Here is a 59,780-nt window from a genome sequence, read left to right as displayed (position 1 = left end):
AACTTAGTTGTCTTCACAATAAATAACAAACCAAATTCTTGTAAGAAGAAGAAGAAATTGAAAGTTTACCTTTCTTTCTTAATCCTTGCCAAATACATGACATTTCTTAAGCATTCTCTTCACAGAAGCCATTTTCTTGCCAGATAATTCTGCAAGATATGCCAGAAGAGAAACATCTGCTTTCCACATTTGGGACCACTTCTGCTGTTTTTGCAACAAAAACCTCAGTCTAAGGTCAAACCATTGCAATAATGGAGTCTCCGGCACAGGGGATGTGGTGGTAACATGGAGTGAATTGGAAGAAAACAAAACAACCAATTCGGAAATGTGGCCTCAAATAAAATGTCAATTTTCTACAAGCAAAATCCTATTAAAAAGAAACCTGGAACAATTTCAGTAGCAGAAAATAATCCACAAACATTCTGCTTTGCTCTTCTCCAACTGACAAGGTCTACAGAGAGAAGAAAGATTTCTGCCCTGCATGACAACAAAGAAAGCCACTTCCGATTCAGTCTGTAAGAAAAAAGAAAACAAACAACTTCAGTAACTATTTATCAAGTACTGTATTAGTTTGCTAGGGCTGCCATAACAAAATATCACAGACTGGGTGTGGCTTAGAAAACAGAAATTTATTTTCTCACAGTTCTAGAGGCTAGAAGTCTGAGATCAAGGTGTTGGCAGGGTTGGTTTCTCCCGAGGTCCCTCTCTGGCTGGCAGATGGCAGTCTTCCCTGTCTCTCTGCACGGTCTTCCTTCTGTGTGTGCCTGTCTTAATCTCTAATTATAAGGACACCAGTCATATTGGATTAGTGTCTGCTCTAGTGGCCTCACTTTAACTTAATTACCTCTTTAAAGACCCTGTCTCCAAATATAGTCATGTTTTTAAGTACTGGGGGTCAAGGACCTCAATATATGAATTCGGGAAGGGGGATACAGTTCAGCCCTGACACGTGCCTGCTTGGTGCCACACACTGTGTACAAACAAATGAGCGTTAAAAATCAAAGAAAGTTCAGGCTTAACTGGTTCATTTTTCCACAGAAACACAAATCTGTAAAGAAATAAGGAATTATCTTTGCCTTAGGAGGTAAAGAAGTGGTAAACCCGGCTCTGGAACTGATGCACATTTGCCAGAGGGAGCGGCACTGCCTGCTGTCAATGAGGTCTTCTAAGGGAAGCTTATCCAAAAACGCTGGTGGCCGTACGCATGCGTGTACTGGTGGGGGCCTCCACGTTGGCTAGTGTGGGCTACTTCTTGGCCAGTCCATTCTTCAACGATGTGGCCACGTTTCTGTTGGTTCTTCTTTCAGACACATCCTTGGGGGCTCATTCTGCCAGCAAGCTCAGGTCACCGGTTGGCAGCCTCCAAGAGTCCAGCCCCATGGCAAGGCCCTCCTGGGAAATCTGGTTAATATTTGACAATAAGAAAACTACATCCTCGAAAACAACCTTTCAAACTTTATCTCAAGCCTGAGGTTTTCACTCTCTTTGCAAGGAAATGAAAGTGCCAAGAATGCCGCTCTCACTTAGGGGAGACAATATACCTTTGTAGTGAAAAACGAGTTCTCTTCTAATTTGCTATTCAGAAGGGACTTAATTGGTTTTGCCCCCTCATAGCTTCTCTTTCTACACTCCCTGGAATCCGAAGAAGCTAAATGTTCTTGGCTCTCCACTGTTGTTTTTCTATCTCTAGGCGCCATTCATTACCCATAGCTTTTTCATCAAACTCTCATTTTACATTCTCTTGGTCTATTACTGTATCTTTCAATTCTATACAGAGGATATCATTCACTTCTCAACTATCCATTATCCTAACAGTCATTTTTACTTGAATAAAGTATGTAATCTGTTCCTTTGATCAACTATATCAGAATATCACGGTGTCTTTAAGTGCTAAGAAATCAAGGACAGCGCCACTCAGGAAAGACTGGGTTGTCTGCAGAGCCAGCCTTGCAGAATTAACTTGCCCTCAGCTAATGGTGGCTGTAGACTAAAGTCTCCATGCACAGGGAAGGCCGAGCTCTACTTCTGAGGTCTGAGACCTGAACTTTCCAAGGCTATAAGGTGCCGTAAAACAGAAACAAGCCACTGACCTTCCCATAGCACATTCCTCACGAATGAGAACTGAAACAGAATTTGGGTGCCATGATACCAATATTGGGGAATAGACAAGTGGGGACAAATGTTAACCCACCCAAGCACAGAGTACAGGGAATACCACTCCTTGGAGTACAGAAATCATTGCACTAAGAAGTGGGTGTCAGTACATGCAAACAGGATGTTTAAGCAACTAATGCCAGGATAGCCAAGTCCAGGAAAGCTATGGCTGGTGTACAAGACTTTGGGCAGACAGAAGGTTGGATAGGATTAGTTTGATCAGTCAGGGAAAAATCTGGAGATCCAGGGAGAGATGGCTGGCAAAGAAAACTTAAAAGTTTAAAAGAGAAGAGAAGAAAGCTAGACTAGAGGAAGGTAAGACCCTAAAAGGCGAGAAGGAGATTTAGAAGTGATCAGGAGTCTGTTGATCAGGGTAAGGGCAGCCAGCTCAGGATTTCCCCAGGTGCCTGGAGCAATTTCTGCCACGATTAAGGTTGTGCTTGGAGAACATATCTTCAGTGTCCTGAAGACTATTTACATATCCTCTAAGTATCACTTCCATTCTTCCCTCTTTATATTTGCAGCTAAATTCTCTCCACAACGTTTCCATCCTCAGGTTTTTCCTACCAATTCAACTTGCTGTCAGACTTCCTAAGTCTCTTATTTCTTCTACGTAATCTGTTATCTTTTGATCCAGGTAAATTCTTTTATTATGTAGGTGCCAGTCACAAAGGCCATTGCAAGCCTTAGTAATATCACAACACTCTATTTATGCCACCCTATTTGATTTCAAACTTTCTGTATTTCTAGTCTCTGTGTGTTGACTTAAATACAGATACCTTTCATTACAAGTGCTCTTTCCAAATTATTTTTTCATTTATTCTTTTTGGCTATGAATTATCAGTTATCTCCTATGCCTCATTTCTTCTCCCTGTCACCTCTATTGACTTTCACAGTGACAAGCTTTCTACTTTTATCTGAGCCTTTTTTTTATTCCTCTCTCAAGCTTGTCTGCTTTTAGTCTTCTAATTCAAGCTGATGAATGGTCTGCCACCCAAGGCCCTCTGACACCTGATCCCTGAGTGGAAGCCTGTTGTTCTGGTATGCTACACTGTGATTCACTGCAGACATATCTCTCCGAGACTGGGATTCGATGACGCTGTACACAGAGAATGAGCTCTTCTAACTGCAGCCATGTTTCTTCTCACACATAGAAACCGCTCGCCATCTACCACAGGGCGAGGCACAGAAATAGATGGCCTGCCTTGGAGACTGCACATACTCAGTACTTCTTATTTAGAATTACATTTTATATAAATAAAAAAAATACAGCAAAACGTCTATGTCTCTAAAAATATATGCAGAGACCTCTATAAATACCATACACACTTTTGCAGCACAATTTATTATCTGGTCATAGTATCTGGATACATTAATAGGTATTGATTTAACACCATGTAATCTCTCTTGACACACAGCACACCCCCCTCCCCCTCCAAAAAAAAACTTCAAAATGTGCAACAGCAATAAATATCAAACTTTCTGATCTAAAATGTATAAATATAAAATATCAGTCATTTCTGGAAACATCTTAAGAAAATCCGGCAACCACATGTCCATGAGCAGGTGTCTGGTGTTGATGGTGCTTGTATTTGGAACATATCACCTCAGATCCAACACAATTATTTTTATGTCTTTTACCAACACATGTTTGCATATCTAGGAAAGAAAAAAATCGGATTTTACATCATAATGTTCAACATATGATTTTCTTTAGAGAGGGAGTATAGGTTTCCTAATTTAAAATTGTTTCTAATTTTTAAAATATTTCCAATTAGAACAAATGTAATCACATTCATTCATTTTCAATAATAAGAAACTATTTACACCAGCTGCCAAGTAATTTTCCTTTTAAAGAAATTCTAACTTCAAAGTAATGTTTCTCTGACGTTATAGCCACAGAACCTCCAAGCAAAATTGGAAAAAAAAAAAGATACAGTTAAATAACATTTCTTTTGAACTGTACAAAGCAGATCAAGAAGTATAATTATAACCTTCATTGAATTGTTCTGAAGAAACTAATTTGGCCATATCAACATTTAATATCATTTCACGCAACATTTAATATCGTTTTCTCTAATAATTGTTTGCTTATTTGGACTTCGAAGAAAACTTTTTTTAAGTATCATACAAATACATAAATGCAAAGGTAACTTTGTGCATCATCAACTCTGCTACAGAAATACTGAAATTTCCTTGTAAATAAAATAATATTGGTAAGAAGTCATAAATTTCTTAATTTCTTAAAACACAAAGATTGATTGATTTTTGAGATGAAACTCCAAACTAAGCAGTACAGTGTTTTATCCCACATTAGAGACTATTTCTCTCCTTAAAAACAGGGCAAGGGGCGGCAAAAAATAAATAGCTGCAAAAGTCACCAACAACACGTACTCACACTGAATGGCCTGGGCTCCTTGGTGTGTGGGTGAAAGCCCTTCTTTTTACACGCAGAAACTTCCAGCATGCCAGCATTGGTGAGCCGGAAGATGCCAGTGCTAAATGTTAGGGTGAAAAAAAGGTATAAAAAGTAAGAATCAGGTGGGCTTTCCAGATGCTTTATTTGAATGGAACAAGTGTACATATTCCTCAAATGGGATGCGGAAACCACAAAACTAGGAATTCCATGGGATTTTTTTTTTCACCAATCCTAAAATGACTGGCATAGAGGAGAGAAATCGTAAAAGGGACAAGGCAGGTGAGCTGTTGTGTGGGACCCCAGAGGAAAGGCCAGGGTCCCACAGGAGGAAATTGCAAGGGGAAGATATTTCTAACTCTTCTAATAATGTCAAAACTATTTATAGCAACAGCAAATATTTATTAAGCGCTTGCTGCGGCACCAGATACTATGCTAAGCACTTTACATTGCTACTATCTTATTTCATCTTTGTATCAGTCTACAACAGGCGAGTAGTAGGGATGAAGCAGCTGAGGCTGGCGGTGGTCAGGTATCCTGCCAGACATGCCACTTGAGGGTGGAGCCAGGATTCCTATGCTTGTAACTACTCTAATACAAGCATTCTCTCCCAAACTGGAAAGGTTTTATAGGTAATTAAGGCTGGGAAATTTCTTACAATAGTACATAATACAGTAGAACCAGGATCTCAAAAGGCAGACTAGGATAACATCCCTCTTAAATGTTATCCACTTCAAGGTCACGCTAACCGAAGAAAGAAAACCAGTAACTGTGCCATGGAAAGGACCTTAAAAAGCATAAGACTGCAGAGCTAGAGGCCTGTGGCAGCTGACGCCCCCCATGTCTTTTTCCCGAGGCCATCGTGTGTGCGCTTGCCTATCCACGAGCCACAGCCTGCTGTCGGGACACACAGGAACCCAGCAGCCCCAGACAAAGCTTTCCAAAAGTTACACTTACTCTTTATGCTTTGGAGAACAAACAATGGCAATGGCCTCTGGCAACATGAGCTGATAGGAGCAGTGAGTATGAAGATCAACGCTGGATAAGAATGCAGTTTGGGTGGGATGTGTCTGTAAAAAGAAAACAGGACAATCTTACTAGGGCCGCCTAGCCTTAGCCAAGGCCACAGTCCATTCTAAGAGGAAATTCTATTTATTCACTGTTTTCTTTTTTACCATTATTAACCAAACAAGGATTTTTAAAAACGTTTTGCTAGCATAGTCCTTCCCTTTATACATGCCTATTATTTACTTTTTTTTTTTTTTGGAATAACTGCAACTTTGAGATGAGGCTCCTAGGAGTGTTAGGGTACATTCTTCTTATTAGGGAAGAAAGAACTGGAAATTAATTTGCCAGAGGCTTTAGATAGATTCTTACATAATTATCACAACTCATCTATGAGACCCTTATTTTATTATTTCAATTTTATATACAAGGATCCCAAAACTAAGGGAGGTTAAGTAACCTGCCTGTGGTCACATAGCTGGTGGGGAGCAGAGCTGTGACTGGAAACCCTGGACCAGAGCTACTTATGTACAACATCATGAACATGAAAAGAAAGTTTTCACTGCATATACCACATGTTGCTGTGTATCCTTTTGTGGACTGCCATTTTCTATAAATGGGAGATCGGGAGTCTCCAAGTTGTTGAAGGTATTTGGGGTTCACCTTGCACAGCAACTAAATATTCACATGATAAGAAAGAAGGGGAGATTATAAATTAAAAGCAATCTTCCAAGTATCTGGTTACATAAAAACTCATGTCTATGCAAGGCAAATCAGAGGTTCATACGTGCATATGAAAAATACAAGCATATACAGTGATTTAAAAATTTATATTAAACCCTAATTACCCTTGAAAAAGGAATGTGACCATTTTAATCATGAAACAAAGGACCTTGGCACACACTCTCTGGGTCCTGGCTTCCTTACTCACTCACTAGCTATGTGGCACAGCGAAGATTACTCTTGTTTATTTCATCATGCATAAAATAGGGATAATAATAATTTTCTTCATGGGAGTGTTATGAAGATTAAATGTGACAGTCCATGTCAAATTCTTAGAACAGTGCTTAGGTCACAGAAAGGAATCAAAGTTGTTAACTGTTATTATTGCTGTTGTTATTTTAATGTTGTCATTATTAACTGAAGGGCATAGGCCCACAGTAGTAGCTAAATATCTTTATATAAAACTATGGGGTATTGAAGAAATGCAAAATTTTAAACTTTTCTCTACTTTATTTAATAGAATAAAGGTAAAATCAGATGATTATTTATAGAAAGATACATGTTCCGCAAGGAAAAAATAACTCTTGTTCTATAAAGACTTAGATCAACAGAGGAATGGAAATTATTCTTTTAAAATGCAAATCTTTAACTCAGGGTATGAGTGAGAGGATCTGACAGCCTGTTATCTGACAGGGAACACCTTCTCCTAGTAAAATAGAGCCTTCCATGTCGCGGTGAGAAAGTAAGAAATGTTCAAATGACTATAGTGCTGTGGAGACAGCAAGTAGGCTATCAAATAGACAAATCACTTTGCCCGTCAATTTATTTCCAGACTGAATGTGCACCAGATGACCTTCTGAGTCCTTCATTTCTGCCAAGAGGAATCACTTCGATTACAATGAAGACAGTTCTCCCATGGGAGAATAATGTTCACATTCCCTCACTCTATGGAAATGAAAATGATGATGATGATGATGATGATGACAATGACAGCAACAGTACCAGATGCCATTTATTGCAACTGAATACTGTGCCAGGCACTGAACTCATCGCTTTCCATGAATTATATCACTGAATCCTCACGACAACAAGATAAGTGCTATTATTATCCCTATTTTACAGATAAGGAAACTGAGGTAAGCAGGAGAGCAGGTGACTTGCTGAATCCCATACAGCTAGTCACGCCAAGAAGTCTAAATTCAAATCCAGGCATGTCTGATTCTGATTCAGACCTTTCCTATGACTAATTTATATCTGATAAAAAGTCAGCTCTGGAATTTGTTGCTATTATTATGCTCAATAAAAACCATCGCAAGAAGTCATTATAATAATTGAGGTTCAGAAATGTAACATTTTTGTATTCTCATCAAGCCACAACAATTTGATGTGGTGAAATAAGTTACACAAAAAGTAAAGTCCTAGAATTCTAGAAGTATGCCAAATTTATTCTTTAAACAACTTAACTTCATTTTTACAGACATTACATACACAGAAGGTCATAAGGGAGAACCTTTTGTTTCTAATTTGGGAAATGTTTGTAAGACAAGCTAACATTGACTTGTCACCATAAGTGTATAATTTAATGGACTGTCATTCTTAATGTTACAATTTCTTTGTGACAGTTTGTTTTGCTTTAAAATGCATTCTTATAACAGAAATCACGTTAAGTTAAATGATGTCTTAAAAATGTAGCAATTTCCAAGCAAACAGTAAGGCATATTACTTACTGTTAAGTAAAGAAAATAGACAAAGGGAAACTTTTGCTAACTTTTCATTATAAATCATTTCTTGCATTTGAAAGGCAGTTTATACTTTTCAAAGGGCTTTTATACCTAGTATCATGTCTACTGCTCACACAAATTCAGTGAGGAGAGAAAGCAATCATTAGCTAAGAAACCTTGAAACAAAGAGGCTAGGAGTCCTGATTAAGGGCACATAGTAATTTACTAGTACCTTACAGGTGGAGCTGGGACTAAAGTCTCCTCTACCCTCCTAAATTGCTTAACATGAAATGCTTGGCAACTGTGTGTGTATGTGTGTGTGTGTGCACTGCTCCCAGCTATCCCTTCTGTATAAAGCAAGTAAAACACAAAATGATCACTTATGATTCTTCAGGGGCATTCACAGGTCCCCAGAATGTGTTCTGGAAATTTTCTTGGCCAGCATTTCATATCAGTGGGATGACTTGTCCCTACTTGCTATTATTTCAATCATGGTGTCCCCACCAATATGCATGTTGAAACTTAATCCCTAATGTAAGAGTATTAAGAGGTGTGGCCTTGGAGGTGATTAAATCACGAGGGCTCCACCCTCATGAATGGTATTGGCAGCCTTGTGAAAGGGCTCAAGGTTGAAGGAGGTGCTCTCTCACCCTTCTGCCTTCCGGCATGTGAGGACAAAGCGACAAGGTGCCACCCTGGAAGCAGAGAGCTGCCCTTACTAGACATCAATGCCAGTGCCTTGATCTGGATTCTCAGCCTTCAGAACTGTAAGAAAGAAATTTCTATTCTGTATAAATTACCCAGTCTCAGGTATTTTTTTGTAGCAGCAAAAACAGACTAAGACATTACCCTAAGTCTAGCTGTGGGTGACTGAATGGAAAAAATGTCCCCCAGATGGATTGAACTATGGATAGAAAGAGTATCATCATCGATCTGTCAGCTAAAATAAAATTTTAAGGCTTACCCCCCACACCGGCTGACTAAATGGACTCCCTCATAGCCAAAGGAATATCCTAAAACTAAATTGCCTGCCAGGAGGAAGGAGGTCAGACATGCCTCATCATGTCCCGCTCTCTTCTTGGTGACATCCCTTGTAACCCATTAACAGGCCTAAGGGTATGCAAGGCAAACCTGCAGGTTCTCAATTTACACAACAAATCTATGTCCAGTGGCTTATCTCTGATAAACATCTCCTTATGTGGAAACATTCCAAGCCTTTAGACAAAGCTTCATGTCTTTAACCAATTACAGGCCAAAGAATCTTTTAACCCACCTATAACCTGTAAGTCCCCACTTCGAGATGGACCACCTTTTTGGGCCAAAACAATGTATGCCCCCCACGTATTGATTTATGACTTTACCTGTAACCCCTGCCTCCCTGAAATGTATAAAACCAAACTGTAATCCAACCTCTGCGAGTCCACTTGCTCAAGGCCTCTTGGGCGTGCTCCGGGTCATGGTCCTCAAATTTGGCTCAGAGTAAATCTCTTAAAATTACTTTACAGAGTCTGGTCTTTTTTTCCATTGACAGATCACAATAGCTACAATTTTCTGAGTTCTTGAAAAATGTGCTAAGAAATTCACTGACATTATCTCATTTAATACTCAACACCATATGAAGTCACTTATTGTAATCCCCATTTTATAGATGATAAAACTGATGCTCAGATGCTTAAATAACTTGGCAATGTTCCTACAGTGAATTCTTAGCAGAGCTGAGATTTAATCTCATGTCTATTTGACTTGTAAGCCCTTTCCTGCTCCTATGATGGTGTGGTAGATGTTAGAACCCAATGTTTTTGGCCCTATTCCCTTGTCCTGCTCTGTGGCTATTTACATAGTAATACATACATAACCCTATTTAAAATTTTTTTTCAGAAATTTTCTTAAAATAATCTAATTTAGCCACACAGCAAAAGGAAAGAGAACATTAATAATTGTCTAGTCAAATCAGTTCACAATGTGGCTAAGCCTGCACTAGAGTATGTAAAATCATCCAAAAAAGTTACCTAATCTCCAAATGTTACTCTTTTTCTCTCTTTCTCTTTCAACTTTAGATGGCACAAAAAAAGCATAAGATACCCCTCTTCAGATTCCACAGATTTAGACACAGTCTAACATTGGAGAAAATGCTTTAATATGATGACCTTTATTATACTTGAAAAAATAAAAATATAAGAAGCTATTTAAATTAAGCTAACTTTTTCAAGGAGGAAAATGGCGCACCATATACAAAGAAACTTAAACCCAAAAGGTCAAACATACATGGATCCATCCCAGAGTGAGGAGATCGTGTTGATCCTGAACACTGAATAATTCTTCTACATTCTCCATGTCACAATAGTCTGGTCCCGCAGACTGCTTTGGCACGATTACGTGGGTAATAGTAAATTCATTATGTGTCTAAAAAACAATTAACAAAAAGAATAACATGTACCAGACAGAAAGAAAGAAAAGAAACAAACCCTGAGCAGGAAGAGCAATGTTTTGCTCCAAGACTACAGAGTACCTCCACCACTTGCATGTATCGCTCCCAGCCTCAGACACACACCCCATCACACAAACAAAGTCCCAAAGGTAAAAATTGATCTTTGCCAAAAGTTTGAGAGTCAGTTGTTTGGGGCTTGAAGCCCATTTTCACAACAAGATATGTTGTCACAAGATATGATATGTCATAAATAGGAATTAGCATTCTAGGCTGGGCCATGGAAGTTTAGTTAATAAATAATGTCTCGATATATATCATCTACACAATGGAAAAGTCAAAAAGAAACAAGAGCAGGTTTATTTGGAGGGGGAGAAACTAGTTAATTTTGTGGTGTTACTGAAGGGCATTTCTTATGGTTGTAGAGGTTGATGGTTTTGTTTTTATTTTACTAGTTATATTTAATTTTACTTCAAGACAAGACCTTCCTCTAATATTGGGAGGACTCCCTAGAATCTTCCATAATTAAGATAATGTTTTGGATTTACAATTAGATAAGGAGAAAGGAAAAACAAATTATCCCCCTCAGGTAAAAGATAAGAGTTGAAAGGAAGAAGAGGGTTGTGAAGAGTGCTTGGATCCTCAGGTAAGAGATGTTTGTGCCCCAGAACACTGTCTTTACCCAGGCAGGCTGGCCTTCACAGCATCCTGTGAGCTTCACGTGGCAGGGACCGTGGCTGTTGTAGGGTACTGAATGCCAACACCTAGCACAGCACCTAGCCTGGCACATACAGGTATCAGTAAATGTTTGTCTGATGAAGGAGTGAATGGATAATGAATGAATCAATCGTGGAACTAAATACAGCATAGGAGGAGCAAGCAGCCATTGCACACTGACCCCTGAAGGGCCACAGAGGTGGCTGTGGATGGTCATTCTGCTTGTCACCGATGGCCTCCTTTCTCTTGGAGGAAAAGTGATGACAAAACACTGGAATACAGCAGGAGAATGTGTATTGACTAAAACATATTATTATTCAATTAAACCGCTGTTCCGAAGCTAACTGTTGAGAGCTTAAAATGTGCCTGGACTCAGAGATATAAACTGATACCCAAAACAGACTACACATGGACACTTCTAAAGAAACATTATTCATCTTTGTTGCAGGTAGGAAACTGAATGCATCTTCTCTCTTTCCTCTCCTTCTGTTTTGACATCATCTTTCACCACATACTTCTGATAGTATCTTCCACAATTAAATATGCCCTGTGCCTATAGAATTTAGTTTGTTTAAACTACTGCCTTAAACTAAAGAACACAACAAAATCCTACTTTTTGTTCCAAGTGTTTCTGAAAGGACAGCAAGATGATACCTGCCACCGGTAATAACAGGTAGAAAGTTAATTATATAAACGTATGTAAAACTAACAATTGCAATGGAAATTTGTTTTAGCAAACTAGATGGATTGGGAAATCTGAAGACTCATAGTCTATATCATTTTTCTAATTGAAGATTTAATTTTGGTTTGATTGATTCTTTAAGACAAGGTTTCATAATGTTCCTGAAATTTTACAATCCATTTTCTAGAAAAATAATTCCATTAATAATAACAGTAGTTTTATGAAATTAATCTATGTAAAGTTAATTTCACAATATTTACAACTCATAGCACGCTTTTATTCTGTTCTGCTTATCACAAGAAAGCTAGTACTATTAAAAGTATCCTATGCAGGGAGATATAAAACTAGACCATACCAGTTTTCCACAGAGGATTCCACAGGTTTCTATTCCTCTCACTGTATTAGAGTCTGCCAGCTGCAGAAATTTGTGGCAAAGATCTTTTGGTAAAACTACACATCGCAGTCCTTCAACCACTAAATCTAAGAAACAAAAAAAAAAAAGAGAGAAAAAAAGCTAAAAAATAAATCTTACGTCTCCATCCTTCAGAATTGTTTTTGGCATGCAATTGCAGTTAAATATAAATTTCAAAAATACAATTATCAGGTGATCCACTTTCTATATTTTATTTAAAAACTCTTAAAAGTAAACATTGACTAGAAGGAAAGTAAAATTACATTTTGTATATAAAGTACTTATAAAGAAAGTGGGAATGTGCAAGCACTTTTACATGTCTGTGCCTTGGATCAATTATTTACATGTATGTTTTCTTTTGGCATGAAGATAATATACTGTTAAATGCATACGCTATGGAGAATGCCTCTCATATCCTATAAGACATAGGATAAACATTCTTTATTGTGTTTAGCACATGTTACTTACATCTTTATGAAAGTTGGTGATCAGTAAGTAAAGCACAACGTTTTTGGAAATAATTAGCAGTAAACTAACTTATGAAATGGTTGCCTATCATAACTCATTTAAAATAAATGGGAACACAAAAATTCCACCTGACATGTCAGGAAGAATTCTGTTTGATTTTGGAAACGTGCCAGCACTGATCTAGCAATATTGAATAGGACTAATTTTTGTATAAACACATAATCTATCTGGAGGTTAACTCTCTGTGTGTATGAGAGTCTCTTGGTTCAGTCATAATGCTAAATATACTAGGTATAAACATTTTATTGCTGAGCAAAGGTCTAGACACACAATTTTCTCAACATCTTTCCTCTCTAGTATAAGTGTTTACCTTTAAGATTTATGTGTTTCTTAGTTAAAATATATGGAATAAAAAAATGATTGGAATTCTCATTTAAAATCTCTGTTCAATGACAAAATACAGTCCCATTTATTATAGAGTTTCTGATCTACAGGGAGCAAATCATGTTTCCTGAATTTTAAGGTTATATATAGTAAAAGCCAGAGAGTGTGGAAAGGTTAGTTCTATCGCTCACATCATATAATGTAGGGGTTCTACTACAATTAATAATGAAACAAGGAGAACTCAGATGTTGTGGAAATATGGTTCCATCAGAGGAGCCTCAATGTTTTGCACGGCTGACTTTCATCACTTACTCTGAACAGCACTTAGGGTCGCAGCTGGCGTTAAGGCCCTGTTCACAGGAGGAGAGTGGCTGGCGTAATTGGTGGCATCACTTTTATTAGGTTGATCTGCAAATACATTCAGCAAGGAATTGCTCTGGTGCGGGGAAAAGCAGGACAAAGCGTTGCCATCAATCTGCTCCGACAGCGCGGCTGTGGTCTCCTGGCTTCGCATCTGACTCCGGGCTAATTCTTGCTTCTTCAGTTGATCTTCGAAAAACAGAAACTGCTCCGATTCCAGCTGCTGTTGGCGCATCTGAGCAATCCGCTTCCTTTCTGCCTCTATCAATCTCTGATGTTCCAGTTTTTTGAGAATTTCAGCTTTATATTTGTTCTAATAAATGTGGTGGCCAGAAGAAAAGGTTAGTTTCCAAGGCAAAAATATTGAACTGGGATTAGACACTTTCAATCTTCTTGCAGGCAGAGAAAAAGCAAAGTACTGGACATACACAACACCACAGCAAAAGGCCCTTGATCTGAGTAAGACTGCAGTTCTCAGTTCACTCATATTTTACCAGAGACAGGGAATGACAGGCCATGGCAATCCTGCCATTCCTTTGCATGTCTAAATACTAGAAAGTCAAGGTCAGGGTTGTCTGCTTAGCCTGACCGACAGGCCATGTGGAGCAAAAAAACTCACCTCTAGACTGCATTTCCAATATAGTAGCACTTCCAGTATAGCCACTAGCCACATGTGGTTACTTAAACTCAAATTAATCAAAATTAAATGAAATTAGAAATTCAGTTCCTCAGTCTCACTAGTCACACTTAAGTACCCAATAGCCACATAGGGCTAGTGGCTGCCATATTGGAGAATGTCACACAGAACATTTCCACCATCACAGGAAGTTCTATCGGACACTGCTACCCTAGAACCTTCTACATTTGGCTCTCTAACTCATACTCTGCTGGAACTTTATGGAGAAGGGGGAATCACTAAAAAGTGGTTCTCAAAATGTATTCCAACCACCTCTACCAGAACTAACTTGGAGTTTTGTTAAAAATGAGTCATCCAAGCTCCCTAGTCTGAACAAAATATCCAGGCATTACTATGTCAGAGAATATGAAATTTTAATAAGGTTTCCAAATGACTTTGAAAGAAACTAGATTTTAAGAGCTCCTGTAAGGTGGGGGTAAGGGGAAGGACACAGCTTACAACAGCATTTCCACATACATGGGAATCGCCCTGGGTCTTGTTACAGTTGCAAATTCTGACTCAGCAGGTCTGGAATTGGGCCTGAGATTCTGCAAGTCTAACAAGCTTCCAGGTGATGTGGGTGCTGAGGTAGCGAGGGCTCACAGGCATCTCTGTTTATCTCTCCTAGGCACAGATGCTGCCACGCTACCCCGCAGAGACTCTATGTGGAACACTATTGTGGATGTGAGGTGATGGGCATCACCAAAGGCAGAACGTGGAACAGATGATGAGGTCCTGAAGGGGAAGACAGTACGCATTGCTGAGAGTGGAAGGGAGGCTTTTCCCTCCCTTGCTACTGCTTTGTCTTAACCTTCAAGATCATTTTTATCTTTTAAGTTTCGAATCAAATTATTAATATACACCCTTGAGGGAAACTTCCAATTTCAATATTCCCTTTACCACTTAGTGCAAACACCTCAGTCAAACCAGCCTTCCAGTTATGCCCACAGAAAGTCAAGACGCTCTGACCATTTTCAGAGCTGATAAAATTGAACTGACGTGAGTCAGTGAAGGTGGCAACCTCTGAAGCAAATAAAACACAAATAAATGAAAAAAGCAAAGCAACACTTATAATAATGCTGTAAAAATTAAGAATTCACAAGTTGAACTTGGGTATCCCATAGTCTAACTAGTCATTCTCCTTTCAATGCCTTTCTGTCCCTTAAACATCATTGTCACGTTCACTCTTTATTTAATAACAATCTAGAAGCCACCACCTTTTGGTGATAAGATTACATTTCATCCATATGGTTAGATGTTATTCCATCTCAATCTAATATTGACTGTAATATTTAAGAATCAAATTCACATTTCCAAGGCTTACGTAATTAGACACATCAGAAACCATACACTGCTCTCCCTATCTCCTACTGCTTCTGTTCGTCTGGCAAAGAACAGCCATCTGGCTCAAGGTCACATGCGCAAGAATTGGTCAAAAAGCTCTATTTAAATCACTGTAAGAAACTTATTTTCTAATGCATTGCTTTAGATGCATTGCAACTAGATGTTGTAGGGATAGAGAAATATCACATCTTTGGTCCAAGTGCTTAAACTGGATGTCAACATAAATCTTTTTATTGGTTTGACATCATTGCATCTTTCCTTTTTAATTTAAATGCATGTGACATTTCAGAAACTCATCACATAAAAATGATATTCAGAAAATATTTGCACAGAAAACAGTCATGAAATAAATGTACCAATTGAACTTACTTTGCTTTGCAAATATTCTTGATATTCTACGTTATATTTCTTTAAAAGGTCCTTTTTCAATTCATCTGTCCTTGGGAATGCAATCTCCTTCAGTTTCTTTTAAAAATATAAACACATATTGATTAGTGGGATTTTCAATATACTCTTTCAGATCATCAGCTGAGAAAGAAAAACAGCTGGTATGTGTATTAGATATCAAGTTAAGTCAAGTAACCAAAGATGATGGCAGAAAAATAAATCTCTCTTTTCTAGGAGTCTAAAATACAACTTTTCTGTAGGGAAGAAAAAATACTATGGCTTTTGGAAGACCTTTATTGACTCTACTGTTCAGATAAGCATTTCATTTAGGCAGGTACTCATTTTTAGGTACTGGGTTGGTAATCAATCGCACATTGTATGTATTTTCAGCTAAAGATAGTTGGAACTATAGATGTAGCAAATATTGATGATAAATAAATGCATTGCAACAATCTTTCTTTTCTTTGAGAATATTTTAGGCCACCCCCGCCCTACCAACAACACTTTATTATCCATAAGCCCTACAGTACCATAAGAGGTAAATAGCTAGAACTCTGTGGCTGCCTTAATAATCAATACTGATTTTGAAATAGTTATTGGGATCGGGGCTGTACAGAATAATCAACACCAGCCAAAATCATTGTCTCAAACAAGTTCATTATCTCAATCTCTCCGAGGAATTGTAAAATAATTCCTTTTTCACACCATAAGGTGACATTTTCTTTCTTTCTTTTTTCCCAGCATCAATTAGACACTCATGCTTGCTGGGTAATGATCATTAAATGTCTAAGAAGAAATCGAAACATCATAGCTAATGGAATGAATTTCTTGTGCTCAAACTCTCAAGAGGAAGAGAAAGAGGAGGAAAGGAGGGGAGGGGGGAATCAATAATGGACACTTATGGAGCATTTGATCCCACAGTGGAAAGAAATCAACCCCACAATACCTTCATAATATCCTGCTTTTCGGGTACTGCACATTGCTGGTAATCTCGATGGCTAGGAAGCTTTTCTACAAACAAGCTGGAGAAATAGAAAGCACGTCCTTAGCATTAAATGACAGCAAAAGCTAAATAATGGTTTCTATTAATAATATGAGGATAAGCATCCTTTTAAAAACTGACATGTTTAATAACATATTTAACCTATAGTCTTTCCATCTGCCTTTTCAGTAAAGGTTGGCATGAGTATTATTTTAGTATCACAGTGTAGTTAAGCTCAACAAACTAGGCATTGATGCTAACGGGGTTAAGGCCAGGGTACTCCCTTAAATGGATCAAATCACTTTGGCCTTTCTCAGGTCCTGGATGCTTAACCCCACGAGAGCATCATCTTACTTATGTGCACTGCTGGCAACAGAGAGGATCATGTAAAAATGTAAGAGTTTGGAAAGACTGATATAAATTCCCTTCTCACCCTTAAAAAATACTCAAACAACCACTGATGAATCAGTTAGTGCCGTTGTGTATGTATCAAAAACTCTTAACTGAAAATTCATAATGAAGGAAAATGACAACCAAACTTCCTAGTAGAGTAGGAGGTGCTAATTAGGAGTTCATTATTTCTCATCACCTTTTTGAGGAACAACAGACAGCAGACTTGAAGGAAAATCCCTACAGCAAACCAGGTGCATCACTTGCAGGTAAAGTGAATATACCGCTCCACAAGGGCAGGGATTCTCTCTTTTATTCACTGATGTATCCCTAGTCTGAAGAATAGCATCCAGCTCATAATCAGTGCTCACTAAATATTTGTAAAATGAATGAATAACCCTTCCTTGATAGATCATAATGGGCTATATATACTATTTCTGATCAACTACTATGTTACACCTTATACTTAATGATTCTATTGTTTACAAATCTGTCTCTCACACACACAAATATATTCATATAAATGTTTTTATCACTTCATTTCACCTAATGATAAGGCTATAGAGTAGACAGAACCGGTAGCATAATTCCTACTTCTCAAATGAGAAAATCAAGACTTAAAAAGTCTACATAAAAGTTGATAGCTGCCTAAAGCTTTATACATAAATAAAATTTATATATAAATAAAACCACAGATATGTAGTCTTTAATTTGTAGATGAGGAATGGAAGCCCAGGGAGAATAAATGAATTATAAATTATCCACCACTAATGCCATAAGAGAATTCAAATATTCTGATTATTCAGTAATTCAGAAGGTACAGTGAATCTTCCCCTTCACCACACTCACAATTCCATAGGAGCAGATGCAAAACCAAAGTAGAAGGTGACAAGGAAATATTATCAATTGGTGACTTATAGTTCAGAAATAAAAAGTTTTGGAAGATTTTATCTATCAATAGTGGAGGATAACCTCCAATTTCATATTTAATGCTTAACTTTCTAAACACAAGTGATTTCCCCAAATAGGGTAAAAGTTGCCAACCATTCTCTCAATTTTCAAGTTAAGTGACTTGAATAAAATGCCAATCTGGTAGCTCACCCCATAATCCCAGCACTTTGGAAGGCTAAGGCAGCAGGATCACCTGAGGGCCAAGAGTTCCAGACCAGCCTGGTCAATAGTAGGACCCCATCTGTACAAAAAGTAAGTTGGGCATGGTGGTGCATGGCTATAGTCCCAGCTACTCAGGAGGCAGAGGAGGATAACTTGAGCAGGAATTTGAGGCTGCAGTGAGCTAAAATGATGCCACTGCACTCTAGCCCAGTCAAAAGAGTGAGACCCTGTCTCAAAAAATAAAATGCAGAGCCCAATTTGTATGCCATGTAAATTGATTTTAACTTTGCCCTTGGTAGAATCATAAAATGCAGTTTTAAAAATATTTTATCTTTTCAACTTCCTAAATGTTGTCGGGGTAAGTCTCCAACTAAGCTAGTGAATTTATAAGTGAAATAAGCCAGGCAAAGAAAGACAAATAATGATTTCACTTATATGTGGAAGGAATCTTAAAAAGTCGAATTCATAGGAGCAGAGAATAAAATGATGGTTACTAAGGGCTGGGGGTGTGGGGCTGGGGGGTGGGGAGATGTTGGTCAAAGGATATAAAATTTCAGTTAGACAAGAGGAATAAGTTCAGGAGATGCAGTGTACAACACAGTGATTATAGTTAATAACAAAGTATCCTATACTTGAAAATTGTGAAGAGAACAGATTTTAAATGTTCTGACTACAAAAAAAAGGTACGTGAAGTAATGGGTATGTTAATTAGCTTGATTTAACATTTCACAATGTATGCAAACATATATCAAAACGTCATGTTGCACACTATATATATAATTTTTGTCAATTAAAAATAAAATCAAAAAATAAAAATTAATAAAGTTAATCAATGTGTCCTTCAATTAAAACAAAAAATATGTTCAGCATAGATTTTTCAGGGATGTTTTGATATAGCCATTTTCATTCAACATTTTGAAAGTTCTTTTGTACATGGTATTCTTACATAGCCAAATAAACTGTTTTAAAAAAACAACAACACTAAGTAATATATGAAACTGATTACTGTATCTTATCCCTGAACCTGAATCAGCTCTTTCCTTTGTTTCCCAACTTGTCAACCAGTCTGAAACCACCAAATCAAATTTTTAAAATATTGATGGCATGTTCTAGGTACTATCGATGGAGCTGCAATATAGCTCCTGCTTTCATACAGCTTATATTCCTGTGGGGGAGAAGCACATGAAATCAGAAATTGTATTTGTGAACGGTGAGACATGCAGGTTCCTGTGTTGACCTGTTGAGAGGGAATCTGGTATCCCTCAGCCTCATCCCCTGCTGGACCTTCTTCCTACCCCCAAGCCTCAGAGATGATCTGAGAACGCCTTTGAATACATTACTAGGTAATTTAAAAACTTAGACATTTAATGCTTTTGGAGATTGTAATATTGGCCTGAACATGAAAATATTCCCAGTATCAAAACTGCCCCATCAAAATATCATTTATTTTTCCAATTTTCTCATTTCAAAGGTCTCCAAAAGACTTACGTAATAAATTTATTATAAAGAACAAAGGCATTTTCCAAGTTTCCTTCTTCCAAATACACAGATGCCATCCTCTCCATTTCTACTCCAGATCTAAAGTAGCGTCGTGGAGTGATGTCTTCACTGATGGTGATATTACAACCAAGCTTGCTTAGAGCACGGACTCGCTCTTCTGGGCTCAGGGAAACATCCGTATGGTCAGGCATAGCAGCTAACTTTTTCTGCAAAGCAAAATTTAAATCTCTGATTATAATAAGAAAATATGACTGGTATTACGGATGTATTTTCTCTACTAAAAACCTGACACCAATACCTAAGAAAATTATGTGGAAGTTTCTGGGTATGCAAATGTTTTAGGTCATTTTAGGTAAAATATCTAAAATATTTCATATGAGGATGTTGGTCCTCAAATCCCTGTGAATGTCTCCATTCTGAGTCATGTGAAGCAGGCCACGAGATGGATTCCTGCCATGGTAGAGCTCATGGCATTCTACTCTGAAGGGTCTCCAGGAGATAGCTTGGATTAAAAGTTACTATTTATATAACAGTTCAATTCTATTCCAGAATATATCGAGTTTAATAAGTTTTCGGGGCTTCATTGCATCTTCATTGAGTGAAAAAAGAACATACCAATAAGTCTTAGAGAAGCCTTTTCAAGCATAAGAACACCATCCCCATTTTTTTAAAACATAAAAAAACTCCACACAACACTAATTATATTGTTAATTAGTTCTAGACTGAGAAAATAATAAGTTACTAAGAAAAGTGAGTGCTATTATTTAGGTTATTAGGTATGAAATGTCTGATTTCCTTAAGTACTAAGTTTGACAGTTGATATCTCTGATATTTCACTTTGACACTTCTTGTTATACTTTTATTGTGAAGGTACAGCCTCGTTCTTTCAAATGCATGGTTTAGCTTGTATTATCTTTCAAAATTTTTTTAGAGTAATTTTTGTGAAACCATGGATAAGTCAAAAATTCGTGTTATTTTCGAATATGAGTTCTCTTGTGAAACCAGGTGCAGTGCAGACAGCTCAAAATATCAACCACGTGTTTGGGAAGGATGTGGCTAATGAATGCACAGTACGTGGATGGTTTGAGAAGTTCCATTTTGGTGATTTTAATCTTGAAAATGAGCCACGTGGGCGGCCTGAGACCAAGGTAGATAATGATGAGCTGAAAGCTGTAGTGGAAACGAATCCACTTTTCAACCTACGTGTGAATTAGCAGCACGGTTTGATATTACTATTCCAACAATACTGGGCCATTTGAAACAAATAAGCAAGGTAAAGCAGCTGGATAGATGGGTTCCGCGTTAATTAAACGAGTGTCAGAAAAGAATTAAAGAAGCATCAGAAAAGAAATCATCTCAAAGCTTGCTTTTCTTTGCTGTCACAACATAAAGGCGAACCATTTCCACACTGTATGGTTACATTTGATGAAAAATGGATTCTTTTTGACAATTGCAAGCGTTTTGCACAATGGTTGGATAAAAATGAAGTGCCGAAATACAGTACAAAACCAAATAGTCATCAAAAAAAGCTAATGGTGTCTGTCTGAGTGTACAGCACTGCTATTATCCACTATAGTTTCATGAAACCTGGTTAATGGATTATAGCAGATGTCTCTTGCAACCAATTGGACTAAATGATGAGGATGCTTGTGATTATGCAGCTGAGATTGGTCAATAGAGACAGGCAATCCTCTTGCAAGACAACGCTCGACCACATGTCGCACAAACAACACTACTCAAACTACAGAGATGGGACTTGAAACCCTCTGTCACCAACCGTATTCACCAGACCATGTACCAACTGACTACCACTTCTTCCCAGCTTTGGAGCACTTCTTGCAAGGAAAAATATTCAATTCTCAACACGCTGTGAAAAATGCCTTTCGCAATTTCATTGCCACTAGCTCTCAAGGCTTCTTCGCTGCTGGCATAAGCAAGCTGCCGTTAAGATGGCAAAACTGTGTTGATAGTTTAGGTGCTTACTTTGATTAATTGTATTGCTTCTTGTTTGAGATATAATAAACTAAACTTTTGATTCGAAATAGTACATTTCATATTTAATGACCTAATAATTAATACATTTGAGTTTTATTAATAAAAACCATAGCTATACATTTGGTAAAGCATAGAACACCCACAATCGGAATAATTATTCAATAAAAAGTCAGTGCTTGAGAAAGGCAAAAAGTCAGGAAATTTTTTCTATTAAGGGCTGGATAGGAAATATCTTAGACTTTGCCAGTCACATGGTCTCTGAGGCACCTTGAATCAGTTCTCTCAGCATGAAAGGCGGCATAAACAAAAAATGCAAACGAATGAGCCTGGCTGTGTTCCAAAAATTATTATTTATAAAGCCAAGCAGGGGATTTGGCCTTTAGAGTATAGTTTGCTGATCCTTACTTTAGACCAATATGTCTTAAAGTATGATGTTCTAGCATCATAAGCATCAACTAGGAGTTTCTTAAAAATGCAAACTCCTAATAGGCTCTAGCTCAATCTACAGACACAGTATCTCTGAAGGGAGACTGGAGAATCGACGCGAACTGGTGTTCCCAGAGGTAGTTATGCATGCTGTAGTTTGAGAAGCACGGCTCTAGACCACCCACTCTCCCATCACTGCATTCTCCAAGAATGGAGTTAGCCCAGAGCAAATTTAGCTTTCCCTGGCCTCCTCAATCAGTTTAAGGGTAGGTTGCAAGTCTGACTGCAGTGTGGGTGAAGCACTTGATTCCAGTCTGTGGAAAGCTGTGAAAGAAATCAAGTAGGCATACTTTTAGTCTGGCCATGGATTACTGAACCAGCCATTAGGGGCAGGCTGCAGTAAATTAGATATTTGGAGTTTTTCCAATGCCATCTGGTCTACTTTGGTGGTAATTTTATAGCCGATAGAACCACAGAGATCTGAAATGATTCTTGGTCCTAAAGGTTTAATACATAACGAGAGAACCATAAACTTGTTTCTCAAGGCTCCATTAAGTCAAAACCACATTGTGTCTCCTGCACCTTCTATTATGTGGCTTCCCCACATCAGAGACAGGAATTGGAGCTTGTGAGCTCCGAGCCTCAGGCTTGAGTATTCGCAGTCTTTTTCAACTGAGACATCTCAAATACTACAGCGATCCACTCACATTTACATAATCACACTCACCTGTAGAACTCAACAGCCCTAAATGAAAATACTGTTATTCGACCACAGGTAATTACTTCAATGACATCAGAAAATGACTGGAAAAAATCTATGCAAATTAGAGCATTTTCTAGGATTTACTATTATACAGTACACTGAATTATAATTATTTCTGTACAAGTGTTTCTAACCCCTTATGAACTTCTTGGAGTTTTGAAAGTCATAATTTTCCATTTATCTCTGTTCCCTGGGATGTAGTATATTCCCTGCAATATAGGTGATAATAAGTGTGTCAAGTAAAAGAGAGAAAAAAGTGAGGAAGAAAGAAAAAGGAGCAAAAAAAGACTCCAATTAGATTACCTTTTTTCCCTGACGATAGAAGTAAAAGTGATTTTTCCTTTACTGAATGATCCTATCCTTCTCAAATTTAAAATTGATTTCAGAGATAAGCTGGAAAACAACCTCAAGTCTTCATCAATCTATAATATTTCATTTGCATGTGAGTCTCGGATAAAAACACAAATTTTTCAGATGAAAAGCCTTAGTGTTTATTTTTACAGTGACATATATAACAAATTTTAATTACTCCTATATGTTGCTCTAGAAAAACACAGAAGACATGTCATACAGACGAGTCCTTCCTCTGTACAGGGGGAAATGGGGCAATCTGTATTAACCCACACTGGAATGACAACATGGGGTCAGAAAGTGAAAAAGCTTCTGCAATTGTCTACTTCTAAACATATTCTAAAAACAACTAAGCTCCTGTGAAGGACTTTTTTGAACAAGAGAAAACATTAGGTCACAACCTATTTCAGTACAAGAACCAGGCCCTCTCTTCCTTCATGTCCTGGTGCTAGGCTTTGTGTGTACAGGGTATCTAGTATCCTGCTAGGCTACCGCTACAGGGCTGCAGTGGGTGGGTTAGAGAAGATCGTCAGGTAGAGGGGAATGGTAATGACAGCTGTCAATTATAGAGCCACAGCGACAGTCTGGGAGTATCAAACATATTGTTTCCAATCGTCATAAGGCACAAAGTACAAAATCAGGGCCATGGAGATTACATAACATGCCTATATTCACACTCAGAGACTGATCTGGGACACAGAGTAAGCCCATGTGATCCTAAAGCCCGTTATTTTCTCTCCAGCAAAAGCATCTTTTAAGATGGAGCTAGAGAAAGTGCACATGGTGCTGGGCAGTGAGGGGAAAAGTGAGAACAAGAGTTTCAAGTGTGCAGATATTTACACAAGAATCCAAAGCTACATCCAGGTGTTAAATATATGTTTCCCTTAGTTATTATCCCACAAGGTGAGCCTCCAATTTTTATCTGCAAAGAAGCTGAGGCACCAATGAGGTTTAAGTACCTGCTAAGATGTTAATTCTGAAATTCTTCTTTCCGGTGTTTGCTGAAAGATTATACGCCTGGAATCTTGCCAGATAAATTAAAATTTCAGACTTTTCCGGGAAAAAAAAAGATCTATTTTTAAATCTTGTTCAGATGGCTTTATTAGTCACTTCCTCAAAAGAGACGACCACACTGATGAAAAACTATTAACACAAGGGCTAAACTTCTTAAAGTAATTGTGACTCATTTCACATTTGGTATGTTTCTGTTCTTCTTTCTGGGTTTTCCAACCATATGTGAAATATTGGTGTGACCTACCAGAGAATTCACAGTAAGTGGCTGATCCATGTTGTTCTGTCTACAAAGATGAAGATGTTCACTGTTTCTTCTCAATCACTTCATCTGTTTCAAAGACAAAAAGCAGAGCTACAGTTATTTTGTGAGAACCAAAGTCTCGAATCCCAAACCCCAGAGTTATTCCTGCCTCAGAAGAACATGAACAAATTGACATAACTTATATAATCTGAATGTTAATACAAAATGGCAAAACGGCATTTTGAAAATGCTGAAAATACAAAACGGCAGGTGGTTATGGTTTCTTGAAGCTGACCATCAAAAGTGGAAGTATGAAGGGAACTGATGTTTGACCAGCTCCCCGTAGGAATCTGCTGGGGGTTACCTTACTTAGAACTCTATGCAAGGTTATGAAGTATTATAGGGTCACCTTCTTCAAAGGAAAAAAGAAGATCATAGTGGTTAAAAGCATGAACTCTGGGGCCATAGACTCTTCAATCTGAAGCCAGTCTGGGTTTAAACTCAGCCTTAGAGCTGTGGTACACAGATTTTTAGGATGGCTCTGTGACTCCTACTCCCTTCTTATCCATAGATTTGCATAATCCTCTCCCCTTGAGTGTCGATGAGACCTGTAACTGGCTTCTAATCAATAGAAGATAGCAAAGGTGACAGAATATGACTCCCACGGTTATGTGACATCATGTGGCAAAGATGAAGAGATACTGTAAGGCCCCTAATTAGTTGATGTTAAGTTAATCAAAAGGGAGCTCATCCTGGGTGGGCCTGACCTAATCAGGTAAGACCTTGAAAAGGAATACTCTCTTGCTGGCCTTAAAGACTCAGCTGCCATGTGTTCCACAGATACAGGAAATTTACTCTGCCAATAACTACCTAAGCTTGGAGGAGGACTCTGAGCCTCTGACGAGACCCTAGCCCAGGTCAACACCTCAAATGCTGTCTTGTGAAACCGACAGCAGAGGACCTAGTTAAGCCGTGCCCAGATTCCTAAAGAAATAAACCAGAAAAAAAGACTTTAAAAGAGTTAAAGAGACAGAACAAAGGCTTATGGGGAACATGAGTGGGGAGAGAGGGGAACCACAGAGTACTAGTCAGTCACTGATTAGGGACTTGTAAAAGAGGAGAACTATTTCTTTTAAGGGTTACTCAGATCCATAAACAGAGAGCAGACAATTTTAAAAGTTGGAAACACTAGGACAGTGGTTCTTAAATTTTAGTGTACCCAAAATAATATAAATCATTTAAAATGCAGATTCTTAGGACTCACCCACAACGAGTCTGAATCTATCAGTTTTAGGCCCACCAACACGCATTGTCAGGATATGATTTCAACACATGAAGTTTCCAAACAACACTTTGAGGGTCACTGCATTTGAGAATGCATTAAGCAGGATTCTTAGTTGCAGGCAAATGTGCTGACTCTTGAATTCATAGAAAGATCATGGAAAAACCACAAATTTCTAGCAGGGCCAGAGAAATCAGGCTTGGAAGCTACACATTCAAGAACATCACCCCAAATCACAGAGCAGCATGGGTCTGGTAAAAACACCACTGCTGTCTCTGTCACTGATGACAGGGGAGCCTGCAACTTCTACCACCAACACCAGCAACTCCAGCAACTCCCTGCTGCCCTGGAAAGGATGTGCAGCTGCCATACACTTCTGCGTGTCCCTAGTTTCTATTTCAAAGCATGAGCCGGAGGTGTCTAACTGGCAGAGTCTAGGCCACGCGCCTGCAGTCTGGCTACAAAGATGGCTGAAAATGCAAATATCCAGGCTTTCTATTCCTGTAGGAGGCAGTGGGATGTGCCAAAGAGAAAAGATGGATTCAGGGTTGGGTGACCAAAAAAACAATGTTAAATGTGCACCAGAACAAACAAACTTCTATGTAGTGAGCTTCTGTATGTACGAAATGTTTAATTAAACATATCTTAAACACCAAAAGTTATTAAATTCCTACAGATAAAAACAATCACTATTAGTTCACACATATAAATTTATCAAGAATTCAGAAACAGAAACCAACTTCCCTCAAATCTAAGATGAAAGAAGTTCACAGATTGGTTGGTCAACTTATTTTCTGAACCATTAATTACTTGATGGCAGTGGTCCTGTCTTAATTTCTTTATTTTTAATCTCTAGTCTTGGTACTTACAGTTGCAATATAAATGATTACCAAAGTTAACTTAAACATGTATCTTCTCTAGATCAGTAGCTCTCAAAGTATGGTCCAGGTTCCCTAAGATCTTTTTAGGGGGTCTGTGAGGTCAGTATTATTTTCATAATATTACTAAAACATTACCTGCTTTTTTAACATCAATTTCTCCTGATTGCATAGTGGAGATTTCCAGAGGGTATAATGGTTAATGGAATGTTTACTTGCATACTCTTCTAAATGTCTGTTTTAATTTTTAATATAGTATATATAAATAGATATAACCCACATAAACAAAGCTTTTTAGTGTCCATAGTAATTTGTACAAGTGCAAAGACATTCCAAGACCAAAAAGTTTGGAAACCATTGCTCTAGATCAACTATGCAAACAAACAAAACAAAAACTCACTATGCTATTTAAATCTAATTAGAAATAAAGTGGGTCGTAAGAATCTAAAGTAGGAAAAATTAATGGCAAATATCACCTTCCATTTGTGCTACTAGGGTCTTACTAAAATAATCAGAAAATTTAAACTGAAAGTGCCATGACAGGTACTTTACCTCACAGAACCTGAGACCCACAAGTACAAATGCAGCAGACTGCTAAATGCCTAGTTATACCCATTATCTCTTTCTGGTGTCAACATAATTTTTAGCTGACACACGGCCATGCAGCTAAAACCCACATTTTCCAGCCTTTCTTGGAGTAAGGTGTGGCCATGTCACCAAGTTTTGGCCAAAGGGGTGTGGACAGAAGTGATCAATCAGAGTCTGGGTCTTGTACTTTGGAGGAAGGGTCATGGCCTTCTCCATCCATCCCTTCCCCTTCATCCAGCTGACAGGAAGGTGAGTCACCTTGGGTCACGACAATGAACCATGACAAAGCAGAAAAAGGAGCACCCTAGTTTGCTTAGAGACTATTATGAGAGAGACAAATGTCTATCTTGTTTAATATTTTGAGTCTTTGTTTAGGCAGTTGGACCTGTATCCTGAAAAAGGCAGCAAGTTTAACCTAGAAATCTGGGATGATTCAGTATAACCCAAGGGAGACTACTGCTGGTGCTGATAAGGAAAGGCATATCCTCTTTCCTCACCTCAGCACCTTGTATGTTCTGCAACCACACACTTACCCCAGGGACAGGAAGTAGCAGACACATACACCTTTCTCCTTTCCTCCCCTCAGTTCACCTAAATCCTGCCCAGTCTGTGAGATTCCACTTACCTAGCTAGATGTTTACGACTTGTTCAGAATCATACCACACAATCCCTCAAACTAGTAGATATTATAAGGTACAGCTCCAAGGCCAGCATTTAGTTGTCATAAATGTTTAATTTGGTTGTTGTAATAACCTTTAACTTTTGAATTAGTCATCAACATTTAAAAATTGGGAGATTTCACATAAAAATTAAGATTTCTGGATTCTATTTTTTTTTTTTTTAAGCTGGGCATGGCAGTATGCACCTGTAGTCCCAGCTACTCGGGAGGCTGAGGCAGGAAGATTGCTTGATCCCAGGAATTCAAGGCCAGCCCGGGCAACATAGTGAGACAAACCCCTGTCTCTGAACATAAAAATTAAAAGAAAAAAAAAAAGAAAGAAAAAATCAGAGGATCTAGCACTAGCACCACTGGGCCTCAGTTGCAGTATCTGGAGCATTTATTTATTCCAGCAGCGGATCAAGCAAATAGAATGTTTAGTCTCTGATGAGGAAATTGAAGCCATTTTCATTTATATAATATTTTCCACTCCAACAGGAGGAAAGGCAAGGCAAACAGCTTAAGTGCCATAATTATAAGCAAATGGTACTTCAGGGAAGGAAGTAATCCGTGTAACATCAATTACACAAGAGAGCTGGCATGACACTGGCAGGGCTGCCTTCTCTAATTCCTCACATTTCAGCAACTAACATGGGGAAGACAGGTTGAAGATGACTTCAGGTGCTAAAGATAAAATAAACATTGCAATTTGGAGGATCAGAAATATATTGAAGCAGGACACACAGAAAGTGCCAAAAGCAGATAGATAGAAAGTATTCAATGTCAAGCAAGAAGAAAATATAAACTCGCTTAGGGTGAGACAAGCCTGGGTGTGATCTTGGCTCTATCATCTACTTACTAACTGACTTACTATCATCTACTTACTTAACTTATTATCCTTACTGAGCCCCTAGGAGGCTCACTCTCCTCATTCACAGTGGGGCTTACCACAGCCCCACTCCACTGCTCTCAGAGTGGCTTACAGCTAATTGCAAACATTCATCAGGAATGCCCGATTGAATCTCAGCCTGCTCCCTAACCTCTGCCCCCAGCAGGGCCACATTCTTGTAGGCCGATAGTATCTGAACTGCCCTTGTGATCTATCTAACCTGTAGGATACCTCTTCAGAGTTCCCTTTGCTGTAGAGCTCCTACCTTCTTGCTTTTATCTCTAGCCCTTTTTCCTCACTGGAACCTCCAAAGATAATAATTTTTTTTTCTTTAAACTGACCTTTTATAGGGAACTGGAAGAGCTTTCTGTTCATCCTGATTCACAAAGGCATGGGGAACCGGCCTGTCAGAACCACACACATTGACAACGAGCACATGGAGGTGACCCTATCCCAGAGGCTCAGCTAACAGGTAGCTCCTGGGATCAACTGAGCAGTGGACTGTGCCCAGAGAGGATGTGGCAAAAATGTGGCCCCATCCATGAGTGGCTTGGGAGGGAGCCAGATCCCTCACTAAACTGACATTTCACAGCTCTGAGCTTATAAACGTTTACTCTCCCCACACCCAAGAGCAGCATCCTCTCGGTTTTTGGGTCCCTTCAATGTCTCCAAGTTTCAACTCCCCTGAGGAAGTGTGGAAGAAACTCAGGATTCTGCCTTTTAAAACCTGCAGCAAATAATGCCAAGAATGAACAGAGGAAAATATCTGACCTAGTATGGTGCTTATTTTGTGAGTTTTTTCAGCTTTAATTTCTTTAACTTTTCTTTTTTCCCTCCCTCCCTCCCTCCCTTTTTTCCTTCCTTATTTCTTTAATATACTTCTTGTGTGTGTGTGGCTAAGCTCAAAATCCTGACCCACTTTCACACACAAAGCAGTATCTTCCAGAACACAGAAAGGAGACTACCGGGCAGTGAACAGTTTCCTTAGAGACTAAGCACACAGCAAAGAGGAAGAGCCGGCAAGACCATCACTCAAACATGTCATTTTCTCCTGGCTCTTCTTTCAACCAGCGTGCCCTAGTGACCTGGATAAGCAGTACAGCCTGCTGGCAGGTGAGAGAGGCCAGGACACGCTCAGGCCGCCTTCACGAGTCTCATTTCTAATTGGCCAAGCCAACAGCCTTTCTTTTCCTCACTGGGTTAGAGTTCATGTTTTCCAGGAAGAACATAGCTCAACTGACTCAGCTGGAGATACATAAAGGAAATTCCTGTAACCCAGGCTGTAGGCTGCAGTGATTTAATCTTATTTAGATAAAGAGAGGTAAAGGGTCATTCCCACACGCCAAATGACAGAGGCACAAAGAAGGATCTCCCGAGTCATACTCTTACGGATTGGGACATGCTTCAGGAAAAAGATAATCTAAGGGCTTTAGATTCTAGGCCCACTTTTGATGCCCCTTTTGAAAGATGTTAAAAAATTCATATATTATAAGCAAAGATTACATTGATTTTTTTCACACTCATCTGTAATATCTGCACATCAGAAATATGCTGTGACCCAGATAATACCTTATCTGTACTAAAATATTGGTAAGATAAAAATGAAATGTGATCAGACTATTAGAAATAGCTTTTATTGCATTTTTTTCCCTATACTTATCATATCAGTCACAACATTATCAGTCACAAGAGTGATTTAGAGTAGATCAATCAGCAAGAATGTAGTTGCTATGGGAAAGATGATTAAAGAAACCACTCCTGATGCATGTTTTAAATTACTCTGAGGCAGGTCTAGGCTTCCCTGGGAGTAATCAAGTCATGCATTGGGCCATAAAATATTTTGCAAAGAGTAATACCAAATTTTTATTCTGACAGGAGGATCAGGTGGTTGGGTGCCCCCAGCACCAGGAACTCAGGCTGGGGGCCTTACACACCTTTAGCAGAATCCAGTTTCCATCTCTAGTTGGGAATGCTCCAGCATCTTCTTTAATCTCTTTGTGCACCTTATCTTCATCTATTAAGTGGGGACAATAAGCACTTTTCAGAAGAGCTCAAATAAAGCTTAAACGAGGCAATACATAAAAGATTCATTATAGTTCCCAGTTTGCAGCAGGAAACTCAAAGAAAATCATTCCTTTCTCACAGGAAATGGTTAGAGCAGTGAAGTTAATGACCTCTCCTAAAAGTTGACTTCTATTGTAGATATCAGAGGGTTGATATGTAACTTTCCCCTATTACTTCTTCTTGACAGCAGGGCACAAGATCACTAGAGAAATTCACTTTCCCTGTCTCCCTCGTAGTCAGGACGTGGTTAGTTGGCAAGTGACCAAATCTTGAACAATGGGACCTGAGGGGAAACCCGTTGGGAGGATTCTGTGAGAGATTTTCATCTCTAATAGAAAGAGACATCCTAGAGAAGTTGTGCCTTCTCATCAGCTGGACATGTGACTTCACATAAGTCTTGAAATGCAGCAGCCGTCTTGAAACCCAGGAGGTCTAGCCTCCCCACAGCTGATGTCTGGAGGACAGCAGAGCCTGGAGGGCGGAAGCGGGGGGCCGACGGCAGGGACAAGCTGGGCTCCTTGCTCATGCGGCTGAGCTGCTCATCTTACCCTGCAACCATTCTCCTCTGAATTGTTATTATGTAAGATAAAAAAATGCCATGCCATTATGTAAGACACTCTTAGGATTCTGTAATAAGCTGCCTAATCGATACAGTTCCTCTGACAATATAAGGAGATCTTTAGTTATGTGAATGCCATGACAAAAGAAGTGATTCCAGATAGTTAAAATAGTAAATAATAGTAATAAAATTTTGTGAGATTCTAATATTCTTGAAGGAAATAGTTCTAAGATATATTACTTATTCCTTAACTTAAAATATAAACATTAACCCTTTCTTGATAATTCACAGTCTTGTTTCAATATACCTGCCAATAACAGCACTGCCCTCTGTTTCTAATTTGCTCCTTTTAATCTGCCATGGGTTTAGGGAAATCAATTAAAAAGTAACTTCTTTACTAAACTTCTTGACTTCAATCTTTCCTCTCTTCTAATCTATTTTATATCACTGATAAAATTATTGAAGTTGATATGTAAAATTAAAGTGTAGACTGGGCATGGATCTGAAGGGATCACCTGTGAATGAACCACACTCTGATTACAGTGAATGTGCTACCTGATCGCTAATTTTGCTGCTTAAAAAGCCTTTTTATTCTTCTCCACTGTCTTCTAAGTAAGAGTAGGCCAGGTTCTGGGCAGGTGAAGTACTATTGTAGTACTATATGTCACCTTTAATGTAGCAAAAATAGCAAAAGAACTGTACACTAGAACTGTCTAATACTAATAATAGGTACCATTAATAGAATGCTTTCCTTCCCTAATTAATTGAATGCATTAATACACATGATCTCATCCCCCACAATATCCTTTTCAAAAAAGAGGCAGTTGAGCCTTGAGATTAGTCATGCAATCTCTAGGGTTAGAACACTGGGTTCAAATTCTGGCTCCACTAACCACTAACTGCAGAATCACAGCTTCCCAAAATGCAAACGAAGCTGATAATAGTAACTAACGAATAGGGGAGACGAAAAGGTAGAGTGAGATAATGCCTGTAAAACATATATAGCACAACACATGGTGCCAGTAAGCACTTGGCAAATGATCACTGCCATTATCTCCATTTTACAGATGAGAAAACTAAATCCTGGAAGAGGTAAGTATCAATAACTTGAGCACATGATAGAACAGGGACTCAAAACTAGATGCATAAGAGTCATACTCCTACTCACCCAGCAACTCTGGAAATTAGCCTTTAATAGTTATCAGTGAAATCCAAGGGAAGGTCAAATCCTGGAGCCTTGGACAAGAATGACAGCATTTACTGCAGAAATGAAGATTTCAGTTCAGCATTACATAATTTCCTCCCTGCCAAAGAAATAAAAGGGCATTCATTCCCTTCACTTTTTTCTTAAGCAGAATAATTTGGTGTCTGTGGACTTGTACATGTAGCTAAGAAATTCAAATGCATAATTATTCTACAAAGATATAGTTCAATTCAAAACATTTGCTGGTTTTTAATATAAATTCTAAATTTTGTGGTATTCAAAAGGCATTTCATTATGCTTATAAATGCACTAATTTAAAATTTTTGTTTTTTAAAAATGTGATGTAAATATAATACATATTCAATTAATATGTATTATAAAACATTTGGTAAATTAATTTAAGGTGTTGAGGAGAAATTCATATTTGTACACAGATACTTCTTCACCATAAATCCATAAGGGTTAATTTTGCTCTCCTGCTGTTAAAATACTAAAAATCCCTAGAAAGAAAGCATTCCAAAGATAAGGCACCAATAAGCCACGAAACTTTAATGTACACTTTAATATACTTCCATTTTTACTGCAATTTACTTTTAAGAAAATACTATCCAAAAGGTAATTTAATGAAGTATAATAATACACAAATAAATTTTAAAAATAACATCATTTTCATGCCTACCAGTTGCCCAGAGATGGAGTCAGTCGTTGGGCATTATTAGTCAATTTTATTTAATTTTCATACATTTCCTTATGACAGTACTTCAACAAAATGAGTTGAGTGAGTCCAGCACTACCATTAAAAAGCAAAAGACAGCTCTCCTGAAATACTCAGCCACTACTTCTCTGATGTTCTCCAACCACAAGAATCTTAACAGTTTGACATGACCTGACCTACCTGCATCATGTTTGCTTTTGCATCAGACCATCTCTTCAATGCAGTGGACAAAAGCAAAAAAGACAGTGTCCTTCCATAACTTTCTCTGGCAATCCATTTTAAAACTCTTGAAGATCCCCTTTTACTGGCAAAGTTGTTAGCAAGTGGCCATCTGCTGTTCCTGTTTGCTCTCTTCTCATCCCCTTCTGTCTCCCTTCCCTGTCGCTGACATCCCCCTAACTCTGAAGTACTGTTCCCTCTGGGCGTGGCTCCTGGATCACCTGACCACAACTACATAGTGGAGGAGGCAGGCGCTGGCCACAGAAAAACAGATTTCTAGGCCCCACTGAGTCAGAATTTCTGGGAAGTGTGCCCCAGAGATCTCTCTCTCTCTCTCTCTTTTTTTTTAATCAAGCATCCCGGGATATTTTTATACACATTAAAACTTGAGAGTCACTGCATCAAGCAAAACTGCTGTAAGACAGTTACAAATAACCCCCAAATGCCTGGCCTCGGGCAGGTGAACATTCTCTACTTCAGAACCAACACCTGCCTTGGCCTCTACCAAGTAGAGGTGTTTCCTTTTTCATCCCAAATATTCCTTTTCTGTCTTTTCTCTTGACATAGCTTTACTCTACAGGACGCATGGCTTCCGCTTTAGCACTGTACCTCCAATGTCCTCCATCCATTTCCACCAGGTGTCCAACTGTGATTTTTCATTCAATCTGTTCCAAGGCTAAGTACGTCTTTCCCACAAATACTGCTAGCTCCAGATAAATTCATGTATTCAACATTATTTATTAAGACCCTACTTTGTGCTAGGAGCTGGTGATAGAATGGTGAGCAAGGAGACAGACACGTCTGATCTTACGGACCTTCCATTCTGCTAGGGGACAGGGCTGGGGCAGAGATGTGTAAAGATATTAATTCTACACAATTACAAAATAAAAACTGTGGTAACTGCTATGAAGACAAAGTACAGGAAACAAGGAGAGTTTTGCGTCTTTTGGCAAAAATACCTCAGAAGTGATGGTGTGTCCACAATGCATCCGGAGACACAGGCCATCAATTTGATTATTGGCGAAATTAACTTTGATCATTTGTTTTAGCTATGTCTGTCAGGATTCCCCCCTGTAAAGATACTATTTCCCCTTTGTAATTAAAAAGGATCTTGGAGGAAGTTATTTTGAAACTATGCAAAACTGTTGCCCACTAATCTTAACAACAAAAGATATTTTTGACTGAAACAATTACTAATGTGTTTGAAAATGGTGATTTTTCTATTTCCATTCCTTCTACATTTATTAGTTTAGGTAAAATTCTTGGTTGAAAGTTGTTTTATTTTTATATAAAAAATTTAAAATTTAGCCCATTAAGTGGATCCATCTTTTTTATGGTACCTGAGTCTCTCAACATTCTTTAAAAGGTCTTCGAACTCAACTGATCATAAAAATTTTTTAAATATATCCACCAATCTTTTCTTCTGGTATTTTTATGGTTAGGTATGTTGGGATTGATATGTTTGATCCATGTGGAATTTATTTTTATGTAAGGAGACAAGGACCCAGTCTTTTCTGATCAGTAGGCAAAATGGCCTTCATTCCGTGTACCTCAATTATTATTGGAAATTGACCTGAGTCCCCGAAAATATATTTAACTTCTTATTTAATTTTCAACTCTGCTCAACAAGGTGATCGACCCAAACTGGCACTTAAGTACATATTTTTGAAATTCAAATAGTATGGCAGTGATGGATAAAGTCACAGAGAGAGCAGGAGCCGGCAGCCCAGAGAGGAAGCAAATTTTCAAGTGTGGAATGAGGTTGCCCAGGTCCGAACTAAAGAGCAATAAAAGGAACGAAGAAGGATAAAGAGTTATTGGGGAAGATTCTGAGGAAAAAATCACAGAACTCAGAAGTGGGTATAATGAGATACAGGAGCATCAATAAGCAAAGACATTGTAAATGTTGGCATCTAAGAGGAATGGAGATGGTGATACTTCTGACTTCGTTGTCAGAAGGTGAAGGATCATCTCTTGCATCTCAATGAATGGTACCAACATCCAATCAACTACAAAAAACCTGGCAAACCCTGGAAACAGCCAACCTGCATCTGCCCGCTTCCCCAACCCCACATCCAACTTACCACCTATGTGTGCAGATTCAGATTCACCCTCCAAGACATCTCTCCAATCTGCATCTTCTCACCATCTTTCCAGGAGGCACCCTAATTTATGCCACCTTTTTTCTGTCTGCAGTGCTAGAATAGCCTTCTAATTGTTAGATTGGTTTCTATCTTGCTTCTTTTTAATTAATTCTATACAACAGTGTAGTAACCTTTTAAAAATCTGATTCAGATACTGTCATACCTTTGCATAAAACCCTTGAATGGCTTTCCACTGCTATTAATATCATATATCCTTAATAAGCACCACAAAGCTTAGTCTGACCCAGCTGCCTCCTCATCAGCCTTCTTACACCCTCTCCTCCACTGGCTTCTTCTAATGGCTTAGAGGTGCTATGGAAAGTCATAGTGCACTGGCTGCTTCTAATTGCTGAGATGCACTATGCAAAGCCAATTGCAAAGGCGCTCCACCCTCAGTTCACACTTCTTCTTTCTATCTATCTTTCTAGTGTTAGCTTAAGCATCTCCTCTTTAGGCAAGATATTTTTGACCACCACCAGACCAGGTCACTCCCTTGATTACATATACTCATGAAGAAACAAACATCAGATGAACCTAAATCAAGGGATTTTCTACCAAACAACCAGCTGGTACTCTTAAAAGTGTCAAGATAACTAAAGTCAGGTACTCTTAAAAGTGTCAAGATAACTGAAGTCAGAAAGACTGAGGAACCATTCCAGATTAAAAGAGACTAAGGAGACAGAACAACTAAATGCAACATGTGATCCTGGACTGGATCCTCACCCAGAAGAAGGACTTTGGTGAAATGTGAATAAGATCTGTAGATTAGACAATAGTACTGTATCAATGTTAATTTACTGATTTTGATAACTACTGTGGTTATGTAAGGTGTTAATGTTTGGGGAATCTGGGAAAAGGACAATCTTTTGGAAGCCTGAACTTATTTTAAAACAAAATGTTCTTTTAAATGCTCAAATAGTACCTTTAAAAATCTTTTCAGCAAGTAAAAGAACAACAAAGGAAAAAAATGTTTGCATCACCGACAGCTATAATATCTACTACCTCTAAACTATAGGAAACATTTCCAGAATAGTGAGAAAGAGATGAAGACTTGAATAAAAATGGGCAAATGATTATGATCACCTCCCAGTGATTACTACTGAGATTTTGGAGTAGAGAATTTGAGGGGCATTTACAAATTGGGGAATTCACCCAATTTGTACAAGTACTACAAGCCTAGTCTGATGGTGAATCCTTGGCTTGGCTTTCTGGCTTTTAAAAAGTCTAACCTGAAATTTCTTATGAAAGTTCCAGCAAAACCAACTTAAAAAGAGTCTATATGGCCCATAACTATTGCTGTACTTTATGCAAATAATCAGGCCAAGTGAAATGAGACTAATGTCCCTTGCTATGGGACATTAGCTGAAGCTACCCCTATGACTGAAAGACATAAAATAATATTGACACCTGAAACTCACACATGAAATACTCATGCTGTCTCGGGTGATGTGAAGGAGAGGCAGGAAAAGCTTTTCCTTTTGAGCCATTTATAACTTAGAGAAATTGAGTAAAGTAACCTTTTGTGAGCAAAATTTATCTTTCTCTCTGCCTGACTGCTCTAAAATTTGGAAACAAGTTGTGAGTATTCTTATTTTATGGCAATATAGTTATTTGCATAAATTCAATAAGAATGTTTCCTTTTGTAACAGGAAACAATTAGAGACACTGGTTATTTTACCAAGGCTTTGACTAGAATGGCATATTTTCAGATATGACCAGACTGCTTTGAAGAATTAAGGTTGATTTTATAAAGTAAATAAAAAAGCCCCTTGGAAAGACTGGCCTGGTACCCTGTCTCTTATAAAGTTTCTGAGCTGTGGTAAGTAGAGAATGTTACTTTCTGATGACTTTAGGAACCTCAAGATATTTTGGGACGTGGAGAAGAGGGGAATTCACCCAATTCGTATGAGTACTATAAGCATAGTCTAATGGTGAATCCTTGGCTTGGCTGTAGGCTTTTAAAAAGTCTAACCTGAAATTTCTTATGAAAGTTGCAGCAAAACCAACTTACAAAGAGTCTGTATGGCCAATAACTGCTGCTGTACTTTATGCAAATAATTATGCAAAGTAAAATCACACTAAAATTTATTTTGCAAATAAATGGGCCCTACTATGATTTATCCTTGGTAGAAATGGGGAAATTGGAGAGAAAAAAAAAGTGTTTCAGGAAAAAAAAAACTATGGTATGCTTGTTATTAGATTCTAGCCCTAACCATTGTTTTTGAGTTTTTCTACAATTTGAACTAAATTCTGAATTATTTCCTGGTTATAACAAGTCCCTAAAGAAGAACTGGATTTTAATTTTCTTCATGGTGGTTTTAGTTGGCTCCCTACTGGAATAGGTTCTTTTTTATTGTTGTTCTAGCACATAAATTCTTTTGGTTGTAATCCTCATGTACATTATATCAAATTATTAACGTTATGTATCTCTTGTCTTACTTCTTCTGAGAAAATCAAAATCACAGTATTCCGAAAACTAGCGATGATTCAAAGCCTGAAAATCTCCCTCATTTGGAAACCCACTAGGCCTGATCTGTCTTCCATTGCCAAGGCACTGCTACTAAAGTTACACAATATCAAGTACCCTCCCCCAAAGGCTCAGGGAGCATTGTGGAGGAGGACAGTGTGTGAGATTGTAAGAGCTGGATTGTGGGGTGGACTGTGGAGGCTAAAGCAAACTCCATCTTGGATGCTACCCGCCATGCTGCCTTCTGACTAACCCCTGTTCTGGGAATGCCTCTAGGATACAGACTTTACTATAAATCCTGCCTTTAGATCAGAACAACCCTGCCCATAAATCCTGACTGTAGGCAGATTCACACAACATTCTTGCTTCTCCCTGAGGGGATGGGCTTCAGCTGTCCTACCCATTTCTTCCTCTCACCACCACTACAGGAGACATGGCTTCTGTCAGTAAGTCCCTAGTAAATGTTTCTTTCTGAGAAAAAAAAAATGGGCAAATGACATTAGCAAGTCATAAGAGAAATATAAACAGCTAAATAACATTAAAAAATGTTTAAAGTCACCAGTAATTTAGAAACTGTGAATGTAAACAAGATATTTTTACTTACTGGATTGATAAAATTTACATGATTGATCATACTCAATACTGATGAGGACTGAAAAAAAATTGGCTATTCCTTTATAATATGCATCCCTGTTGACTAAGCAATTCCATCTCTAAGACCTCCCCATAGTTTGCTCAGCCCATATAACACATACTCTCTCACACACACATAGACACACACTGCAGCATTGTTTAAAAATATTAAAATTCTAGAAATAAAAACAAATAGCCATCAAAAGGAGATTATTTGAAATAAAGAATCTCTATCGTGGATGAAGCCATTAGAAAGGACTTACATCTATATACAACGAACCAGGACGTTGTCCGAGTTGGAGGATTAAGTGAAAAGAGTGAGTTGTGGAATAACAAATAAAGTATGACTCCATCCTTGTACTATGAATACATGTGTATTTAATGTATACTGGCATTCACAAGAAAAAATATGGAACAACAGTCACTGGATTTTTCTCAGTTGTTCTCTCAAGGGTGGGATCATGAAGGTCTTTCACTTTGGTATAATCTGTCAGAAGTATGTATCACTTTATAATCAGACAAGTTATACTTTTTTTAAGCCTAGAAGTTTTGAATAGGCCCCAGATTTGCACCCTAACCCTGACAATTTCTACATGTGTGAATTCTGATAAATTACTTTATTCTCTAAGTCTGTTTCTCCAGTCCAAAATGAGAACTTTTTTTTTTTTTAAAGTAACGAATACACTTTTAATTGATCTCAGATAAAAATTACTTGGGAAAGGTCAGTAATCACTTTAGCCCTACTGTTAGAGCCGTATCCTGAACAGCCTTGAGGAACTGGGTTACCTGGCTGTTTTCACTATTTCACATCATCCACAGTACTAGAAAAAACAAGGCATCGAATCAGGTTAGGTTAAATGCATGGTTGGCAGCCAAATCCAGTCTCTTATATTCCATATTTTTTCTTTAGCTCTTCTACTTTGTTGATGTAAGCTTTCATGGCATCTTCCTTGGTAGTCCCTTTCAGCTCATTCCAGGCATCCCACTTGGCCTTGCCTTTGAAGTCCAACATCCCAGGCCATCCTGTATTTACATTGCCCACAGTCGCTTGTTTGTAGTGGCCGTAGATGAACAGCATCCTTGCCTCCTGTGCCCTCCTTGCCTCACAATCTTAAGGTAGTAGTAGTTGTAGTAATTATTCAAGAACTTTCTAAATCCAGAGGGGCTGGTCTGGCCTGACGGCTGAGCTGGGTAGCCTTCATGTTACACACCATAACATGCAATTGCATCATAAGACCAATTTCTCAGCTACAGACCTTCAGGGACATAGAGTTGGAGAACCCTACTGCATAAACCCTTCAAAGTTGACCCTGCTGAATTCAGGGTCCCCAAGTCCTCACCTGTGCTTCCTTCTGCCTTATCGTTGAAAAAGCAGTCTCCTTTGCCCACCTGTTCCTTGATCCTCTGTTTCTGGACCAGGTACTTTGTGTTCCTAGCTCAAGTGTTCATTTGTTTGCATCTGGCTGGTCCCCTGCTCAAAAGCGCACAGTGGTCACCTAGTGCCTGCCAGAACAGGTCTTACCCCCCTTGCCGGCCCTTCAGTGTCCTCGAGATGTGACCTATTTCCCCTCCTCTGCGTTTTGCGCTGCTCCCTAATGTCTTCCTCACTTCCCTTTCACGAAACCCATCTCTGCCCTAGCCAAACATCTTCCCTTCGGAAGGATGTATGACATTATCTCTAAAAATTCCCACCAGCTCTGTGTTTTCTGATTCCATCCATGAAAACACAGGTATTATTAAGAACATGAAAGGCAGTATATTGGGCCTTTCTAAGAACACGAAGGTAGCATTGATGCATACGTTATTACATGAAAAAGTCTATGAAAATCGGAATAAATGCTCAAAACATAAAAATAGAAGCCAGAATTTGTATATAAAATTAGATTTAGCTCTTAAGTAGATTTAGCTCTTAAGTAGATAAAGCACTCAAAGGGTGCTTTACTAACCACCTGCATCAGAATCTCCTGAGAAGATCCTCAAAAGGAAGGCTGCCGGGCTCCACCCAAATGTTTCATATAATAATCTCTGGGCATGGATGAAGACATTTTCTTTTTTTGAGACTAGTTTGAGAATCACTGCCCAAGTTACTTTTCCAAGTCTTTCAATAATAATAAACTTGACAAAAGAAAAATAACTATATATACCATAAGAATATGATAGTTATACTTCTTTCAAGATCCACATTTTAATTTCTAGAATTTTTTATTAATTGGGAAAACAAAGTTCCACACTCACCAATGATTCCAAGTGACTTTAATTTTATTTATTTATATATTTAGCTTAAGTACTATATAGATTCTGTAAGCAGTTTTCTGCTTCCTTTGAACAGGAACAGTAACATATGAAGGGCTTACTCTAGGCCTCTCTTTTCTGATCTCATCCCATTCACCCTGTCCATTTGTTCCTATTGTTAAAAAAAAAACTTACAGAACAATTTATAAATCAACCTTTCAAGGACAAAACAAATTGGAAAAAGAGCTGGAGTCAATCCACCAGAAGACTGAAGGATGAACTCACAGACATAAAGGTCTCTCTATAGTTCTTCTCAGTTATTAAAATGCACATCTCTAGTTTTGAAAGGTATGGTTCTAGTGACATGATAAATAAAATCGCAGGGTCCTTAGATGAGCTGAACCTAGCCATAATCACCACTCCTGATTATATTTTCCTTATGCTTTTAATTAAAGGTGCACAGGTGCCTATCGCCCCAGCCATTCAACTCTGAAATGTAGCAACCTCAAAAGGAACCCACGCTGGAACATCTCTCAGAGCAGAGACGAATGCAAAACAGGCAGGCGGAGTTCACAGGAAGCCAGGAGGATTAAAAATGAGTCATCACCAGCCTTCAGTCTCTAAATTAACCCAGAGAATCATCAAGTCACATAATCAAAATGAATAATTTGTGATGGATCTCTTAGCGGTTATCTCTTGTATGAGCTTTTGCTGAATCTTTGGTTCAGTTACTGCAATGCCTTGAAACATAAGTCTAGCAAAAGTTTCAAAAATAAAACACAATGCCAAACTCACCAAATCTCAAATTCTGTCATCCTTAATCAAGTTAAAACTCATGCAATTTTATTAAATATAAGTTTCTTTAAAAATAATTGAACTTGAAATAAGGAAATGTGTAATTTACACAAAAGGGTAATTCAAAGGATGAAAGAGTATATTTTTAAACATGAGATTTAACAATTTTCCTCCACGAAATAATTAATATTTTACCAATGAACTTTATACAAGACCAAGAAAAACTTTCACCTACTTAGAAAAAAAACAGTGCCAGTTATAGATTTCTGAAAGTTATGAGAACAAAGAATTATAAGGATCAATTAATAAAGTCAAAATTTTGGAATCAGTAAGGGTAGATCCTAAAGCTCTGGAGGAATTGAGAATTTTACATTCTTCACTGCCACAGCGGTCTTCCCTCCTATAGTTAAAATCTGGCCTCTTATAATTAGACACAATCACTTCAACAAGTCAAAGAACAGTTAAAATTCACTCTGCCGTTACTCTATAAAATATTCTGAATAAGCTGAATTTAAAAATGATCAAAAATGTTATCATCACTCCACCATGGCTTACGAATGGGAGAAATCTGAGATTCTGGGAATGTAGAGAAGGATGGATGGCATAGAAGTTTTTCAGAATCCTAAAACTCCAGAATCTGATACATTATATTAGGGAGGCATACCCTCCCTACCTCCAGCAAAGAATCAGTCAATGTAAGGAGAAATGTATGTGTTGTATATGCCAACTGTTAGGCAAAAAACCACAAAACCCCAAACACACAAAAAACATACACACAAATTGGATACTTCTTAATAAAGAACTTACTTAATTAACGAAAAACATTATTTACAAAATACCAAACGTCAAGGCAAAATAGCAAAAACTTTTTGTAATAATCTGGGTACTGATTCTAAGCCCTGAAGCTCCATGAGGACAAGCCCCTACTTTTCTTGCTCCGATCAGTATCCCCAGCATCTGGCATGCAGTACAGGGGCCAGGGGTCTGGGTTTAACTCCCAGCTCAATCACTTACCAGCCTCCCATAATGGGCAATTTACATAGTCTCTTTGTACCTCGATTTTTAAATCTGCAAAATGGTACCTGTTGCATAACTTTGTTCTAAAAAGTAATAATAACAAACACATAAAGCCTTAACTTTGTGCTAGACATTGTTCTAAGCACTTTTCACTTACACTTATTTATTCACTGAATCCTCCCCAAAACCTTATGAGATAGAAACTAATATCCCAAATAAAAGATGAGGAAACTGAGGCTCAGAGAAGTCAGTAACTTGCCGAAGACACACAATTAGTAAGTGGCAAAAAAATGTTATCTTTTGAACCACTCCATCATCCTTGAGAAAATGTGTGTCAAAGCTCAGTACAATGCCTGGCATAGAGCACGTGCTCAATAACTAACATTATACTTGCCAGATTCTGAAGTTACACCAGGGCTCAGCAGGAAAGAGCGCTGTGATCAACTGGTGATGCCTATGTGGGTGTGGGATTTATTAATGACCACATCTGTGCCACAGGTTTGCAATCCCTCTTCCATATAAAAAAAGAATGCTAAGGTCTGAGTGCCTGGAGTTTCCCTTCTGTATCTCACAGTCCTTGGGATCTGATGTCAGGCTGTCATCATCTCACACCAGATTATTGCCCCTACTCCTTCCTAGTAATCCTCCCCCCACCTAATTGCCAAAGTGCTCTTCTGAGCACTTGCTCCCTTTCAAGGATCCTACATTTGGCTACCACGTCAAATCGAAATTCCACTCCCCGGCTTTCAAGGGCCTAAGAAGACACGAAGGGAACATGTCTCTACCTTTCATTCAAGTGCTCAAGTGGCGACATATCAAATAAATACTTGATAGGAATGGCCACTTTTCATTATGCAGAGCAGTGTTTGGGTGACTTCAGAATGGTGATATGCAATTTTTTATTTTATGTATTTATTTTTGCACATGGCCCAATAAAAAAATGAAATATTTCAGGATCTCATTTTATTTTTATTCAAAATGAAATAACTTCATCTGAGAAAGACATGAAAGGATATCAAAGAGAAAAGCTGCATTACTATAATAAACCACAATGTTAACATCCAGGTAAATTTTAGATAGTTTCCTAATCTTTCACACTGAAGTTAGAACCTAAATCACAGGGAGACCCTCTAATGATTAGAGATTGAAAGCTGGAACTAAAACAAAAAATGTCATTAACATTCTTAATATTCAAGACCAAACAAGGTACCCATTTCCAAAAGAGTGCCTTGAAAGTTTAACTAGAGCAAATCAAAACATAAGAATTACTGGTGCTTCTATCAAGGGACTCCTTTTAATAAACAAAAGTTACTAAGGCTGAACTAATGTCTCTAAACTAACCACATCAATGGATAAAAATAACATGGAATTAATTTAAAATTTAGAAAGAGAACAAGCAACATGGGCTTTGAAGATTTAGCAACATGCCAAATGTTTAATCAGCCTCTCCACTTGGCATGAGGAGATGCAAGATTGTACTAGAAGTTCATCTGATTTGCTTAGGAATGCAAATAATTTCCGACAAAAGCCACATCCAGATGTAGCTACATCCAGATTATTCCTGAGTTGAATGTTCTGATGTCAACTCAGGATTTCTGAATGTACACTCACACATCCAACTGAACAGTTCACATGTCCAGATAGCTGGAATATGCAAGTGAACAGGTACCAATACAGTGGTTTTTGTTTGTTATTGTTTTGTTTTAGAGGGATTGTTATTCTTCCTTCAACTGAGCAAGCTGGTCTTCTTAGTTGAATGTATGAACTGCAATTCAATTTGATAAAATGTTTCGTGATTTATATAAAAAAAAAAAACAATGCCAGAAGAGGTGATGTAGCTAGGTTGGGAAGAGAAAGACATTTTAGATTTGCTACTTATTTAACAAACATTTATGGAACAGCTGTAAGCCATCAGCCCTAAGGGATGCGATGGAAAGCTGGCTCTAATATCTTCAGGGACAACCATGAGTCATTTCTCCTAGTTTCAGTTGAAGCCACCTACAAATTTTTCACAGGGTCAAGAAAAAATGTTAGCATTAGACAGAATCGCAAATTCAGTAGATTAATTAAAATGTCTCTAATTGGTAGATGTATCCACCAGGAAAGTGCCTGGTACTTTCTGGGCAGCATCTACATTATTTCCTCTCACATCTCTTCTATCGCTTATGTTTTTGCACGAGAATTATCAGGCTTTTCTTCTCTGTAAAATTCAATCTCACTCCCTGGATTGTAGCTATAAGTAGGCCTGGGAAGGGTCCTTAAAGGAGCAACATGATCGAATTGAGCTAATTAAGTCCTATGTGCTGAAAGTAAGAAAAAGTAACAATTATTAACAATCCTTTATAACTATTTTTGTCAGTCTTTCTCAGGAACCAACCCAGAGATACCCTTTCCTCCAGGAGCAAATCTCTCTGCTAAAGACACCCTCAGGACACTAGTATCTTCGCTACTCCCTCCAACGCTCCCACAGGCAATAAGAATCCTACGAAACATGGCAAAAGTAGGTTAGAAACTGGCCTAGATGACTGACATATGGGTAAAGGCCACCTGCCCCATAATTTGAATGGTGATCACTTTACAAAATAGGATTAAAGAAACAAGTTTCTTCTTCAAATTTCCAAGAACGAGCTGATACATAAATTATAGCCCAAGTGTATTCAAAAGCACATTGCCAAGTGGCAAACAATTTTGCTGTATTTACCCTTGAACAGAAAACAAGCAGCCAGTTTATTCTCCAGGTAGATTCCAGTAACATTTCATGCCTTTCAATGAAGCTCTTAAAGGTGTAAATGGTAAACAAAAAGAGCCTACTGCTCAAGGACATTAACTTGTGTTAAAAATAAATGTAAATATTTATAGTGTAGCTACAAAATGCCCACTACAACCCAGTCAGAATACATTCTTGAAGTTCAATATAGCATCCATCCTGAAAACATAAAATTACCAATTGAAACAAGGTCTGGAAAAAGATAAAACACCGTGGCTTAATCTCTGTGTAAAACAACCCTCAACAATTACCCTCAAAAAACTGAAACAGAAAATCAAACATTCAGGTGTACTTTATCTGCTGGAACAAATGTGCATTATTAACCTTGACAGGGCCTTGAACGAGACCACAGATCAACATCCCAGTGATATCCACTATATTTTTGGAAACGTCCTTAAAACCTAGGACTTCATGTTAGTCTCAGCGATTAGCAGACGTTGGAAAGCAGTGTGCTCGCTGGGGCTTACTTTGAAAGATGTCTGCTTTACTTACCACCAAACTCTGACTTCCAGAAAGCAAGCCACCCAGCCCCACCCCTCAACATTTAAGATTTCTTTCAGTCTTCTAGGTCAGGTTTCCTTTCCTGAATTATTTATTCCTTATAAAATTTTTCTTTTAAACTTCAATAATTATAGACCCATAGGCTCTGGGCTATACACGGTGTGGGGTGTTTTAGAGAAAGTTCTGGAAAATTATGTTTTAGTAGTGACATACCATTTCTTTGTGCATCACATTGGGGGTTTTCAGGGAAGGCTTAGATTATTCAGGTGAGGGAAAATGTCTTAAAAGTCTCTGATAAATGGTAAAAGTAACATCACCTCATAAGGTGTGCCACACGCTCCACAGGAGTAAAGGTCTGTTTTTCTAACCCTTGTCCATTCCTCCTTCACACCATGCACTGCCAAAGACAGTGGGGTGGGCTCTCTGAATGTCGACATCCTCCCCAGGGCTGCATCCCAAGTCTGAACCAGAAACCCACGCGCGCCCACGTCTAGGTCGCGACCCTAGTCCCGCCCCGCCACCAGGAGCCACAGCTTCCTGCCTTCCCTATCAAGGTGACACTAACCCCTGGGGGGCCGGTGAGGGGCCCACAGAGGCAGCACAGGAGGAGGCGGCCGATCGCAGGACTGGCAGGAAGGAAGCGAGCAGCCGCCGAAGCGCATTTTCTTCCCCTGGAGCAAGCCCGGGACCGGACGTCGCCAGCGGAAGGAGGGCCAGCGCGCGCCAGGCCGCGGGGCACACGCAGCCGGCGTGCGCACTTCCCATTGCGAGGCGCGTTCACACTCGCAGCGCGCGCGGCTACTCACCAGCAGCCCTTGATGTCTGGAGCCCGCGTGGGACGGCGACTGCGGCGGCTGCCCCCGCGCCTGCCGTGTGGCCTTGGCATCCGTCTGGCCGCTGCAGCCGGGACCCGGTGGCTTTTGCTGGAAGGCACTGCAGCGGGGTGATACCGGCAGCCAGCGAGGAGGCGCCCGCTCGCTGGCCTCGGCCGTGCCGCCTCCCCCTCCTCCTCTGCGGACCGGTGGAGCTTTGGTGGCTCTGCTCGCTCGGGCTCCGTGCGTTGCTCTCCTCGTCGTCTTCCTACTCCTCGCTGTCGGACACCCCAGCGCAGGGGGCGAACAGCACCCTAGCAAACCCACGCGCAGGCCGGCCGGCCCCGAGCCTGCAGCAGTCGTCCCTGCTTGCCGCCGCTGCAGGAAAATAAATTGTCACTGCGATGGTCCCGGCCTCCCTTGCCCCAGCCCCTAGGTGCCGCCTCCGCCTCTGCCTCCGCCCCCTCCTCCGCCGTGGCGGCCTCCCGCATTCTGCGGAAACAGCTCACAGGTGGAAGCAGGTCCCCAAGGATGGCCCAGAGCAAGAGTGAACCAGTCGGGCGCGACTTTCCCTTATGAAACCCTGCACGTCACCTCCTACACCCCCAGCCCGGGACCCCCTGGACTCCCCTTTGCTCCACTATCAGTTTCACAGAGACAGACAGGAGTGGTGCTTTTGGAGACTGCAGAGTACACAAGCCTTGACGCGTCCGTGAAACTGCCACTGGAGTCTGGCGAAGGACAGGATTTGAGTGAAAATCCCACTTATACCTTATGTTAGGAATTCTATTTTGAGATTTATCCGTAACTGGATACACCTACGTATCATGAAACACCTTAGCTCTCCCTCCCTTCACCTTTGTGTACTTGGGAAATACAAACTATTATGATCTCTCTTAGAATGATGTTATATTATTATCACGTGCAATGTTTTTACCACAGTGTTGGCACGGTGCCAGGCACTCGGTACAAGTAATCTTACTCCATGTGCTACAGCCTTATATATAAAAGGTACTCTTATTTTTTTCCGTGTGAGACAGAGAGAAGTAATTGATGCCAGGTTACCCACCTAGAAAGTGGTAGAAGCTAACATTTAAACTATAATCTGACACCGAAAGCTGTTTCTCTTGGCTGGACAGATTCTATTAATTTATAAACATTCTATGAACACTGCTGCTGCTGGATGAAACACATGTGATTTTCTTGAGCTTACTTGGGAGGGTACCTCCAAGTGAAAGAAGTGTCTACAGAGCCGGGTGGTGGAACATTGGCTTTCTTAGTTAGCTTTTCATCTGGAGACCAAACTTCTAGCCCTGGCTCTGTCACCAACTGAGTTATTTGGTCTTAGGCATTTCACCTTCTTAGACCTCATCTTCCTACATTGATTTTTAAAATGAGAAGGTTTGATTGTTAGAAGTAACCTGTAGCCTTAATTTTTAAGAAGCAACGGTGTTGTTCTATTTCTAATTTTGAATTTGGTTCCAAATCTTAAAATCAGTAAATTTCACAAAAATTCAGACATTTGGCATGTTCTAAAAAATTGTAAGATCAGTGGGTTCTAGCAACCGCCAGCTGGTGCTAAGTAGCAGGTGTCTGCCTTTGGACTGGGAAGATTTTCCACCAACCTCACCACTCAGTTTTCCACCAATCTCACCACTCCATACACCCATACCTCACTGACATTTGAAGATATGATAGATATTTAAGTTTGCAGTTCTGGACCAGATGATGTCATGACCTACTGGACAATCTAAAATTCAGTGATAAGAAGTTTAACCAGATTCCTGAAAAGTATTATAAAACAAAAAATTCCACGTACATATTTATAGTGGTCATTGATCATTAAGGCTAGGTCTTTCTACCTAGCATCCAAGTTCCCATAAAAGCCAAAATGGCCCAATACTCACTGTCCCCACCCTGTGGCAGCTAGGGCACCATCATGGGACCTAAGTTCAGCCTCAGTGGTTCCTGTCCAGTTCTTTGAATCTGGATTCTGTTGTTCAAAGAAGAGACATTTTAGAAACAACTCCATTATCTGCAAAGTGGCTTTTGTGTCCAAGGACAGTAGTGCCAGAGGTGACAGGTGGTAGTATCTACTGTGGCAGTGCCAGTGGTGTCATAAGTGGGCTGTTTGAGTAGTGTGACCTGTTCTAATTCCAGCTGCCAAGCTTCCCTGCCTGTGTGAGGAGCCCGGTTCTCCAACCCTCCTCTTTGGCATGACATCTGATGACCTTCCGATATATTTCTCCTCTTACTAAGTTAGCCAGAAATGATTTCAGTGTTTGCCACCAAGAACTCTGATATAGCAACTTTTGGGGTGATTGGAGCTATGTCTCCCTTTTATTAATTGAGTTAATGAAGAGTGAGCACCCAGGTATTTATATAACTTTTATCTGAGAGACTTTTTAAGCATTCTATAGTTTTACTTGTATTTTTAAAGATTCAATCTCAATGGTACTAGAAATGCAGATTTTTTAAAAGGTAGAGTTTTTCAACCTTACCAATCATATTAGCAAAGATTGCTTATAAATAAACATTTCTTCATTATTGCTGAGGGTGCAATGAAATCAGCCCTCTTATCTGGTGATGTCATTTTGGTACACTGCCGGGAAAGGAATTTGTCAGTTATAAAATCTACTTCCTTCTACCCCTGGTAATTCCACTTCTAAGAAGCAGTTTATCCTAAGGATATCTGATACGTGTAATAAGATTTCTCCACTGAGATATTTATCACTAACTTTAGGCATTAAAATCATGTTTATGATGGGTTTTTAATGACATTGAAACTGCTTATGATACAATGTTAAGCAAACAAGAATGCAAAATTATGTATACATATAATCTCAAGTTGGTAAAAATACAGGAAAAACTCTAGGAGAATTTATTAAAATTACCTCCTACATATTAGTTATCTAGGGCAATTATAATTAATCTTCTTTATGCTTTACTATAATTTTAATTTTTCTATAAAGGGCATTCTTTTATTTAGGAAGAAGAATTTTTTTTTTTTTTTCGAGACAGAGTCTCAATCTGTTGCCGAGCTAGAGTGCTGTGGCGTCATCCTAGCTCACAGCAACCTCAAACCCCTGGGCTCAAGTGATCCTCCTGCCTCAGCCTCATAGTAGCTGGGGCTTACAGTTGCATGCCACTGCACCTGGCCAATTTTTCTATTTTTAGGAGAGACCGGGTCTTGCTCTTGCTCAGGCTGGTATCAAACTCCTGACCTCAAGCAATCCTCCCACCTTGGCCTCCCAGAGTGCTAGGATTAAAGGCATGAGCCACTGGGACCGGTCAGAAATGTTTAATAATTAAAATAAACAGATCTGGCAGCCAGATAAATATGAAGTTGAATCAATCAAAGTACTTCATTCATAATAAGTACATTATAGATATTGGAGAAAGGAACAAAGATAGGAATAAAGAAGGGAGGAAGGAAGGGAAGGCACATTATTTCACAAAGAAGAGTGCTGAATTGAGGGATTGTGACTTCTTTGTCATTTGCTTAGTTGATGGCATATGTTAAAATAGGGCATTACATTCTAAATTGCTTTGTTAAGCAATATTACATTTGAGTATTTCCCAACTGATGACAAGTGACAAAACATTAATACCTTCCTCACTGGATGAGTAATATGGAGCCAGAACTCAGATTTTTTTCCTATCTCACATCAGAGATAACTCTGTTCTGAGAAGCTGGAATAGCTTCAGGGCATTTGTATTCAAGTCAAAGAGGATCCTTCTTGCCCCTGAGTGGTCATAATAGGGATGTCTGCCACTCTCTTTGTGGCACCTCAAAGCCCAAGAGCATAGAGTCTCTAGTCTCCCCATCTGTCAGCATCCTAGTTGAATTTCATTTCTTGCATTTGACAATACAAAGAGAGACTATGCAGAGTTAAATGTACATTAATCAGAAAGCTAAAACTACTTTCACGTACTGTTCTCTTCACATCGTTTGGTGTATGTGCATAACGTGGTGTGGTCCCTAGGGTAATATCACTGGGCATTCTTGCTGACACCAGACAGGCTGGAGTCCGTGTCCTTTGTTTGAAATTCAGAATGTCCTGGCTCTGGATTGTCTCTAAAGTCAAAAGTCTCCAGGGAAAGACGAGAACTAAAATACCCAATTGATTCTGTTGGAAAAAAAATATTCATCTCAGAGATTATTATGCACTTAAAAGTATAGGCTTCAGAAATTATCATATTCTTAAAAACACATGTTCTTAAGATTCTGGCTTTGCTATCGTTTATACCATTGGTTCTCAAAGTGTCACCCGGGTTCCCTATAATCCCTTCAGACATCTGCAAGGTCAAAACTATTTTCATGACAATACAAATACATTATTTGACTTTTTTCCTCTCATTCTTTCATGAGTTTGCAGTGGAGTTTCTCAGAGCTACATGTATGATGTCACCACAGCTAGAATGTTAATTTTTGTTTTATTTCAGAAAATAATTATATTGTAATAAAAATGTGATATGTAGTTTAACATGTAATTGGTTTATTATTGTTTAATAAATTAATAAAAAGCATTTTTAAGTTTCTGTTTTATTTTCAGACATAGTAAAAATGGACAAACATAACTCACAAAAACAAAAGCTCTCTGGAATCCTTTATAATTGTAAAGATACTTTTTAAAAATATAAAGAAGCCTTGAGGCCAAAGAGTTTGCAAAACAATGGTCTATGCCATTAGGGAGCTGGTAAGTTCCAAATAACTTATTTCCCATTTGAGGAATTATAACTATGGTAGTTTAGCCCGTGTCACTAAACACAGGAAGCAATGCTTCTAAAATGGAAACGGCCGGCACATTTTATTTTTTCCACTCATGTGATTTGATTTGGTGCTCTCTTCCTGTTAGTTACTTAAACTTAGACAATTTTGCTCCCTTATGTTCCCATATCCAGAAACGGGATGAGATTTGGGAATATCTGGAACCTTGTCCTCTTCTGCTGTTTACAAACTGCCCTGGGCCTATTCTGTCTGAGCCTACTTCTTTCCATGGGAAACGCGAGAATGGTTGCTCTAGATAGCTCTTAATGTATGGAGCTAGTGACTATCAAAGCATTCTGAAAACGATAATGTACTTTGTAGACATAAGGCTTACTACCACTAAACATTTCAATATACAGGCAGATATTTGATGAAAAATGTAAACTCTCTCTTTGGTCGATATTATTTGATCCCTTGGATTTAGGTACAAAAGACATTGAATGTGGACCAAATATTAATAGTGTTTGGGGTGTTAGATTGTTTTTTTTAAGCTTTTTTTTTGCAGGCTGATTTGCAGATGTAAAATATGTGCATTGAAGGACAGAAAGGTGGAGGGAGAGCAGGAGGGAGGTGGTGAAACAGTACCTGACTCTCACAGTCAAAATATATCCTGTAACATCTCCCGTGGGGCTGCTCCAATGCACTAGAGATCCTTTCATCATAGACTTTTGCTATTATTTAACAGTTACTCAATAGATTTGAGCAGCTTCCATTTAAAGGAAAAGTGCTACATATATAAGATGGCATTGTACTGGTTATTTAAATTTAATATTAATATTTCTTTGGTCAACAGAAAAAATACATCTTCTGTTTATAGAAAAATGTCACTGCTGGAGATTTTACTAGAGTAAATAATACTATCTTAAAATACAACAGTTAAATTTATCTATGACTATATAAGCAAAGACATGACCTTTTCCAAGGACAAATATTAAAAATAGCAGATCCCTAAATACATATTTAGGCATGTGCTGCTGGACTTAACTCTTAGGCTCATAAAGTTGATAACACTTATATCTTAGCCTGCTCAGGCTGCCATATCAAAATACCACAGACTGATTGGTTTAAATAACAAAAATCTGGGCTGTTCGCCATGGCTCATGCCTATAATCCTAGAACTTTGGGAGGCTCAGGTGGGAGGATTGCTTGAGCCCAGGAGTTTGAGGCTGTGGTGAGCTATGATGACTGTATTCCAGCCTCAGTGAGAGAGCAAGACCCTATCTCAATCAATCAATCAATCAATCAATAACAGATATCTATTTCTCACAGTTCTAGAGGCTGGGAAGTCCAAGATCAAGGTGTGAGCTGATTCAGTCCTGGTCAGGGTCCTCTTTCTGGCTTGCAGACTGCTGCTGCCTGCTACTTTCTAGCTGTGTTCTCATATGGGGGTGGGGAGAGAAAGAGAGAGAGAGAGATCTGTAAGGCCACCAATCCTATCAGATCAGTACTTGATCCATATGATCTAATTTAACCTTAATTACTTCCTAAAAGCCCTATCTCCAAATATAGTCACGTTGTAGGTTAGAGCTTCAACACGAATTTTGGGAGGATACAATTCAATTCATAGCAATTTATTTGCCATTTGAAAGTAAGTACAACACAGAACCTGAATGAAACCACATAGTTTCATACCAGTCCCTTAGAAACTACAGCATTCTTTGTACTTCAAAGAAGTACAAACAATCATGGATCTGTCATTTTATACATTGATTTATTCAGTTTCTCTGACTGAATGTCAAACTTTGCCATCATAATTTACTCTGTTATAATATATTGCTTATATTTTCAGAGACTTGAGTAAACACAAACACACAGCCCTCTCCAAAAAGAAAGGGAAATTCTAAAAGGTTGTTAATAGTGTCTTTCTTTGACTTAATAATTTTATTTTAATCAGAGGAAACTTTATCATTCCTTGAGGTGGAAAACAAGGAGCATTCGGAACAAGAAGAATCTTTAAGTGTTAGGATCAAAAGATACCAGAGACATCATCTAGTTCAACTTCTTCATTTTACAAAAGAGGAAACTGAGATCATGAAAGTGGCAGTGACTTATCCAAGTCACTGAAGATTGTAATACCAGTCTAATCTTCTATCTGTTCCATTATGATTAGGAAACTTGATTGGCTTGCCGCTAGCTAGTTTTACTAGATTCTAACTTTACTGGTTGTACATTATTTTCCCAGGCATGATGTCAGTTGGTTCCCTTAACAATCCTGTGAGACAGGAAGTGTGTGTATCAGGCCAGAGGATGAAGGATTGTGTTTCTAGAAGTGGTGCACAGAATGGAATGGAGGGGAGAAGATTGCAGATCTGTAAAATGCATCACAACAGGGTCAGAATTAAAGTGGAACTCAAATGCCACATAGAAGCAAATGGGCATCACTTACATATTATAAAGGAATAAGTGATTCTGTGGAAGTTGGATATTAAGAGGCAGAGTAAGCACAAAAAAAGTGGGTACTTTGGTTGAAAGGATTGTAGTTCAAGGGCAAGTTAATTACTTTCTCTAACCTTCAGTTTCTTGGTAAGTAAATACAATAGAACTCTTATGAAGATTAAATGAAATCACATCTATAAAGCACCTAGCACTATGTCTAAGACATGAAGGATGCCAAGGAGGTTTTTGAGCCTGGGGTACAAAAAGAGTGGTATTATCACTCCTGGAAATGAAAAACATAAAATAAAATCAAGCAATAGTAGTATACAGACTATAATGAGATGGTGATATATTTGAGATAAATGCAGAAGAGTCAAATGGAAATGCCTAGTCCTGAAAAATTAACCTCATGGTATACATTTGTGGATCATCTGCTGAGTAGTGACAGGTAAAACCCAGAAATGAATGAAAGCCTCAAAGACAGTGAGTGGGGAGGGCCTGAGCACCAGGGATACAACCTGAACAAATGTCCACCTATGGTAGGCAGTGGAAGGAGGAGGGGCCAGGCAAGGATGATCTTGGAAGTGAGGCAGAAATAACTGAGTATGGGGAATGGTAATTACAGCTGCTACATTTACTGACCCTTCTCCACCCCAGGCACTGTGCTGAGTGGTTTGCTTGTATCATCTCACCGTGTCCACACGACCCTATGTGGTGGGTATGTCACCACCTTCCTCATTTATGCATAAGAAAAGAGAGTGGTGTAGCCATGAGAAGAGCTGGCACTCTGAACCATGGGAGGGAGAATCTCCGGAGGCGGGAGTGATGGACAGGGCCACAGGCTGTAGAGGCAGCAAGAAGAACGAAACCTGAAAGAGGATAATTTGATTTTCCATTTACAATTCACTGGTGGTGGAGAGTACATTTTTGGAAGAGGAGTGGGCACATAAGCCAGGTTACAGGGAATGGACGAGTGAGTATAGGGAAGGAAATAGGAGTGACATCTGCAAGGCAGTTATCCCAAAGGACCATCAGGGCCTAGTAGCTTCTTCCTCCAGGTGGAGAAGCAGAGGGCAGCGGCTGGTAGAAAGAGGGTGATAGAAGACTATGGAAGACAGGCAAAGATATGAAGAGAGTAAGATCCTCAAGAAGGCAGGACAGGATGGGACCAAAAATGCAGGCAGGAGAATTGGTTTTCAAAAGGAAGAGGAACAAACTTGAGTCATGTTCTGCTACCTTGTAACTCTTTCTTAGCACACTTTTGCATTCAAAGAAATATCCATTCGGCATCTAAACTTTAGTGAGTCATATAAATCTTTACTGTATGTCACAAAGATGCTAAAGAAAGTGTTGGTGAAATCTTAACATTTTTTTCTTATTTTTAGTATCTTATAGATGGCAGCTGCTCCAAGGTTTCTGTTGTGTTCCTCCCCCACCCCAAGCTTTACCAATATCTCTCAAAAACAGCCTGTGCAGGGTTGGGTGTGACTGTGCGTGTGTGTGTGTGTGTGTGTGTGTGTGTGTCTTCCACTCCATTCGCTGATTTGGCTCTTTATTATGCAAATCAATGTAACCTCCTAGACTTATTTCCAGTTACCTGTTCTGATAATTATCCAGATTCCATACAAGGAGAGACCAGGAATTCATTCAGCAAGGAAAAGTCTCTCACTGCATCCTGCTACTCTTCAAGTCCAAGAAGAGAGTTGACAATTGTGAACATGTATAAACATTTATTCTTGCCACATATGCCTCTGAGGTAGAAGGAAAGGATGGAAAAAAAAAAAAAAAACTACAAAGACATTTAGGTGAGCCAGGTGTAGTGGTGTGCACCTCTAGTCCCAGCTACTCAGGAGGCTGAGGTGGGAGGTTCACTTGAGCCCAGGAGTTCAAGGCTGCAGTGAGCTATGATTATGCCACTGCACTCCAGCCTGGGCAACAGAGCAAGACTTCATCTCTAAAAAAGGTAAAAAATTAAAAAAAAAAATTTAAAAGATATTTATGTGGTATTCATCCAAAAATGAAGTTCTTTTAGTTGAAATCCCATCAGATAAAAGTACTCCTGGGAGACAGGAGATACCTTAACAAATTACTCACATAAAAGTTCAGTAGACACTTGTGCTCAACCAAGCAGCCATTATTGATTCCAAGAAAGTTAAATGTAGGTCTCCAGGTGAGATCTTTAGAAAGTTAAAGTTGAGTGGATGACCCTTTACACCATCTCAATCCAAGATATTCTTCTGTACTTGGATTATTAGAATGATAAACAAAAGCCATTTGGGCCGAAAGTGAGACTATTTATTCCATCAGTAAAGAGAAAAGGCTTTGGAGTCAGGCAGACCAGGGTTTGAATCTTAGTGCTGCCATTTTGCAGTTGTATGATTTTTGAGCCAGTGAATTAACTTCTTTGTTCCCTCATCTATGCAACAGAGATAATAATACTACTTTAAAGAAAGTTTGTAAATATTCGCTGAGCTGGTGTACTAGAGTGCTTAGCGCAGTGATCAACACTGTGGGTACCCAATAAATAATCATCATCACAGTTAGTAGTAAAAGAGAATTCGCGATTAGCAAGTAAAGGCTGAAACAAATGAATAGAGACATAGAGCTATTCATGCAGTAATAATAAGTTGCTTTGGGGTGGGGGATGGGGGAGGTAAAGTCTATGTATTTACAGGTAATTTAGCATGCAAAATATCCAAGCTTACTTTCCTGGACAAGGGTGTACTTTACTTATAAGCATTTGGTTACTCTTTCAGCCCTGTTGCCAGAGTTGAAAAGAGACATTTGCAATGCAGGCTGGACAAAGGAGATAAAATGCATCTGTCAGCAGATGTTTCATTAAGATCTGATAATAGCTTGATTAAAAGCTATATTGACTTAGCACAAGGAAGCTTTTGCAATAGAAATAACTTCCTCTAGCATTATCTCAGTGCCTGGAGAATGATTTGAATTCTGGAAGCTCTTGGATGATGGGGGAATGGAATTATGTTCAATCTTCAATTTCTTCTACTGTGCCTGGCCCCCTCCTCCTTTTTAAATTGAGTAGGAAGCCAAAAGATAATCTATAAGGTCCCTTCCCACTCTTAAGATCTATGATTCTTTAAGAGAGATTGCAATGTGATTTTTAATTAAGGTAAAATGTAGAAGCAGGAACATAATCAAAGTATCTCATCTTAAAAGGAAGATGATCTAATATATACAATTCCTCTTGGAAAATTTTTAGAAAAACATATTTTTTTTACTATAAGGGCAATGAAAAACATTTTAAGATAAGGGAGTCAATATTAAATTGTGAACTCTTTGAGAGGAAATTCTTCAACTATAATACGTTTTTAAAATAATTCTCATCATTGAAGTGTACACCAGCCAAAAAATATTAGCACTTAGGTTATTATTCAATTGATATAAATGTGCTTGTACAAATTGATGAACAAAAATTATGTCTTGGAAGAACTGAGAAACACTATTCTAGAAAGCATTATTGCGAAGTAGGAAATCAACAAATGGTTAAACTTATCAATGGTCCTCATGAAGCTTAGTTTCTTCATATAGATTAAGATAAAATTTTCAAGGTTCTAGAAACTTGCAGGCTGGGGATCCAACACCTTCAGAAACTGTATTATCTGGGGATTTTGCCCCAGGTCTGGGCCCTTTGAATGATACAGATACCCATTTTCTTTCTCTTTAAGACTGAACCCAAGAGAGATCTTACACCTGGCTTTGGTAGGTGGGAAGGTAGATAATTTACCCGACATCTAAGAGGCTAAATGAAACAGCCAAAATAAAGGACAAGAAATGGATGTATATAGATAGGCATTTTCCAGTGAGAAGTGACCACTTAAATATATTGGTCAGGATCAATAGTTGTGAATGAAAGAAACTAAGCAGAAAATACTGGCTAGAGCTGAAAAACTCCAGATGGGTCCAAGAATAAGGTTTGAAGATGATACCACCAGGACCAGTGGTGGAGATTATGCTGCAGAACTGGTCTAGTGAAGATCCCGGTGGCACTATCGTCAGATTGAGTCACCGCAATTAGCACTTCCAATTTCACCAACGCAGATTGTTGAATCTTGTCTTAGGAGATAATTTTCCATTGGTGCCTTCCATTTCTACAGATCTTGCAAGAAGGAGCACTGATTTCCTTTGTCCCAGATTATTTCTTCAAGTATGTATACATAGAAAAGCCTTGGAAGATAGAGATAATATTTTCCTCCAGAGCAAAGGGCAGGCATGAGTAATAGAGTCCTTTGTCTTTGATCCAAGGGTCTCATATCTTCAACATCATTTCTGAAACTGGCAGGTTAACTTGCTAGTCTGCAAGCAGCATAAAATCTCAAAAATCTTCACAAAGTTTGCACCTTTCTGCTAAAATTGCTGCCTTACTGCCTTTAGAAACTGGAAGCAGACCCTCAAATGGAACTTCTGCCCTTCTGAGTTTTCAATGCCAAGTTCAGGCAGTAGGTGTTTCTAATTCTTGGACCTTAGGTCATGTGCCTATTTCTGAGGTGAAAAGGAGTGTGAGAAATACAATACATATTTTTTCTTTTTTACAGTTTCCATAGTGGGAAAGTCCTCAAGCATAACTCACTCAGAATCACGGTCAAAATCATAGACAAATGTCCACTATAATATTAGTCATTGTGTATTTCTCAGATTGGTACATAAGAGGAATTCTTAGGACTCTGCCAAAGGTTAGTTCCAAAGAAAGAGATCTTTAATATCCCTCAGGCTTTAAAGTCCATGACTCTTAGCAGAGTTGTTTGTGCCATTTGGCAAAGATACACCAGATGGCACTCTAAGTGGTAATTATACTTCTGTTGTCTTTTAACTAAATTGAATGAGGGTTTGTTTTTCCCCTCATGGCCTGTTGATAGGAGGGCAAGTCAGTGCACATGAGAATCCTTCTAGGAAAAGTGGAGGGATATAGCCACATGCCAGGTTTTCCTATCATGCTTCCTACATAAGATGGTTTCCACTGGTGCTACGGATGATTCAGGACTGGGATGAGGCATGTGCTAACAGTGTCTAAGCCCTTCCATAACCATAGGTGGGACCCAGTCACCACCGCCTGGAATAACAAGAGAGGGGAAAGACTGAGGATGGGAATTCTCTGAGGATGGTGAGTTAGTGGGAGTGGGGAAGCATCACTCAGGGGAGAGGGTCCTAGAAAATCATATGTGTTGGGAATTATTTGCATGTTTAAGTCCATTTGTTCTATGGAAGGCTTGACCTGGGTGTGTGTGTGTGTGTATATGTTTTATTTTTAATTTAAGAGCTGTATACATGTAAGAACATGTACAGATAATAAGCTCAATTAATTATCCTAAAGTGATTAGGGTAATTACCTGTAAAATCATAACCAAGATCAAGAAATAGAGCATTGCCAACACCCCAGAAACTCCCTAAAGTCCTCTCCCAATTACTGTCCCCTTATGTTCCCCAAAGGTAACCACTATTCCGATTCTAACATCATGCATTTGTTTGCCTCTTCTAAAATGTATCAAACTGGAATTATAAGTACATATTCTTTTGTGCCTGGCTTCTTTTCTCAATATTA

At 38.8% G+C, this 59,780-nt stretch overlaps 1 protein-coding gene and 1 pseudogene across 2 annotated transcripts; both read right to left on the bottom strand.

Moving 5' to 3' along the window:
- Positions 1 to 3,484: 3,484 nt before the first annotated feature.
- On the bottom strand, positions 3,485 to 47,534 carry STAMBPL1 (STAM binding protein-like 1). The gene is made up of 11 exons (XM_012659705.1): positions 47,068 to 47,534; positions 24,653 to 24,736; positions 19,848 to 20,065; positions 16,821 to 16,896; positions 15,857 to 15,952; positions 13,420 to 13,780; positions 12,199 to 12,323; positions 10,285 to 10,422; positions 5,528 to 5,640; positions 4,553 to 4,652; positions 3,485 to 3,813 (listed from the first exon to the last, which is right to left on the bottom strand). Exons 2-11 carry the CDS (start codon positions 24,680 to 24,682, stop codon positions 3,757 to 3,759), a joined length of 1,314 nt encoding a protein of 437 aa, XP_012515159.1. The 5' UTR covers positions 24,683 to 24,736; positions 47,068 to 47,534; the 3' UTR covers positions 3,485 to 3,756.
- LOC105822692 lies at positions 39,702 to 40,027 on the bottom strand (annotated as a pseudogene). The gene has a single exon (XR_001138117.1). The product of XR_001138117.1 is annotated as an acyl-CoA-binding protein pseudogene (transcript).
- Positions 47,535 to 59,780: the final 12,246 nt, after the last annotated feature.

The sequence above is a fragment of the Propithecus coquereli genome, unplaced genomic scaffold (assembly GCF_000956105.1).
Source record: "Propithecus coquereli isolate 6110/MARCELLA unplaced genomic scaffold, Pcoq_1.0 Scaffold63, whole genome shotgun sequence".
NCBI lineage: Eukaryota > Metazoa > Chordata > Mammalia > Primates > Indriidae > Propithecus > Propithecus coquereli.
Note: the sequence above shows the minus strand (reverse complement) of the source record. Positions and strands in the feature narration are given on the sequence as shown.

Bases quoted from the DNA above. Each gene is read 5' to 3' on its own strand.
- STAMBPL1 (XM_012659705.1), bottom strand. From the start codon at position 24,682: ATGGATCAGCCACTTACTGTGAATTCTCTG. The intron at 5,641-10,284 runs GTATGTTTGACC...TTCTTTTTACAG, and splicing joins TCACTCTGGGATGGATCCAT to ACACATCCCACCCAAACTGC. The intron at 4,653-5,527 runs GTAAGTGTAACT...CCTAACATTTAG, and splicing joins TGTTCTCCAAAGCATAAAGA to CACTGGCATCTTCCGGCTCA.